Consider the following 66,287-nt stretch of genomic DNA (forward strand, 5'->3'; position numbering starts at 1 on the left):
AGTAGAATTGGTACTTTTATTAGGCACCGAATGGATTAATATAAATAAGTAATTTTATTTTCTATATAAAGTTAATCAATTTTAATGTTATTATATATGAATTGATTCATTTTAAAAAAATCCTGAAATTTTTATTCAACAAATAAATATAAGTTTTTGTTCTAGGATTTGATATTTTAAAATATTTTAAAGAGATATTGTATATAATTTTTTTTACATGCATTATAATTTATTTAAGGGCAAATTACAAAAAAAAATCCAAATTTTGTAAAAAGTCTCAGTTTTGTCATAAATTTTGTTTTATAACAAAAAAAACCATAAGTTTTTTAAAATGTCTCAAAAATGACCTCCGTTATAACTTCCGTCAATTTTTGCCTACGTGTGACCTACGTGGACTGTTAAAGGGACCCACCAGCCTACGTGTGACCTACGTGGACTATTAAAGGGACCCACCATCAACGGCAAAAATTGACGGAAGTTATAACGGAGGTCATTTTTGAGACATTTTAGAAAACTTATGGTTTTTTCTGTTACAAAACAAAATTTAGGACAAAATTGAGACATTTTACAAAATTTGGATTTTTTTTTGTAATTTACCCTTTATTTAATATTATCTTTATTTTAATTATAGAATATTTAAAACGGTAATATTTTTTATATATATGGAAGATTATTTGAATGTTGACTTATAATGGATGATATTAGTGTCCTATTATGGGACATTTATTTGCTTCCCGCTCTAGAATTTTCCTATTGAGAAATTATATATTAATGCTTTTTAAGTTAATAGAGTTGTGCTCTTTTCTGTAAATAAAGTATTTAACAGAGTTAACTCAATACGATGAATTTGACATATTTTATTTATTGTTAACTTGAAAATTATCAACGAGTTAATTCTATTATCATAAAATAATTAATATTTTTAGGGATTCAATTAAATAACAAAATATAACAATTCTTGTCAGTTATGATGTTTAACAATCCCATGCAACACCCGAATAAATTGGCTAGTGTGTTTATATATTACAATTATTTAAGTATTTACTATTTTAATGCTAAATATATATTTACAATTTTACCTCTATTTACCACGTTATACACAAATATACATACATACATACATATATATATATATATATATATATAGATGATAACAATAATGATAATGATTGAAATCCTTAATTTAACACGTTAATTTTATCTTTCAATATGCTCGTAAAATTTATATAATTAATGTCTTGGGATAATTTACATATATGCTTAATAAATTATTTTCGAGTATAATTTATTATGTTACCTATATTTATATTTGTTTATTAGATCATTTTTTTGTTAAAAAATTTATATATGTAATTAGTGTGCTGTAATAATTAAAATTATACGCTCAACTTATTATTTTCTAGTATGATTTATTCCATTATCAATTTTCATAAATGTTTACTAGATTATTTAATTGTTTAAGAAATAATTAAGTATAATTGCTTCACTTCCTAATAAGGGTGTAAATGAGACGAGACTCTTAGCGAACTGTTCGAGCTCGGCTCGATGAAAGCTTGAGTTCGGCTTACTCTTATTAAGCATGAGCTTGCCAGTTAAATGAGCCAAGCCAAGCTTAATAATATTCGGCTCGTGAAACTCGCGAGCCTAAACGAGCTTTTATTATTATTATTATTATTATTATTATTATTGATTTAATATATGATTTTAATCCTTTTATTATTGAAACTCTAATAGTTTTTTCATATTGTCAAACATAATATTGTAATTAAACTCCATGTGATTATCAAGTTTTAATTGGGATTTTTGAATTATATTTTGCATGACATTGTTGTTTTATAATTTAGTTTATAGTTTTTTTTCCTCGAGCCTAAATGAGTCCAAACTCAAGCCTAAGCCGGAGCTCGAGCCAGAATTTTCTACTGAACTTGATCCACTGGCCGAGCTTAAACGAGCTGAGCCCAAGCCTTTGATTTGTTTAACGAGCCAAGCTCAAGCTCAGGCTTTCGGGTTTGATCAAGCTCAAGCCCAAGCTTGAGCATAGGAAAAGTTTGACAAGAGTAAGCTTGAACCTTATATATGCAGGCTCGGCTCGACTCGTTTACGCCCCTACTTCCTAATAGTACTTATTACAAGGTCAATTTTACGATATATGATAATGATGATGTCGTTGTAAGAACGAGAATTGCAGTCTATGCGTGTGAGTTACTAGCGAAGGGACGATGTCATTGTTCTCCATCTTCTTTTCTTCATCATTAAGAAACGTGCAGGAGGGAATCCAAAAAGGAAAAGCACAATCAATTAGTCCAGAAATACAAAATTAGTTCCATGCTTTGAACAAATTAAAGAAATGGGGAAGAGAGAGTCAATAAAAGGAAATGGTATTATCTATAAAAAGAAAATGGTATTATTAATTAATTTATAGGCAATCATCAACATTGAGAGAGGATCACATGTGAAAGCTTTGTTGATGACTGTGGGAGCTTCATATGATAAACAAAGTTCACCACTTGTAAAACAATAAGAAAACTACATACAATAATATATATATATATATATATGTATCATATATATTATGCAAGCTAGGGAGCATGGATGTATCATGTCCCTATATTACCTGCAGATTATTATGGGTCATGCCATGATCTTTTAGACATGTTTGTGGGGCCTGCAGGGGGGACAAGGACCATCTAAATACCTATAATATTGTAGAAATATATAGTTTCTTTGACAGGTTTAGTGCAAGCAAACTTTGTTCATTCGACCAACCGAATTTGAAGTTGATTAGAGAAAATTGGTACAACATAGGAGCGCACGCTATTATGCAGAATAAAAAATTTCAAAATTCGATTCTTGTTGATGTAATATTTTTTATCTCTCCATTCCCCCACTAGTTCTTTTTAATTTTTTTCGTGGACCGATTCATTTATTAGGATTATAAACTCCTTGTAACAAAATAAAAATAAAAATTCCACATAATCAAAGCCCTAAAGTATGCTTCATTGGGATTCTATTTGGAAGGTAACCTATGTGCACATTGGTTGGTAAATGATGCGCTAAAATTTCTTATAGAAATTGGATTGATCATATACTGTTTGGGTATATTATTGAAGCCACCGCACTCTATCTGTGTACTGCTTGTTTTAGCGATTTGGGCTTCTCCCGGTAGGTAAAAAAGACAAAAAAAAGTAGAGATACTATTAATAAATTCTCTTGGAATTAGGTAGTTTGGTGATGAGAGCTTATCGCAGTAAAATAATTTGGATGCACGGTGGGCCCACTTTTTTTCCACAGTAGAAGTGACGCAACGTACACGCACAGAACCTGTAATAGAACCGTTGATTTCGCATAATACCGGAATTACGACCTTCAATCCCTATTGATTCTTCGAATTCCTAGTAAAAATTGACATTCAACTTAAATCAAATTCGAGAATTGGGCAAAAAGCATGAAAACTCCAATTTTTATTAATTGATCAAAATAGCTGTATTTAACTCTAGGGTTTTACAAAGTTTAAATAGGAATTAAAACGCCTAAATTGCACGAAAGACATAAATCATTCCTAAAATTACAAAAACACCCAAATAACATTAAAATGCCCATTTCAAGCCATAAACGATGAAATTCGCCTTAAATCTCGTCATATCACGGCCGAGTGCAGTGAGTTGTGCTCCTGAGTCCGTTTCCCTCGAAATAGAGTCGTCAGAACCTGTTTTTCTCCAGATATTGATTTACCACGTTTTCTGCCGCATCAAGAAGTTATAGGAAAAATTATTTATACATAATCAATAGTACACAGTACTTCATCTTGGCAATAATCTATATCTATAATCTATAATTATTATTGTAGTTCCAGTCTATAGCTAATAAAATAAAGAAAAAAATAAATTAGGAAGAAATTCAAATGTACTGGTAAAGGACAAATTTGGAATGATCCAATCAGACATTAAAAAGATGTCTTGGCATTTTCTTGAGGTTTTGCCCAAATTAGATCTTTTTGCAAAATATTTATCATAATACACTTCTTTACAAACTAATTCTCATAATAGACTTACATTATTATTTCTTATTTATTTACATTCCCAAAACATTTTGATTTGTTTAATTTAAGTCATTAGCACGATAAGAAATATGTAACATGATTATTCTTTTTACGTATATTTCCAAAACATTTTAATTTTTTTATTTAAATCCTTAACCCAATAGAGGATGGGTGAAAAGCAAAAACGATATTATCATTTATCCTTAATTAAATCCTTAAACGTTTGCCCATCCGCAAATCTCCGAGGGTGGGTATGTTCAGTTAAAAAAAAATCGAGGATGTAGGTTGATGATCAATTCAACTTCAATTCAGTGTGTAACCAACAACCCATTTGATTAATGACTTACTATAATCCTTTTACCCACATTTATTGATTTTCAATCATAAATAGTTTTAAAAATATAAAATACTAAAATGACTAAATAAAATTCAGTAAAATAACTAAAATTATTTAAATAGTAAAAATAATTGAAAATTAAATTAACAAAAAACTAAAAAATCCACAAAAATCGACTTTAATTTACGTTTGACTCTTAAAAATTGCGTCCAATAGAGCCGAACCCGATTACTTTTTATGTAGATTTTGGTTAAACGAATGGAAAAAACAAGTATAGTAAATAAAACATAGGAGTATCTTTAGGGGTACGAAAATTGGCTTCAATTCACATTCGAATCCTAAGAATTTTGTTTAAAATAGCCTAACCGGTTAATTTCTATATAGAATTTAGTATTTTTTAAAAACTCGATTAACCGGTTAACCAAACTGGCAAAACGGTTAATTTTTTTTAACGGTTATCCGGTTATACTTTTTTAGGGTGTTTTTAAAAATTACATAATAGGGCTTGAATTGAAATGATTTCATACAAAGAGGTCTAGATTGGGAATTATTTTCAAATTAAATATAGTTTGGAAATAAGTTTTAAAAAGAAGTCTAATTTGGAAAAAAAAAAACTCCATTTTCTTTGTGAGGGCAAAGCACATATTTGGACGCTCCTTTTTCTCGAACAACCGAAGTCCCTCTCAACAATGAATGCCCAAATTGATAGATTTATCAAAAATCTCCTAAAATCAAATCTCTTGAGTGATATATACGTGTGTGTCTACATGAGTAAATAGGCATTTTTTATGCTTCCTTCCAACTCCTTGCACCCACGTCCTTCAATTATTCATCAATTGATCCTTAAACAAAAATTCAAACTGAGAAAATAGTGAGTTTAAACATCTATATATCAGTTTTTTATTATTATTTTTCAATGAATAACAAACGGTATTTTCTTTCTATATTTTCAATTGTGGGACGACACCTCTTAACAATCTTAACAATACATTATAGAGCAATTTGTCTTCCTAAATTAAGAAATGACTTTGCCCTTTATACACGTCCATCCAACGCATTTGGTATATTTTCAATAACTATATTGAATCAGAAATGGGACATGCACGTGGTATCATATTGAAAAACTAATAGGGTTGTTTGGTTTCAAAGTAAGATTTTAAAATCCTACTTTTAACTTAATTCTACCAACAACAAAACAAAATAACTTATACAAAGTCAAAGAGTGAGTTCTATTTATACTATTCTTTTTCCACAACAAAACAAAAAAACTCATACAAAGTCAAAGAGTGGGCCCCATTTATACTACTCTTTTTCAAAATCAAAATCTGATTTTAAAATCCCACTTTAAAACCAAACGCAACATAAATCTCTTGTTCGTAGAAGACATGTGTCATTCTCATGATTTTTTCCTTTTTATTTTTTATCATTATTTTCCATAAATATAAAAAGGATGGAGATAGGTTTTTTTTTCTCCAAAAATAAATTATAACCTTTTCTTTCCCTTTTCTTTTTTTTTTTAAATTTTAGAGTGCGTTTGAATTTAGAGTTGAGTTGAGTTGAGTTTTGGTTTTAATTAGTTTGTAATGATTGTATTGTTGAATTATGAGAAAAAGTGTGAAAAAAGTAATGAATAGTTGAGAGAAAATAATGATTAAGTAATGATTGTGTTGTTAAATTGTGAAAAAGTAATGAATAGTTGAGAGAATTTAATATTAAAAATTGAATTGAATGATTAAAAAATTTAAAAAATTTTAAAAGTAATGATTGTGTTGTTGAATTGAAGATTAAAATTTTATTAAATTTAAGTATATAAATATCTTTTTTCGCATGTACTACTTAATACTTGGAAGTATACTAGATTAGACTAATTTAGGTTCGATCGAGCTCGACCCACTAAGGGATAAACCTCTCCCAATTTTGAATATTTTTCAATGACAAGATTCTCACCTAGTGCGCTGCCTAAGGATAACAAGCTCCAACTCTCCTAAAACCAACTGACATTGATAAAAACTTATTTCAATTTGTCACCAATTTAAATAGTCTCTTTTAATTTGTGATTATTTTCTTTTTTATATGTACCACTTGATATTTGAAAGTAATCTAGATCCGATTAATCTAGGTTCGAGCGAAGTCGACCTACTAAAAGAAAAATGATAATTCACGATCATGATTTGATCGCTATAGTGTGACCAGTGATTTCGAAAAAAAATAGCTTCTTTCTCAAACAATTACTTAAATTTACCTATTGTGTACAAATTTTTTTTTTCATTTTTTTACGACTACCATTTGTATACAAATAATGTCACGATGAAAGTATTGTCTCTATCGTGTATAGACTATTCTCATTTTCCCCCCTAATACTGTAGGATTTGACACCGTGCGTTTTACTAAATCCTCTCTATCTATATTCTTTTTCTAAAAGATACACATATATCCTATACTTTATATTTGCTAATAAATGTCATTATATTTTGCTTTCTGTCCGTATATTTTTTCTCAAAGGCTTTCCTCTTATATATGGTATCTTTTATGATTTATACTTAATACGCTTACTTTTTTTGGTGTTATAAGTAATACTTTTTCTCTCTTTACACATATAAGAAGACCATGAAAAATGATTTCATTGTTAATTTATCTTTCACTAAGTTATAAAATGTGAACATCTTCATTGTTTAAAAATACATCGTGTTTTTCTTTACTTAATCTTATTTGCAAACTTAATTTCAAATCACTTGATGCAGTTCTTAGACCCCGCAACGAAGTGCGGGCAAAATTTCATAGTACTATGTTATAGCGCGACCTGACTTCCAACGTTGAGAAATGGAGCTCCATCCTCCATCATGTACATGCACAAAATAGTCTGTCCATTGCTGTTGGCTTTCTCAATGCCAGAGGAGAGTTTGTTGCGGTGCTCCGATCGGTGACCACCGGACTCGTGACGTGAGAGATCACGCATGATGATAACATGAGATTTTACGAGCGCTCTCTTTAACGGTAGGAGAATAATCTATCTATAGTACGGGGTTGAATGTGGTACGAAAAATAATTATTTTCCTTTTTGAAATGTGGGAAATTTTATTATCAGATCTTCTTGAATATTGGAGAGGTCAGCTTCGTAAGTTGAGAAGGAATTTTCTTCATTCGTCAGGCCATTTGATTGGTATAGGTTTGACGTAGTTCGCCCACCTCCCTTGAACCTTGCAAAAACCTGCTTTCACATCCACCCATTAATCTTAATCATATCGAAAAAATCTAAATCCGAGTGCAGCAACACACGCTCTCTCCTAAAATCAAGAGAATATGGATTCAGTTCTAGCCGTTGAAACTTCTCGTGCCCCTATATTTCGCTTTTCATTTCCTCGAAGAAAAGAAGAGGAGAAAATGGTGGGAAGGAAGAGAGGTAAGAACATGGGGAATAAGTTTTGCTTGTTAGGTGAGACTGAGCTCCAACCAAGCAGAAGCCATTAATGGTGGCCTGATAAATGAGGTTTCTTCTTCAGTGAAATGCTCTTCTACTCCAAACAACTGCGTTAGAAAATGAAATGGAATGGAACTCAACTCCTCACTGGGTCCCTCCCTCTCTCTCTTACTCTGTCCTCTCTCTGGTTCATCTGTAGCAGAAGACTTGGATGCCTTGTCAAGAACCCAGCAGGAACCAAACAAACAAAAACAATGGCTGTCTGCATAATTAAACATAAATGAGGAAATGTGATGATGCTTCCACATGGGGGTTTTCCATCAGTCAGATAAATCTTTATATCCAATCAATGAAAACAAAAAGACATGAATTCTTCTTCAACTACTCCTCCTCCCTTCTTCTTCTTCTTCTTCTTCTTCTTCTTCTTCTTCTTCTGCTCCTCCTCCTCCTCTTCCTCTTTGATTGGGGCCCACATCATGTTTTCTTCTTTAACATGTGTAATGGGCATTGATTCTTTCAGGGGTTTTGACATGGTCTTTTAGAACTCTTGCCTGGTCTCAGCTCCATATTCAGCAGTAGACGGTCAGGGTATATTGTTGTTCCAACTTCCTCTGCTTCTTCTTCGTGCTTGCATACTCTTGATGGTTCCAATGAATATGATCAGTGTTTAACTCTTGACAGGCACATTATAATTAGAGGATCAAGATGAAGGAGAGCAGCAAATCTGTTGCAAACCTCACCGAGACAATCCACTCCCTGCTTGGGATGAAGGCCACCCTGACTCCCAACTGGGTCGATTCAGTCTGTGATATTGTCAAGTCCATCCATTCAAGAGGGTCCAACGCTCGGTTTCAACCTACAAAGCTCGACTCGGACTGGAGAAGCTTGTCCACTGCGGATGAGATTGACAAGGACCAGGTCATAATTTCAAAGTTAAACGGTATGTGATAAATGTCCTTCGAGGAGTTTATCCTGTTCCTGGCTATTTGCATTTACATGAGTTTGAACGCTCCCGAATGTCCAGGTAATAATTGGATACTCCTCTTTCCCCTGTTTGCAGATGAGATTGCGTCATTAAATAGCCGCATAAATGAGTTGAGTCTACGAAGAAGGCAGGCCCTCAACGAGTACCTGGACCTGAAAGGTGGAAACCGTGGAGCGTAATGTAACAGTTATTCTGTGATTGGATGAAAATTGATCTAAATGACATTGCTAACTTGCAGGAAACATTCGGGTATTTTGCCGAATGAGGCCTATAACCATGGGCGAGAATCTTGGCCGCTCGAGACCTGTTGCTGCTCCTGACTCAAGCAAGGTTTTTCTTGAAGTCGCCGGTTCAAACAGCCGAAGTTACAGCTTCGACAGGGTTTTTCCTCCAGGCTCATCCCAAGGTGCTGAAAGCGGCACGGCACCCTCACATTTATTTAAATTCTTCAAACCCAAGAAAAAGGTTCCCTTCATCATCTGATCTTCACAAAAAAGTCTCGTGACTGAAAATTTGCAGATGAAGTCTTCATGGAAGTTGAGCCTGTCATTAAATCGGCACTAGATGGATACAACGCCTGCCTTTTTGCGTATGGTCAGACAGGCACAGGGAAAACTTTCACTATGGTAAGAAGTGAGAACTATACTACGTAGTTCAGAAGTATCAATCTTAAAGTATCATATGACACTTAAAAGCAGTCTATCAATATCCTTCGTCTATCTACAATTTCGGTCTTCTGATTGAAAATTCACTCTCCCTGTGTTGAACTATAGGAAGGCAATTCAGATAATCCAGGACTGGTGCCTCGAACAATTCAAGCACTGCTCAAACGAGCATCGAACAGTAACTATAAGTACCTGTTCAGATTCAGTATGCTCGAGATTTACTTGAGAAATCTCAAGGATTTGCTTGTCCCTCAGCCTGTAAAGCCAACAGATCCTATGCCCCCAAAGTGAGTTTTCTTCCATACATAACTCAAGTGATGCACACCAGGGTCATTCCTGACTTACTTTGCTATTTCCGTGAACAGCCTCACTATCCAAATGGATCCTAGTGGAGGGATTGATATCGAGAACCTTGTGGCAATACCAGTGAGCGACCACAACCAGGCTCTACAGCTGTACAGATTAGGCTGCCGGTTCAGATCGACCGCTTCGACCAACTCTAACCTTAACTCAAGCAGATCGCACTGGTAACTTCTCATTCTGTTCACAAAATCGCAAAACTCAATTAACAAATGAGTAGGAAACACCGATTGGCCCGTTGTTTCATGAAACACCTTTGAGCTTGACCATGGCACTGTTGATTCTGGTCTCCATAGTCCTCTGAGTGTAGGCATTTCATGGATATGTCTGCACAATAAGTACACCAAAGACCCAGAATAATGGTGAATTTGGTGAGTTGTACTAAACTTTGTGTATTGATCTCCACAGCTTGATTCGCATATCTATCACTTGCCTCAATGCTCCCGAGAGGAGACGGGAGAAAAACAAAGTCTGGTTAATTGACCTCGGAGGCAGTGAGCGTGTAGTGAAAACAAAGGCAAGTGGAAGGAGATTGGAAGAGGGAAAAGCAATCAACTTATCGCTCTCTGCCCTGGGAGATGTGATCTATGCCCTTCAGAGGAAAAAGGGTCACATCCCTTTCAGGTGAGGAAAGAAGACTCTACGGAACCGACACATACCCTACATTCCTAGACTTATGTGCAGTTCCACATTATTCGAAGTACCCGGCTATGGAAATGTTCAGCATCAAATAGCAATACTAACCCCGAGCCTTGTACATTGCAGGAACAGCAAGCTGACGCAAGTTCTGAAGGATTCACTAGGTACTTATACTCCTCATCCTCAAAACTCTCTATCTACTTGGACCAGCAACATTATTCAGTTCTAATATCACGTGCAGTCTTCTTCGGGAATGTCTTTCACAGTGTCGGTATAGGGCCTTTTATTAACTTTTCTTTATCTGCATCTTCGAAAATCTAGGAGAGGACTCAAAAACGTTGATGTTAGTCCATGTAAGCCCGAAAGAGGAAGATCTTTGTGAGACCATATGTACGCTCAACTTTGCTGCTAGGGTGAGAAGCACTTGCCTGGGAAATGAAGATCCAACTGTAAGAATACGACTTTTTACCTTTCAGGTAAATCCCAAGGTAACCTCAGGCTATTTCTGATAATTACTGTTGTTAAGCAGGAAAAGGCACAGAAGGAAGCTGCCAAGGAAAATCTGCAGGCAGTAATTGCAGGCATTGAATGTGAGCGCCAGAAATTGAGAGAAGACATGGACAAGTTAAACATAAAATTGAAAAGCCTTACTAGGACAGACCCCTCCTGCTGTGAGAATGAATACTTAGCTTTGGAAGTCCCTCAGGTTAATCCTGACATCACGAAGAACAAAATTAAGGATGCCAGAGCAGCTTCGTCCTCAAAACTACCAGGATTTATGAGGCCGACATTTTGCAGCCAAAAGAAATCAGGAACGAATCAACCTATGTTTGATGAGAAGCAGTTGTTCAAGACACGGAAGAGACGGACATCATCTCATCGGGCCAGATCAGTGGCATTCCCGATGAAGAGTGGTTCGGAATATACTTCTGATTGCAGTATTTCTGGAGCAAGTTGTTTGGTTGATCTAATGAAAAGCACTGCAGATGTTGAAACAGAGCACAGCATAGACACATCTGAGTGTGATATCAAGATGGTCGTCTTCTCGGAGGAGAAAAAGCTGGTGACCAGTGATAAAATGGAAAATAAGAATTACTCCATGCAACATCTAAAAGTTGATAAATGGTTACAGTCACGTGAGAGCAGATTGGCTGCTCGCATTTCGAACAATAGACGGGTCCCTGCTGTACCTCTCCCACTGAAGCAAAAGGGCAAGGAACAGAACAGGGCAGAGAGCTTGCACTGTAAAGTGGATGCCAAGGATTTTAAGACTACAGAGATCGATAAACATTACAGCAAAAATGAAGTTGTTGCAGATGAGGGGGCTTCAAGCAGCTTGACAGTTGAAGTTGAAATGGATACAGCCCAAAGCAAACAGAGCAATTCACTCATGAATGAGGATCAAATGCTAGATATGGAGTCTTGGTTTGATGCCTCGTTGATACTGGAGGATGAGAATTACCCTTTTAAGGTCAGGGATGACATTCTCAGTGGTGAATTGGAGGATTTCAGGCAAAACGAGATGCCGGCTTTGCAGAAATCAAAGGAATTCATCCATGAACACAATGACCCAGAAGAAAAATTCTATGTGTCTGACTCAAGTTCAAAATCGGAGCTGTACCTTCGAGAGGTGTTGTATGACATGAATATGGAAGATACAGAAGGGAGTGCCTCCCCTAATATGTTCAAGATACAGGGAAGAACAAACCATTTGGATTTGAAGAACATAAGAGCTTTATTTACGGATGATACAATTCAGAAGAATACAAGCATCAATACACAGAATGTTCATCAATTAGAAGGGAACGCAGGCAAAGCAGGTATAAGATCAGTTCTTATTCAAACTTATCTGCTCTTAGTAAACTATGAAATTCAATGCAGTTAAACACAATATGATTTTAAATGTGACAGATTCATGTCTTACACTTTATGATGATTTTCGTTAGGTATCTATCATCCACTGAATGAGAAAGTTCAGATCATATGTGCCAGTGCTCTCCTAGGACTGCGATTGCAGAGCCTTGGCTTCGGGGATGACTTCTTCAATGGCTTGACACGTTAAGACCTGCATCACAGTCCACAATCGAGGAGTAACCACCACTTCTGCTCTAATATGGTCAGGAGTTTGAAATGACTCGAGCATGGCTGCAGTAAGCAGAAGATATAGAGAAAGAACAATAATCATATCTCATCGTGAATGAGTAAAGAAAAAAGCAAAGACAGTGTTTGCATAGAAACAGCATCATGATGCTGCTCCAATCTTCAGCAAATCAGGCAGAAAACTTTATTATTTATTCCTTCGTTTGCATGATGAGAGCTTTCGCTTACAGAGAAAGCATTTTTGACCATGTACATATGTGCATGTATATCGACACATAATGGCCAGTTTGCACATTAAAGAGCCTAGGTGGTTTCCTCCATGCAGTATTATGAGTTCCCTTCAAAGCATATGGAAAGTCTGAGTTGCAAATGGAATTACAAAATTTAATGGTGACAATAAACAATCCACTTCATTACCGAAGATAATTAGGAATACATAAACTCAGCTACTTGCGGAGAGACGTTATGACAAAGAAGAAGGGGATTTCCTGATATCCATTGAGTCGGGGAAATTATTAGAGAAGTTCAAAGCTGCATATTCTATCTGCTAGCAATGCATGATATTGCTGCTTCTGCAAATTGAGGCACTTTCAAAGTGAAGAACATGTATATATATAGATTCGAAGGTAATATGAGGATTTTAACTTCAAGTGAAGCAGGTACTGTTCTTACGTAGCTTACCGTATAATTGGCAGGTCCATTCCCAGGGTTATCTGTGAAAATCACCTAATAACGTCTTCTACTGAAAAAGATGAGAAAAATCGACCAGGATGATCTTGGAAAACTCACAAAAAATGGTGCTATGCTAAGTCAGTCCATCGAAGAATACCGATAAATCAGCAGTTTCTCATTGCTGATTAGGAGCTTCATTCACCGTTCAAAGAAGGTCCAACACACCCCTTTGCCCCATAACTCTCTTACGTACCTTGCCTGCATTCAAGAAGATTACCGAGAAGCATGATTGCCGGGCATGATCTGCAGCAAAAACATCACTTCACAAGAGGGGCTTCTCTCTGGGCCTTTTTCATCAGACACATCCTGAACGGCGGGATGAGAAGCTAAACAACTTCAAGCAAGGGCAGACAGACACGGGGGGCTTCTGGATTCTAAAGTCCTGCACGGTCGCTGTCCGGTGTAGGCTTTCAATTCTTGAAAGTGTCAGTGGTTAGTACGTAACAGTTGGCCGTTAATATTTGCAGTTGCAGCGCAAAGGGATTCATACTCTTCACATGTACACACACCCCAATGAACATTGAATCTCTCGTTTGCGTGTGTATATATATAAAATAATAAAATGAAAAAAATGAAATTTCTTTAATATATTTCAATCGACCGCCCCATTAAGTTTTCTAGTAAATTTCGTTATTTTTCGGCACCTTTTCATCGGCTCCAGCTATGGAACTCATAGCGGTCCAAACAGCAATAACATTTTAAATCATCAAATTTGGACAATAGTATTTCCCAAAAAAAGAAAAAAGAAAAATCAATTTACGGCAAAGCTAAAGGAGAGAGACAATATCCAAATGGATGAGTCAAGTCTTTGAGGACAATACTAAAATTAATAATCAATGGATAAGATTGATGATGTAAGTCAAATATTTTAAGTGCCTTCCCAACTTTTATTACCCAATGATGATTGTTCCCAACTCCAGTTATCAATTTTTTAAACTCCCATCTATTTATTCAACGGTGTGCGGGTATTAAAACTACCAGGAGGACATAATTTCCCTACTTTTTACTAAAGCGAATCGGCCGATATGTCGGAGCTCCGATTTCATTCTCGATTAAGTCGGGTCTGCTCCCTTGGTCCATCAAACTTCACAAAAAATTGTCACTTTCGAATGGCCCCGAATACGATCCTGAAAACTTATCCATCAAGGTGCGAGCAAGCGAGTCTTGGGCGCCGCACCGTGGATGGAGATAGCGAAAAAAAAGGAAAATGGATGGTGAAGAGAAGGGGTCATAATGCTGCCAAGAGAAAATAAAAATGACAAGACCAAAAGACATTTCCTGGGATGTACTAAAAAGTAATACTGCTTCCCATGGTTGTTTGGACCCAAACAGCTTTTCCCATTTGGAGATCTCAGGAGATGGCACAGACTTCAGTGATGATTCTCTCCTTTTCACCATTTTCTCTCTCACTTTTTACTGTCAGAGCAGAGCAGAGAGCAGAGGAGAGAAGAAGAAAGCGTTGGAGTCAGCAAAGCCAGTCAACTCCCCACACTTTGTTTCCGAAATTGGACATTTCTTCCCTTTGGAGATTAAAAAATTGCAGAAAATACAGAAGGAAAGTCTCTGTTCTGTTCTGCTGCTGTGATTGTGTTTGATCAATGGAGGCAAGACAATAAAAAAGACAGTTACTGATGTGAGGTGAGTTACTGCAACAACGACAACAACAACGTTGGAGAAAAGGGGCACGTAAAGGAACAAACTTTACCCTGCTGGTCGCACTTTGGAAGTAGATAGAGAGCGTAAAAATTGCAACTTTTTGTTTCAAGAAAGCCGATAAATTAAGAGAGAGAAGGTGAGGGGGAGAGAGAGAGAGAGAGAGAGAGAGAGAGAGAGCATTCTTGCTCACGGGGGCTATGGGACTTGGTCGTATCCTCCAATTGAACCCATCTTCGTCATCTTCATCTGCTTCTTCTTCGTCTTCTTCATACTCCTCAGTCGTTTCTGCTCAAAACCCTAACCTCCAATCAGGGCCACTGCTGCTGTCTCTGGTCTTCCATTAACCCCACTTGCCCACCTTAGCCTGTTCCCTCAGATCTGCCTCGGACGCAACAAAATTCCAGCTTTTGATCGACACCCACCTGCCTGTTTTGACCAGACAGACGAGGGAAGGTGCTGTTGCTCTGTTCTGCTGGGTGTGGAGCTCTCTCTGCTGTCTGTCGTGTTGCTTGTTAGGTGAGGTGAGCTATGGAGGGGAATTCGGGAGGTGGGAATGATGTTGAGTTGATGTGCAAGACCCTCCAGGTAGAGCACAAGCTGTTCTACTTCGATTTGAAGGAGAACCCGAGGGGCCGGTACCTCAAGATCTCCGAGAAGACCTCTGCTACTCGTTCCACTATCATTGTGCCCTTCTCGGGCATCTCGTGGTTCTTGGATCTCTTCAACTACTACGTCAATTCCGACGATCAGGACGCCTACAGCAAGGAGCTTCAGCTCGATACCAAGGCATTACTTCTTGTCTTTCCTCCATCTAGTTGAATACTTATTCCACCTACTCGTCATGTCTAAAAAATCCCCTTCATCTTTAATTTTTATTCTATTGATTTTTCCATGTTTTGCTGCTGTCAGATTTTTTATTTCGATGTCGGGGAGAACAGAAGGGGTCGATTCTTGAAGGCAAGTCTTCTGATTCTTTGCTCATCTTATCGCATTTTCCAGATGATGACATGAGAAGTCAAAAGTACTAATGGTGATTGATTCTAAGCTCTTACATGTTTCCTTTTGTTTTGGGACTGCAATGTCCGAGGTTTCCTTTCCCAGAATTTTCCCTGAGTTTCTCAATCCTGAAGCAATAATTTTTACAGAATCTCAGTTCAGTTAATGGTGGATTTGGGTATATACAGGAGTTTCTATATAAGGCAAAAAGACAATGCAGAGAAAGTGTGTGTTCAGCAGTATTTACCGAATTGAAGCTATGGAGCAGATTTATGAGTCACAAGACTCATTGTTTATTAGTGCAATGAATCTTCTTTCCCATTATCGGGCTTTTTATCAGCATTCATAGAAACAATGAAACTTGGAAGATGCTTATGATTGAGAATGTAATAGATTAGCTGCTTAACGTCACAGTCTAAAGTATTCTTTGTTCCGGTTTGCTGTCAATATATTAAACTTTTATCAGGTTTTCAAATCATTTCTTTGTTCATGAAAAAGGTCGTCTGCTCCTAAAGAGGTGGCAGGAAGAAAAACCAATACACATACATATATTTGCTTGGGATATACCTACTTCTGTCTATCTCTATTCCAGTTCCAATTCAGATATGTAACTTTCAGCTTCCAAATTACTTGGGCCTTTTATTCTGTTTCCGTTCTTACTTTGCAAAGATTTCCCTTCACAGGTCTCTGAAGCTTCAGTCAACAGGAATCGAAGCACTATCATTGTCCCAGCAGGCAGTGCAAGGGATGAAGGGTGGGCAGCATTCAGGAACATCTTAGCTGAGATTAACGAAGCAAATAGGCTCTTTATCATGCCCAATCAAGTTTAGCTCCTCCTAAACCTTCGACCATTATTTTACTGATAAATTTATATTGCCTCGCTGAAAGCTGGATATTTTGTTCTGAAAACAGCAAAACTCGGAACCTTCGGAACGTATTGTTGGGCTCTCAGATGATGTTGGGGCAGGCTTCATATCAGGACACAACAGCCAGCCTTCACCAGCTTCTGATCTGAACGTTGACCGAGGAGTGGAGCTGCCTGCACAAGATGAAATCGGCAATGTGGGCGTCTCGAAAGTGATCAGAGTTGATCAGAAGAAATTCTTCTTCGATCTTGGGAGCAACAACCGAGGTCATTTCCTGAGGATATCTGAGGTATGCTTGTGAAACGTCTGGGGACACCAAGACCATTTTTCTTTTTCCTGGTAAAGGAGAAAACAAAATCTACGGTAATAAGTGAGCGGGCTTCACTTTAGAAGATGTGTTTCCGAACGGAAGCATAGAAACCTGTCCTTGCTTGCTAAAAATGAAAATTAGTTTTATATATATATAAGTTATGGAAGGAAAATGGAGTTCTTCCCTAAAGCTGACCAATCCATTCTGTTAAGAAGTTGAAACTAGTAAGGTGATTGCATCTGCAAAGCACACAGAGCTTGGGTCATTGCTCTCCTTTGCCATGCAAGCTAACTTGCAACAACAGCAGAAACAGACCAGTAAACTGGGGCAATTAATTACCAAGAATCAAAAGCAGAACTTGTTTTTGGACTTTAGGCTTAGGAGGAATGCACCATGTCAAATTAGCCGATTATAACCACAAGTTCAATGAACTTTAATGGCATTAGCATAAATGATGCAGGTTGCTGGTTCTGATCGTTCATCCATCATCCTCCCTCTCTCGGGACTGAAGCAGTTCCACGAAATCGTGGGCCATTTCGTAGAGATAACCAAGGACCGGATTGAAGGAATGACTGGTGCAAACGTCCGAACTGTGGACCCCCCGCAAAGATGAATGGTGGCAATGAACCGATACAGGAGTTTGCTGAGAAACGCCTGATTAATAATCTCATCTCCGCTAAGGTTTCTTTAGAGTGCCAAGTAGGGTGTCTAATTAGGGGTGGTGCAGTGATGCTTTTATCTGTTACCTTTTTTCTTTTTCCTCTTCTTCATTTTGTCATTCAGGTTTCTGAAATAACCGATTTATCTGTTCAGTCGACAGATAAAGACAATAGGGAATAACACGAATAAAAGTACCGGAATCGTGTGATTGTTTATGTCTGTACGATAGTGTGGTCTCACTGCATTTTAACTTTGTTTCCAATAAGCGCTAGTAGCAGCAGTTGTGTTTGTCTCTGTTACAACAATAATCGAAACAATTGTGAAGATTTCATTAATTAAGTTCTCCGTACTCACAGCTTAATCTCAAATATCGATTGTTTGTCTAAGCTTCCTTGTCTTTCCCAGCTTTTCATTTCTCGTTCATGTTGCTCCTTCCATTGATGTGACCTCACGAGTATTTGAGGAACCCCATGGAAAAGTCTGCAGTATTGCCAAATTCATTTCTAAGCAACTTTGATTCCTATCATCAAATGCCCTGTTTGATTCTCAAGATGCATCTTGTCGGCGTTGAAGCACAGATAAAAGCAGTTCATGCTTTGAGCAAAACATCTGGTATGCGATCAGAAGTACAGGAGCAGAGAAGGAGATAAGAAATATCACAGTTGAGAGCAAACATTCATGTCATTCTCCATAAGCGTACTCTCTCTCTCTCTCTCTGTGTAACAGTGGTAGATGTAACCGGATCTCTTAGTCGGGAAAAGTCGAGGATTCATTTTCACGCTTATCTTCTGTCCTTATATTTTTTTTTTCCGTGTTTCTTATTCTAACTGCTTTTGTTTTCTGGTGTGTCTGCATATGTTCCTTTCTCCATTAGTATGAACTTCAGTTTGCAGAAAGACTGCAGTAAAAGACCCGGTGAACACTTTTGTTTCCGGTAAAACTCTGAAAACTCTATTAACCCGACTTATTTGATTTGAGAGATTCATGTTTGTCCATGTTGGAACAGAGACGAGCTGTAATAGCATTAGCACGTCGGCTGATATATCTTGTATGTTATTAACAAAGTAGAAGAGAAGCATAGAGACGAGATAATAATAGACGATTAAAATTTTATGTCATTCTCGGAAAGGGCTGATACATCAATGAATGTTCTCTGTCACTCACTCACAAAACCGAGGGAGTTGCCCGATCTGCGAGACAATTACAAAGAAGGAAAAACATTCTTAGATGGTGTAGGGTGGTGGCTTGGGCAAGCCGGTGACGACGCCGCAAAGTTGGGTGCTGTCAGGAACGTTGTACTCATCCCTGAGGGACCTCTCAGGGGACACAACGCTGATGTAGAGCTCCTGTCCGAGGTAGCGGTTCTCCAGGAGCTCAGACCTCAGGTTCCACATACCAGCGTTGTCGAAGGTAAGCATGATGGCTGCCCATGACTTGGGGAACACCTGGATGGTGTGCCTGCTCACGGCATCGAGGAGGTTGTAGTTCGATCTCTTCTCCGGAGTCCACCTCCCTGGCTCAATCCTGTTTTGAAGAGCAAATCAAAGGTCATTGTCAAGCAGGAAGAGCTAATCAAGCAATCGGAAGTATGATAGCACGGGATAAAAGGGTGTGTTTGTGTATGTATACTTACGCGACGGCAAAGAAGGAGTATCCATCGAGGTTGTATGACTGGATGCTCTTCTCGTGGTTCTCGAGGATGATCTCCACGTAGTTACGGAAGGTGACATTCAGCACATTGGGTGCCTGCTTCACCTGCTCAATCTTGGCTGGCGGCTCATCAGAGATGATGTTGTACTGGAAGACCTTCTCGGGGACCTGGTAGTACTCAGCGAGCTTCAATGGGGTGGCAGGGTTGACGTGTGAGACACCGTTGAGGGAATACCGGAGCTTGCCGCTGTCCCTGTGGGCAGAGTTGACGAGCTTGATGGTGCGGGTGATGTTGATCTGGCCGTAGTGGTACGAGCCCTGGGGGTTGGGCCTGGCGGCGCTGGCTGTGAGGTTCCACCTGAAGGACCGGTACTGGTTGAGGGACCAGGCCCAGCCTTCTGGGGCGGGTGGGAGCTCGGGTGAGGCCGGGCCTTTGCTGTTGGTGTAACTGATGATGGCGGTGGTGGTGAGCACCTGCTTGGTGAACCGGGTGGAGGCCACCATGTAGTAGTCCTTGGGCTCCTGGTCAGCAGTCACGAGCACGCTGTAGCACTGGCCGACATGCACGTCAAGGGAGTCGTACACGTTCTGGACGGTATGGGATCCCTCCATCTCGACAAGCTTCATCGGGTGGCCCTGGATCCTGAAGTTGAGGGAGTTCTTGATCCCGACGTTGCAGATCCTGTACTTGTAAGTCTTCCCGGGCTTCATGGTGAACAGGGGCTTGTCGCTGTCCTTGGCCTTGTTGGATTTCCCATTGATGAGGACGCCATCGGGCCTGGCAAGGGAGCGTCCACTGTCTAGGAAGTTCTTCAACTGGGTGTGGGACTTGGCGTACCAGTCGCCAATGAGCACGGTGTACTCATCCTCAGGATCTGCATACGGGACGGGGATGAGCAGACGGCTGTTCACACGGAGCCCACCGAAGCCACCAGCTGCCCGGTGAGTGGATGTGGTGGGGTAGTAGAAGTAGGTCCCGATCTGATCCTTGACCTGGAAGTGGTAGGTGTAGTTCGTTCCAGGGGCGATTGGGCACATGGTCCCTAGGGTCCCATCTTGCCACGAGTTCTTCCTTTGCTGGATGCCGCTCCTGCAGGAACCCAGAAAAACAAACACATCCATTAGGAAAAGCCCACACCATTATTCTTATTGTTCCAGGAAACATCAGATGAACAAACAATATAGCAGGAGACGCTGCAGTTCGTTACCATGTGAGCAGGAAAGGCTCGTCGAGGTTGTTGTAGACATTAAGGACGATGTTGTTGTTGGTGGTGGAGTTGATATTGGGGCCGGGGAACTGCCCGTTGATGAGGATACCCTTCTGGGGGACACCCAACGGGGAGATCGTGCCATAGGTGACGTTCCAGGTGAAGAACAGGTAAGGGTCCTCAGCCCGTGCAACCATGGCCCCAGCCGAGAGGCATAACAACACAACCATTGCCAGAACACCTCCCATGAATCCCTTTTCGAAAACCCGAACCTCCCTCTCTTTTTCTTTTTCTTTTTCTTTTTTCTTTTTAAGATTTTATTCCTAAGAGAGGTTTTTATTATTTTATTTTACTTTATTTGGTGAGGAAGAAGATTGTAATAATCTTCTTCTCCTCCTCAAGCTTATGTGCTTATGGAAGTGGAGATGGCTCTTCTTATAAGGATGGAACTGTTCCATGTTAAGCTGTTCCATTGTCCAGTCAATCCCCCGTTAAGTTCTCTTTGCCCACAAAGTCTTCCCCTCTTACCCCTGGCTTTGCGCTTTTCCCTTCATTTTTTTTTTCTCTCCTTGATTTTTGTATTATTTTCACAAAATTACCCAAAAAATTAGGGGAAAAGAAAAAGAGACAGAAGAAGAATTGTAACAGAACAAGAAGAAGAACTCATATTCTTCTCTTCTGTCTCTATCTCTGACTCTGACATGTGGAGTTCATAGGAACATAATCGATGTCCTCCTAGTTTAAGTCATGCTTGTTTGCTCCAACTTTAGGAAAGATCATAAGGCGGGTAATTTTCGAACTGAACGGCATGGCGGGAGAAGATCATCCGAGTTCGATACCTAAGCAAACCCCAACAAAAAAACAGGGTCTAATGGAACAGAACAAATGATGTCGAGCCAAGAGCACACTTTCATTTCTGTAGAATAGAAAATGGTGGTTGTAAGAATCCATAATGGATCATGTCTGTCAAGTCGCACATTGCCTTTTACCACACGGTTGGAAACTCCCTCAGCCTCCTGTTTTCATCACATCTCATGCCGGGAGCTTGATCAGTCCGATGGCTTGTCTATGAAAGGGTTCGATGGTTATGGAAATATAAGGTTTCATATATGACATATTCATGCCCATTGGTAACATAATCTCTCTTGACAGACTGATAAAGTGATCCATTCAAGATATAATTGGCAACATGATCATGAGAGATTTCACCACCTGAGAACTTCTTGAATTAATGTTTTGTGGTATCGGAAGAGATTAGTAGTTCAGAAAAGTCCCTTTCTGCAATGTGTGTTACTTTTGCGTGTTAATCGATCTTACCATTCCAAATTCACCCTTATGGAATACACTTTCTGGTTCATGGAAGTACATTCCATAAAACTTTGGAGAACTTTGCTGAAACTATAAGATTTGTCCGTTGTCCATAAAACTCTGAAGAACTTGTTGTAAGTTCGGGCCGGTTGTCGCAGGGTGTAGTATCGGTTCATATCAATTTACATTACGCCATAAGAGCTGTGAGAAAATGCAGGCTAAGTATAGATCCTATTAACTTTGGCAAAGATCTCATTGTGGTTAATACAGAAAAGGTCAAAAGTCCAGCCTCTCATTGCCTTATTTGGGATGAAATTTGACACCAAGTTTAGCAAATTTTGACGATTAATTTCCATGCATAGACAGAAAAGAATCAATTAACGAAAGATTGGAGGAGAGAATTTGGCGGGAAATCAGAGTTAATTAATGGCTGACAATTTCTTGAGTGCTCAAAGCTCATTATATAAAAGGGCAGCTGAGTTTGTTTCGGAGGGAGAAGAAAACCATCTTCTTCCTTTTTACTTTTCTTCTTAGATAGATAGAAAAGATAAAAACCCGAAGCCGGCAACTCATAGGAGGGCGCATCGGGAATAAGATTCATCGATAAAATATATAAAAAAAGAATAAAAGTTCCATCGAGAGAGATGGGCTGGGCAATGATGTTGATGTTGCTCCTGTGCCTGTCGGCGGGGGCTATGGTGGTTCAGGGTGAGGACCCCTACCTTTTCTTCACATGGAACGTCACCTACGGCACCATCTCTCCCTTGGGAGTCCCCCAGCAGGGCATCCTCATCAACGGCCAGTTCCCCGGGCCAAACATCAACTCCACCACCAACAACAACGTCGTTGTCAACGTCTTCAATTACCTTGACGAGCCGTTCCTCCTGACATGGTAATGGTTACTGTCCCATTAGTTTGTTGATGTACATTTCCAAGTGCTTTCCGGAATAGTATTAACTGTCCTAGTGTTCCGGGTGACTTCCAGGAACGGCATCCAGCACAGGAAGAACTCGTGGCAGGACGGAACCCTTGGGACCAACTGCCCGATCCCTCCAGGACAGAACTTCACTTTCCACTTCCAAGTTAAGGATCAGATTGGAAGTTACTTCTACTATCCCACTACGGCCATGCACAGAGCTGCAGGTGGTTTTGGTGGCCTTCGAGTGAACAGCCGCCTGCTCATTCCTGTTCCTTACCCAGACCCAGAGGATGACTACACTGTCCTCATCGGCGATTGGTACTCCAAGAGCCACAGCGTTCTGCAGACCTTTGTTGACAGTGGCCGTGCGCTGGGCAGGCCCGATGGTGTCCTCATCAATGGCCAGACCGGGAAGGGCATGGGCAGTGACAAGCCCCTGTTCACCATGAAGCCAGGAAAGACCTACAAGTACAGGATCTGCAATGTTGGGCTCAAGAATTCACTCAACTTCAGGATTCAGGACCACTCAATGAAGCTCGTGGAGATGGAGGGCTCGCACACTGTTCAGAACATGTACGACACCCTTGACGTGCATGTCGGCCAGTGCTACAGCGTGCTGGTCACCGCCGATAAGGAGCCAAAGGATTACACCATGATTGCTTCCACCAGGTTCACTAAGGAGGTCATTTCTGCCACCGGCATCATCAGCTACGTCGGCAGCACAGGCAAGGCATCATCACCATTGCCTCTGGCTCCGGAGGGCTGGGCCTGGTCCCTCAATCAGTTCCGAACCTTCAGGTGGAACCTTACCGCAAGCGCTGCCAGACCCAACCCCCAGGGTTCCTATCACTATGGGCAGATAAACATCACCCGCACCATCAAGCTCGTAAACTCTGCCCACAGGGATGGCGGCAAGCTCCGATATGCCATCAACGGTGTCTCCCACGTGGAGCCAGAAACCCCGCTCAAGCTTGCTGAGTACTATCAAGTTCCACAGAAGGTCTTCAAATACAATGTTATCTCCGACGACCCACCAGCCACGGTCGAGAACAAGGCATCTCTGGAGCCCAACGTGGTGAACATCACCTTCCGTACCTTCGTGGAGATCATTCTGGAAAACCATGAGAAAAGCCCCCAATCTTGGCATCTTGATGGCTACTCGTTCTTTGCAGTCGCGTAAGTATCCGCCTCCTTCGTATTTTACCGAGTGTCTCGGGTATCATCTAACTTATGTTCTCTCTCTCTCTTTTCTCGTGACCATCCGACATATTAATATAGGATTGAGCCTGGAAGGTGGACTCCGGAGAAGAGGTCAAACTACAACCTTCTAGACGCTGTGAGCAGGCACACAATCCAGGTCTTCCCTAAGTCGTGGGCAGCTATCATGCTCACCTTCGACAACGCTGGAATGTGGAACCTGAGGTCAGAGCTTACTGAGAGGCGCTATCTAGGCCAACAGCTCTATATCAGCGTCCAGTCTCCGGAACACTCTCTCAGGGACGAGTACAACATACCCGATAATGCCCTCCTCTGTGGAATCGTCAAGGACATGCCCAAGCCTCCACCTTACAGCATCTAAGCAATAAAGGCAAGACCTTTTCGATTACAAACCAAGATACATAGAGAGCGGAGGGAGAGGTGACTGAAGTTTTGAAAGGAAGAGTTGCCGATGAAGAGAAACCCAAGCAGGAGGAAGCTCGTTATGAAGCTGCTTCTTTCGCGACATTATTTGTAGTTAGCCGAGTACCTACTAGAAACACGCAAAGCCGCAAACTATTTTTTCTAATGCTGAAGCTACATGTATGATTTATTGGAATAAAGAGAGATTATCTATCCTTTTTTCCACTAGTATCAATATTGCAGAGTTCTTTCTGCTTAAGATGTGAACGAATCGAACTTTCATTACAAGTTTATGAAAAAGCATATTCACTTCAACCTCACCTCAGGCTAACGGGACATGGTTCTGTTACGTAATGTGACATTAAGTCGGTTAGATGCTGGTAAAGAAACAAATTCATACAGAAGGAACTACCTTTAACTGACAAGAACACCAAGCACGTAAAGTGACATAATAGGAAAGGACCCGTAAACTTGATTTTGACTCAAATACGAATGATGCAAGAGTTCGATTGGGGAGCTATATCCTCAAAACCACTCCATACCTATGATGCAACTCCGAAAGTAAACAGAATGAAACATGAAGAGAGCAGCAAAGAAGCTGAAAAGATCTGAACTATTTCTTCATAAATTAACTTGCATCCGAAATTCTGGACCTAGCTTATATCAACTGAAACACAGCTAAAATTATGATTTCTCTTTTTTTCTCTACATAAAGGGACCGATGTTCACTGCAAGAGACGATGAGTACCTCTCCTAAGCCACAATTGGTAAGCAGTCATGTGCAATGAATCATAACCCGTCGGTTTTTGATGCCAAATGAAATGTCTCCTAACAGGGGACAGATTTCCATACATACTTAAGTACGTCTTTCTTGGTATAGACTGCAAAATTTTCTTCAAAGATTTGATCTCACCATGGTTGATTATCACTGAGAACTTGCTCCAGTCTAGAATGTTAGGAAAGGGAAGGTCATAGTAGTTCGAGATTATAACAGGGACGCATCCATAATTAATCGCATCGCTGACCCTTGCTGTATTCACCTCATAACCTTTAACGTGGAGGCAATATCTGCTTCTCTTGAAGCCCTCCTCATACGGGTAAGGTGGTCTTCCTGAGAATATGTCCATGGAAGTGTCGTTTCCCCATAGAGTGATCAGTTCTTGACGAACCTGTGAGTTTTGGATCCTTCCTGAGAAGAAAACGAGTTTATCCCTGCAAGTTGACAGGAGTATGCAAATCAGCATTCAACACTAATGTTTGACATTTTCACATGTTAAACTTGGGAAGCAAGTCTGAAAAGGAACGAAAACGAGCATGGAGATGAAAGACATAAGGTTGCACATCTGGATCCAAATTATGACCAATCCTAACTATATTTCGAAATTTCAAGAAGCAGTCTCACGTAATCATATCATGTCCTAAAATATGTTAAAACCTCAGAAACATGCGTGACAAATACAAAAACATTAACATTCACATATATGCAAGAACAACCTATCGGTGATAGCAATGCTTTCGAACCTTTTACTTGGAGGGGTCAAAACGTCCACGGATGGGCGTGCCCAGACTTGTGGGAGGCCAACGTCCTTGTGAGCCACATAAAGCCTCTGGAAGTAGCTCGATGAGCAAGTTACCTAAGACACGTGAGAAATGAAGAAATCATATTCCATGACAAGATCGGATGTTTATTGCAGGCATCAAAATGTCTCAGGATAATGAAATAGTTGGTATCTACTACCCGAACATCCGAGACACAAAGAAGAACATCAGCGATATTAAAAGATCTTTTTCCGGCTTGTGTTATAATAATAACCTGAATAGCATTGTTAAGCAAAGTACGGTGCTGGGAAGCTGCCATTCTACCAACAGAGTGGCAGTGGACATAGAAGTGATCAGCCCCAAGGGAGGCATTCCAGAACTCAAACTCTCTGCTGATTCTCTCCGTGTAGTCTGCAACAAACCTCGAGATCGACTCCCCGGAGCGAACCCGGGGATCGTTCCTGAGGTTGTTGATGGAGAAGGGCATGAAGAAGAAGTGGGCTTCTTCCGGGTTGGGAGTGATCAGGGAGCTCCGCAAAAGGGAGACCTTGAACATGTGCTCGCTGAAGTAGTTCCCAAGCTTCGGGTTGGTCGGTTTTGGGTGGGGGAGGAAAATGTCGGCAAATGGAGAAGCAGACGAGGAATTCAGGGCATGAGGGTACACATAAATCTTGAAGCTGCGCATCATTTCTTGGAAATCAGCGGCAAATTGTTCCCAATTGTGGTACGGACCTGGTTCTTCCTCTGCCATGGCAGGACTCTTCGCGGGGTTTCCGGGAAGACGAAGAAGACGGGATTCCGTTCTCGAAGACCCATTTCCATTTCCATGATTTGGGATCACTTGCGGCTGAGGAATGATGAACAGGGGAGCGGTGTTCTTGTTGAGGTTGGAGCTGCTGCGGAGGGAAGAGGTGAAGAGGAAGTAAACTGAGAGGGTTGAGGAGACGAGGAAGAAGAGGAGAACAAGGGGGTGGCAGATGGCGGAGGGGCCGGAGAGGAGAGGCTGGTTCGGCCTCTTCTTGGCCGTGGACATGGCGGGGCCGCCGCCTGCTGTGATCCCAAAGTTCTGGACTATGGAGTGAGTTCTTATGGGGAGTTTGGTTGATTGATTAATGTTCGATTTTGGCGCAATTAATGTCTTTTACGACATGTTTGAAGCAAAAATAAATACAAATATTCTAAAAATAAATAAATGGATCGCAGATAGATTAATAAGTCATTTTCCTATTTTTATTTTTTTTGTCCCTTTTATCGGATGATGATTGTTGTTTTTACGGATCGAGATTTCGTATTATTTCTATTTATTAATTTTCCGGTTAAATGGATACATTTTTTGATGAATAATTAAATGAATACATTGGAGATTGGTTTATATTTCTCCATTATAAATATATTCTTTTGGCATTTGAGGGTTCCAAATATAGGCGTCCTGGCGGGTTTGTCATGAAATTTAAATGATTAGAAAAGCAATATTTGCGTTAAGAAGAGGGGAAGGGAAATGAATCCGGCAAGATTCACTATTCTAACTCCTTCCCTCGTATACATAAAATCGACATTACAATCTATCATCAATGTGACTAGGTAAAGAGTTACAAAGGTGAAACTCGGCCCGAGTTGGAGCAATGGAGCTCAAAATTGGACTTGGACTCAACCTGGTGTTTCCTTTCGAGTCGAAGTTCAACCTAATTCGAATTTCCTCATCTAGCTCGCATTTGGCTAAGCTCGAACTTGAGCAATAGCTCAAGATGTGGTTTAGCTCTCCAGGTTTTCTTTTTTTGGATGAATTTCGCTCTTCAGATTTAAAACAAGTTTAATACGAACATTGCAATTATCCCATGAAATAATACAATGGATTAGGGCTTATCGGTTTCGGGTACCATGTATTTTTCACGATACCCGAACCCTATCATGTAATTGACAGGTTCCAAAATTTTGAAACCGAACCCTACCCTGTTGAATCCTGAAACCGGAACTTGTACTATACCATAGGTTTCGGTACCCTGTTGGAACCTGTAATTTTTTTTATTTCGCTAAATAAAATCGAAAATGTCACATATATAATCAGTAATCACGCCAAATAGAATATCAACATTGATTTAGATTAATCCACGACAAAAAAATATATATGTCTCGTCAATTCATCAACAAAATTAAATATCCATAATACGACCACACACAACAAAGTGTCTCTGTTCTGATTCATTAGAGGAGACAGTAAATTTCCTCTTTCATCTTTTTTATTTTAATAAATAATCGGTTCCGAGTACCTTGTAGGCAGGAACCAGAATCGAAATCGATTTTCACCGGTTCCTAATTTTAATATCCGGAACCTATCCTTTTTTCAATACGAGCTACCTGAACCTTACCCTAACGGGTAGGTTCCGATCGGTTTTGGAATTTCGGATACTTTTATTATTATTATTAACTGTCGAAATTTATATGTTAGTGTAATAAATAAATAAATAAAGATCAATATTTCGCAGATCGTAAGTTTCGCTTTCGCTGGTGAAAGCCGAACACGAGGAAGATGACGCCAATGGCGTCGGGTTGAATTTGAACTCTCTCTCTCTCTGCATCTCCGCTAATTCAAAGTATATTGAGCTGAGCCCGCAAAGCTTCAATCTTCATCTCTATCAGTCAACGAAGCAAACTTCAGCTCATCAGGACAAGAGGAGGAGAAGAGTTGTCCGAGAGCACGGCAGGTAGCGTGTGCGAGCAGATGGCGAGTTGGGTTCAGCTCCATCCCCACCCTCGGGTTGGCTTCGGTGCCGGTAACGACTCAAAGTTGAGCCAAGTTCTGATTCGCAGCACCCCGTATTCCTCCGAGTCCCCTCATCGCCTCCAGTTCTTTGTCGGGAAGCCCCGCCGGCGCAGCACAATCTCTTGCAGCTACGATGATGAAAGCCGGAGGCAGCAACCGCCGCCGTCTCAATCGACTGGAATTCGACTCTACAGTGAAATTGAGAGGTACCACTTTGAAATTCTGCAGCATCCTTCCATGAAATTGTGAACAAGAAATGTTGAATTTCCCATTGTCAAGTTAGATTTTTCGCTTGTTAACGATGGAAGGAACAGTGTTTCCCCCTTAAATAAGCGGGTATTGCTCTTCCTTGTCATGACTGTGTTTCGTGCGTAATCAGTGGTCTTCTACATATGTAGGGTACTTACAGAGACAGTACGTCAATCCCAGAATGCTTGGGGCGGTTCAGGTGACTGGACCGAAATCGAGGTATTCCGATGTCCTTCGTGGTCTTTTATGTATATTCATGTTCTGAAATCGCACTTAGGGATCCCCAAATGATCATCGAGTTGAGGTGCACGGCGGTGATTCGGCTTGACTCTTCTTGTTGAATAGCCAAAATGTATTTGATTGGAGTGTGCTCTTCATGGAGCTGCTTGTTGATAGCTTGGTTACATTTCTCACACTCCTAATGGTTTTCTAGTGCCAGTACATAGTTGGTTGGAAATTCTCTACCCGTAAAATTTTTTCGGGAAATTTGCTACTTGGTAAAGGAAAAGAAGCACCGGTTTTAAACAGCTTTTCTTTTTCAATGCCACAGGGTGCATGGGTCCTTAAACCGAGAGACTCACCACCAACTTCAGTTGTACATTTCATTGGTGGAATATTCGTGGGAGCAGCACCGCAGCTTACTTATCGATTATTTCTTGAGCGGCTTGCAGAAAAGTGAGTTTCCTTCTCTAAGAGAGTTGAATTTTACCAGCTGTGCTGCTTTTGCTACATGAGATTATCATCTTGTTATGGTCAGTAGACCTGAACATGCTTGTGTCAGGATAACAGTAAAATGATCTGAAATTTTGAGTTAGTTTAGCTTCAATTTCTGTTCCAAAAATAAATCTAATTCGTGACTTGCATGTTTATTAGCTGGTGGATTATGACAGAGTGGTATTTATTTAAAAGAGAAGCATAATTGAAGCTTTTGTTGTGATATAGGGGTGTTTTAGTGATTGCGACACCGTATCCCAGTGGGTTTGATCACTTCTTCATTGCAGATGAAGTACAGTTCAAATTTGATCGGTGTTACCGGTTTCTACAAGAGACGGTGAGTCCTCCCGTGGAATGTTTTGAAAATTAGTTATGTACTTTATTTCACTTCAGATAGAAATATTACTAGAGGAACTTTACTCGACTTTCTGCTCAGGTACATGACCTTCCAACTTTTGGCATGGGCCATTCTTTGGGATCTGTAATACACCTGTTGATCGGTAAATAATATTTTCATAGTACCGTTTACTGTGATTTCTTGACTGATTGGACTACTTATTATTTATTTTCTTATTGGCATAAGGATCAAGATATGCTGTGCAAAGAAATGGGAATGTGTTGATGGCATTCAATAACAAGGTATTCCTGCTTTTTCTTGTTCTAAGCATGATGAACAGGGGTTTGTTAATTTCTCCGCCCAGTCCTGACAGTAAGCGCTGCGGAGGTGTTTTGTTCCGAACTTGTTTTTGATGAGTTAGTTAGTTTTGTTTCACAGGAGGCGAGCTTAGCTATTCCTTTGTTCTCACCTGTACTTGTTCCAATGGCACAAAGTCTCGGACCATTTTTGTCGCAAATTGTATCATCACCAACAGTCCGACTAGGGGTAAGAATATAGATTCAGTTCTGCTGGTTTTCATCTGGTAATGGGCACTGGCCGCTTTGCCATTATCTTTCTCCTTTTGACTTCTTATAGAGATTTGCCTTTTTTCTGTATAAACTTACAGGCAGAAATGACAATGAAGCAATTAGAGAGCCTTAGCCCTCCCATTATGAAGCAAGTTCTTCCTTTAGTCGAACAACTTCCTCCTTTGTACATGGACTTGGTTAAGGGAAGAGAAGATTTCTCTCCCAAGCCTGAAGAAACTCGACGCCTTGTACGTAAATCCATGCGTTAGTCTTATTCATGTTAAGGACCTTTATTTTGACGATTTACTTTCGCTCTTTAAACCATCAAAACTGTGCAATTGCTGTGGAACTTGTGACGTCATCAGTGATTTTAAGCGTTTAATGCACAACTACATTTTGGCCTGAGATTTTGGCAAGGTAGATTAGATGCTTGAATTTTCATATGATAGATGTAACGCTTCTCTGTGATTTCAGAGTTTCAGCTCCCGTTGATTGCATCTCTTCTTAATTGTGATGGTCTCGGTTCTTTTCCAGGTGAAGTCATATTATGGGATTTCAAGGAACCTTCTGATAAAGTTCAAAGACGATACGATCGACGAAACCTCCACGCTAGCACAGGTCCTCAGTTCTGAAGCGGCTATTAGTTCTATGCTGGACATGTCAATACGGACATTGCCCGGGGACCACGGCCTCCCTTTGCTGCAGGTGATTTGTTATCTCTCCAACTACTAAATATAAGGTCGTTTCTACTCTAGATGCAAAAGATAATCATGATTCCTAGTTGCAGGCTCTACCCGACGTGCCACCGGCAATGGCAGATGCTGTGAATCGTGGGAGCGAGTTCATAGCAAGTCTGACTGTCGGGACCCCTTGGGAATCAGTTGCCAAAGAGATGGGCAGCTCCTTTGGCGTCGATTCGAGGTCAAGGGTCATTCAGGCAAACAGCTCCAAGGACATCAACCTTTTGGTGGATGTTATCACGTCATGGATGTCTTCGAACATGGGTCCCAAACTCTTAAGGTCATAAGGAGCTGAGGGTCGAGCATAGAGCCACATCCAAGAAATCTATCAGACAATGGTATATATACTTCATCGATCATCAAATGGAGCACAAGAATTATACAGATCTTCTCTTTAAAGTCTCTTCCCTGTCAATTATTTGTGCAATTCCGTTGGCAGCAAAAGGATTACGATTTCATATATACAGACATGTCAGTTATAAAATGATGATACAAAAGGCACCTCTTACGTAGGAAAAAGCCGCTTCTTTCGTAGATTTGCGCAAAATTTCATTCATTCTGCTGTGGCTGGCCTCAACTACACTGTTCGACTCAGTCTTGAAAGAGTCAGCTGAAATACGATCTCTGGCTATGCTGCTGGTTCAACATTGAAAATGGACTGAAACTCGAAAAGAACACATGGCATTATATCATAGTAATGTGCAACGCTTTGCACAGGCCAACCTCAAGCTACACGATGGAAATATTCGCGTCTCCATAATTTATAAGCTCCTCCTATTTCCAATGAAGCAATTATTGACTACTGCTACATATTAGACAAAACCCTACAAAAGATTCACCAGCCACGTCTGATCTATATTATCCTATATTTACATGGTAACGACAACATGTAATCTACATCCCGAGTTCCTGATATAGAGCAAACAATTATGAAGCCCTTCATGTGTACAGGTTCTATTCTTCGTGGTAGAGGTATAAACCAAGGCCAAACCGTGCACATGCTCCGCAGAAAGCTATTTCCTCAGCTGCAGCAACAGGATCCATGAAGCCGTCATTGGTACATGATACTGTCCCAGTTGATTCTCGGTGTGCCTGTAAGAGGATGCGAAGCCCACATCAGTGCTAAACTTTTTGATGAATAAAAGACAAAAATGAGGCCTGCGAATGTAAATGACATGACTTTTGGGACGCAATGAATCTGAAAAACAATGTGGCCTCATGGTGGACAAAGAAGCCTAATATTGGTTCTCGCTTTGATAATGATCCCTATATCCTCAATTCCACCCTTCTAAATTCTTAAAACGATTTTTTTTTTGTCACAATTACTTATTTCAATCCACCCACAGCTCTGCATAAAATGACACGAGCAAATCAGAGAAAATCTGTTCTATTTCCTCCATGAGTATATGTTTTAAGATAACTAACTCGTTGCAAAATACAAGGATTCTTAATGCGGGCATAGAAGAGCACGCAGCATCTAATATATTTTATCCTGAAGCTCTCTCGTGCCAACATATTTTAATCAATTCAATCCTTCCAAATCCAACTTCCAATGCCTAATTTAGCCTCTCGTGCTGGCAGACCAGAAAACTGCACAAGTCACTCACCGTTTTATCTTAGACAGATATTTTCATCCTTCTATTTGAATGCGTCTAAAGGAGAATGAAGAACTCCACTAACCTTCCTTTCCTCATCAGAATTAAGAAAGGAAAGCAAACCCTTATAGCTGCTTTTACCTTTTTCTGTCCCAGTATAACCTATCAACTCTAACCCGGACCACCCTGAGCTTCACCAGAAGCTAGGACTCAAAAAGAAAGAAAGAAAGAGAGAAAGAAAGTAAAAGGAAAGAAAGAAAGCATGAATCCATCTATACATACTTAGGAAGGATAACCGGACTCGAGCTATAGAAGCATTCAAGTGGAATTCAATCCTTATCCGACCTTCAAGTGAAGTCACAATCAGACAGTAATATAACAAACTATATAGACTATATAAAGATCTGCCATAATGCATATCTAAGTCGCCCTAGAGATTCCTGAGTACATCTAATAATATTCTATTTACCTAAGAATGTAGCGCCAAATATTTCCATGAGATAATAAAGTCACTGGTAAGAGAACCAAGCAATGCATGATATTGAAGTTGGAGAGCATGGTTCTTCAGAGAAAGCAATGCCATAATATGGTCCTAGTGTTTGTTTCTCCTTTTGGGGGGAAGGACTCACTAATTGCAGACTATGTTCAGTGACATCAAGAAGAAACCAATAGAGCTCAACATGCAAAAGAACGAATGCATAAACCAGTATGCTGCACAAGATGCATATCCCAACAAAGGAGATCTTCAAGCAATCAAATTCAACATAGGAAGGAAAGGAAGAGTCTCACCTCTCCATCAGACCCCCGTACCGTGACTCGATATACCACAGTGACACTTCCGTTGTCAGAATATATGACATCTCGTACTTCTCCGCACCAACCTGCACATCAATTGCTGACATCTGATCTAACAAGAATCGCAATACATAAGCAATGATCTGTATCTATTTGGACTTATAAGAATGAACAAAAGCTCAGAAGTTTGGACAGATAGCCAGAGGTTTAGATAAAACTTCCAACAGTAGGACTTCACAGTAAATCATGCGACTCTGATCCATAATACTGCCTTAGTTGGGTTTGCATACCTATCCATAGCATCACCTACATATTACATCACTATATGTGCCCAGAACCTTAAAGAACGGTGCATTTCTGTATGGAGAGGTAGCAAGGAACAACAGTTACTAGAAGAAAGGAATAGCCATGAATACGGCACAACGGACAATTGTGGGCAGATTATCGGGTTTGACCGGTTAACATATTTATGTCCTCCTGTCCTTCAAATGGAACAGTGCAATGAGGGATGACATCGATATGGAAGGATCATGTAGACAACCTTATGCAATTGACTTTTCCTGCTAAAGATATAGTATAACACCAGCTACAGTATTGGAGGATCGCGAATGCGAGGAAATCGGAGAATAAGCTTGTCAGATCAAAGAGACTAGCATGGCGAAGTTATCTATGAAAAAAGTTGAAAAACAACTACAAGTCGGAAGAGAATTGACAAACCAGGAGCATAGAAGCTCAGCATCCGATTTGCGTGGTACCTGAAAAGAACCACGGTGATCATGTTACAGTCTGCTCAGGGAGCATTCTGAAGTCAAAACTCTTCGAATCCAACAGTATACTGACGCAGCCAGCAGCTGTTGCTGCTGAAAGCTCTGAAAAAGAAAAGGTGAACCTACCAGGGAATGGAGTGGGAGGGCTGATCGTCGGAGACCCGAGGTTTGAGTATGTTATCGGGGATCCTCTTGTTAAGGTCCCGGAGGATCTCGACGAGCGGCCGGGTGATGACCGAGGACTGCAAGGACGAAGGGGAGCCATCCAGAGGCACCACGTAGTTCGAGTTCTGCACCGGCCCTCTGCTGCTCCCCGGAGCGCCGCCGCCGCCGCCGCCGACGACAGCGCGCACCAGGCCAGGCCGAGACGGCGCGGGGGCTCCGAAGCTGGCCCGGCCGGAGCGGGGCGAAGGTGGCGAAAACGAGCTCCGGAGGAGGAGGAAGGGGGAGGAGGAGCTGCTCCGCAGCGCCATTTTGCCGCGGCGTGGACTCTGCCTGAAAGGACGAGACCTGGTCTGAAAGTTGAAACGGAACAGACAAGAAGACGAAGGAGACGGGTAGTAGTGGCAGATCACTTTTCTTTTTTTTTCAGAAAAAAAATCAAAAAAAAAAAAGAGAGATTGCATTGATAATTTTTTTTCCTCGAAGGATCTTTTTTTTTTTCCGGTAAATATTGAAGGACTGATCTGATGTTTGAGCGAAACAACTTTCACGATAACACCGTGTCGTCCTCAAGTCGTCCTTATGTCATAAAATTTCTCGATATCGTACAATCATCAACATTGTTTCTATGGTAAATGAACAACTACTATCCATTTACCGATTCCAAAACACGTCAACTGGAACTCTTTGATGATCGTATTAGCATTTTCGAGTCTAGAGTTTCGGAAAAATGTCAGCGTGAGTAGTTGTTCGAATGAGCAAACACAAGCAGCCGGGAGCAGAGGTCATGTGACAGGGAGCAAATTATCAAGGTCCTCAATGAACAGCAGTCGTAACAATATCGGTCTGAAAAGCAGTGACATTCATGTGTATTATCTATTCGGAAAATTGTACAGCATCGATGAATTCGCGCGTCGACGAAATTGCCTCGTACAATGCTGCTGCATCTCATACTTCACAACAGTAAAGGCAACCAGTCTTCCAATGGTACCTCTCTATATATCTTATTCGTCCATCTCAACAAAGGTTAGATCAATCAATCTCCTAAAATCCTGACAAAGGCTAATTTGCGACCTTAGTTTTAACATCCCGGAGCATCTGACTCGCCTTGACCCGAGCAAATTGGCGCATAAATCATTGGCAATTGCACGCCCCCAAAGACATGTTACATGGTATGAAAACCATAGTTGGCTGAAAACCGATATTCAGTGAGATCATGTTGGAACATGTGTTACCTGCAATTTGCAGCAAGTTATCGGGTTACCTTGTGTCTGCAAATTGAACAGGCAAAACACATGTATAATGACTAGCAATGAAAGAGAATGTTTTTAAGCCACCTTCCCAAGCTTCCGGTGAAAAATTAGCTCGACTTCGCTCCTGAGGCTCTCAACATCCACTGCGTAATCTCTCTGAAACTCTTCCGCCATTAGACCCTGTAGTTGCTGCCTCATTCTATCTAATGCCACGTCCAAACCACAGAACTCCTTGAACACTCGAGCTTCGGTCGTCTTAAGAAGGAGAAGACTCTTAACGGCAAGAAGCGCCTATCAAAATATCATAAAATAAGCAACACTTTAATCGAATTAACCAAAGTGTGCATCAGACAGTAATCAGCAGGGAAAATTGTCGATGCAGTAATACGTCCATTTTTCGATCTAAGTTCCAAAGCAAAGCTATCAAAACAGAAGCAGGTGAAAGTCAGAAGAAGTACAAAATCGATTACAACAATTAATAGAGAAATAAGCACCTTTTCCTGAAGATCAAGGTCGGGTGAAGCCATGAGATCAACCAGAGACTTCAAGAACAAGCTGTTGCTGAAGAAAGGCAGCTCAGTTTCATCTTTTGCTTCTAATTGGCATTCTGCTAGGTCCCCGACAAGAAATACGGCTTTCCTCCGAAGCCTTATGTCAATACTCGAGTTGGTCAAAATATCCTGAAAATCCATTAGGTATCAGTCGGAAGCCACCATAAAATTGTTGACAGCAAAAATTTTCCATAATATGAACTACTTTACCTGAATCATCAGATCTCCTGCTTCAGCATAAAACATCTGCTGACCACGAAAATTGTTCCGAATCAAAGCTGAAACAGCATATAATGCTTTTATGGCTTCTTCCACGAAGCTAGATCTCACCATCACCATTAATTTCGACAGTGCTCCGAACTCCAGCACCTGAGAGAGACAAGGCATTTGTAATTTGATGATCCTACAGTCCATCGGAATATGCCGGGCAAACAAAAAGAGATATGGAGAGAAGGGAGCTATACCTGCTTCTGGACAAGTGGATTGTTCTGACTAGCTTTACCAATGACCCAGGCAGAAAGCTTCCTTATTTCTGGTTCAGGATGATTGAGCTCCCTTATAACAACAGCAAGACCCCCAATTTTGTTCAAGTCTGAAAAGCAAGAGCAGAACAGTCCAAATTTAACCGGAGGAAAGAAAGGATAACAAGGAATACAGCATTGTCAACAAAGGAACTACACACCAGAAGCAAAACATATTGCTCCAGCAAATTGATTTTAACAATCTAATTAGATCAATTTGTGTTCTAGCGCAGCAGGAGATACATGTGCATCAGGAAATATTCGCCTATCCACAAAGAATAAAAAAGCTTGCGCAGCAAAATGACTTACCATTAGCATTGTCAATAGGCTCTACAAGAATCAATAGCTCTTGCAGTGCACGTTGGCGATCCTCCACAGACACAGATGAATTATTCAAGTCATCTATCGCAATTTGCATCAGTTGCGCATCTGATGGCATCTTTAGTTTCTCCATGAGTTCCTGTCATAAAATGAGCATAGGTACAAAAATACATGTCAACCAAGTGCAAATGTTGGAATTTACCAGTTAAAGATGCAACCCACAGAAATTGAACCTGTAAATAAGACGAGCCACATAAAGGACATATTGGCATACGGAGTGTTCCTACAATTTCAGTAGTCTGGATTCCAAACTTATCACTTTGATAGAAGGTATTCATCCCAGTTTCATGTGCTATGTAGAGTACCATTAAGAAAACTGCTAAAGTACTGTTGCTCTGTGATCAAACTAATCTCTTAAAATTGATGGCTCAGACTCTCCCAGAGAATAATTTGTGAACAAAGAAACTCCAACAAAAGAAAGATGCAGAGCGTGGCAGCTCCTGATGGTAATTTTCTAGTCTTTGAGATATCAATCTTGAAACAGATAATATATCAATGTATACACGTAGAACATCAACAGTTTGTTATAAAAAAAGGTATTTTTTGACTGGTTAATTATTCATTCCCAAGAGATACTAATAATACTGCAACATAAATGCTCATGTCCGGAAATGCAAGACAAGCCATCGACTATAAAAGCTGCAAATATTTCCATGCTAATACTAAAACATGTAGCAGTCAAATTCACAATGATCAGAAATAGAGACATAAGCCTAACCTTAATCTCCATTTGACGCTTCTTGAGTTCACTGGGAGACATTCGCTGGACATCCTGTGCACTTTCCTTGAGCTTTTCTGGATCAGAATGACCTGATTCATATGCCAAAGATCTTCCATTTAGAGCTCCATAATCGAAAGCAAGGATGGAATTCACCAAACCACATCACTTTCACCACCCCACGAGAAAGTTAGAATCATTAACAATACAATGCTTCTTTCTGTTCGCATATCTATAGGGCGAAATGGGTTAACACGGCATCACGATGCGGAATACACGGCCTTCTTTCTAATCAAAAACCACTTTTACGGAAAAAGTTCTACAATTATCTTCTCGTCACTGGCTGATCAGCAAACTTGAGTCCCCTCAATCCATAAAATGTTGCAAATTCAAGCTCACAAGGAACCAATCTAAGCTGAAACAAGTACCAGTGGACCGAGCACGAACACGAGAACAGTACCTATGGCCCACTGCAACATTCCGTCGAGCGAAGAGAATCCTCCATCGATGCCGTCGCGGTCGTCGACAACCGGAGCCGTGGGATCGTCCTCGGCGTCCGGCTTCCTGACGAGATCGGCCTCCTCTTTCGCGGTGGACCAGAACAGACCCCCGGCGGCGGTTTTATTCACGCGCTCCGCAGTCGCCGCCGCCGTAAACAGCAGCAGCAGCAGCCAAAGTATATGAGAAACACGCGCCATTAACAACAGACGACGATGCAGAGACTCGATTCAGCAAAGAAAGGGAGCGACCTTTTTCGTTCCCTCTGCCTCTGTATGAAGTTCTCCCTTGATCAGAAACCTTTCCACTGATTGGTAAGCTCTTTATTGGCTAATTCAATGGAAGCTTCAGGTCTCTCTCTCTTTCTCTGGGAGATGGCTTCTGGCTGGTTAATATATGGAGGGAGAGGACGACGGAGGATGGGAGACGGTGATGACGACTGCGGGCCGATGGTGGCTCGGGGAATCGCAATGAACGCGGGGTTACACGTCATCGAGTAGCATCAGGACCGTTGATCTCGGATCGAGCGGTTCTCGGGGCTCGGCATGGATTGGGTGGAGAAATGTCGCGTCTTTTCTTTTCGAGTCATTTTCCATTTTTCATATGAAGAATTGGTATATTTGCTCCGTGGAAGAAAAATAATACATCCGTTAAGTAACCGCCGTCTATTAGTATTTTCCCTCCAAATTTTTTCGGTATGTAAATTACGTGAAGGCCTGTGGTTGGAAGTAGTGTTATTAAAACCGACCGGATACTGAACCGGTCGATGTATGGGTTCGCGGATTTATGGGTTCAACCGGAAATTCGATGGGTCGGACCGTACATATAATTAAATAATAAATAATGCATATAAAATTAAAAAAGATTATAATATATTAAATATATACACAATAATTCAAATAATTGAAATAATGAATAAAAGAAACTTTTTTATTGAAGTTGTTTCTTCCTTTATTATGCTTCAAGAGATAAAGAATGATCAAAAGTAAACAAATATGGCTATTGCCTAAATGCCTAAGAGGCTAAGCATGTGGCTCTCAGGGAGGTTGAGGTCTTTGGTTCAAGTCTCAATGCATGCAATATTAATTTTTCAATAAAAGCAAACCCATAGAACTGGCCGGTTCGTACGGGTTTAGTCAAAAAATGGCCCGATTTAATGGGATCACCTGTCTAAATGTGCAATTTCAGTTTTTCATAGAACCGGATCGGACAAGGTGTCAGTTCCCGATCGAATCGATCCGATCGGCCGGTCTGGTCCGATTCTAATAACAGTGGTTGGAAGTAAGTAATGTCTGATGAAAAAAAAAAGAAGGTAATGGAACAAAATTACTGAAATAAAAATGTTCGTGGTTTTTTTAAACAATAATTGAATGGTAAATAATTAAAAATATATTCTATTATAGGTAATTTAATTTTGACTTAGGCTTGTTCGATGAGAGGCCACCACTCGTTTAATGAGAGCTTGTCACGTAAGATTTTAGACTATTTCCTTGATTCATGATTGAGTGTCTATTCACTCATCTTTTTTATAATAATAACTTATATATAAACATGAGTGTTTCTATTCAATGAAGTATGAGAATAACAAAAACACTGATAATATAAATATGTCGAATGTAATTTGCACAAAAACAAGTTCCATTTAAAAAATATTTAAAATGAAATTTGAAGTATTCAAATACTATGCCTTTTATAATTTTTTAGTGCGAGTAAATTTTTGTTTCATTAATTCCTCATTTCCTAGGCATACATAGAGTACAACTTTTATTCTACTTTATAATTATGTGACAAATTTATTATTGATATTGAAATTTCAATATATTATATTTATATCGTATATTTTATTACATTTTCTTACTGATACCACATGGTTGAATAGGTTATAAAATATATTTCGCAACTAATTCATCAAATTGTTGAAATAATTAATTTTTTTATATTTCACGTGTCAACTTCTTTTACGTGAAAAGAAATTGATTAGCTTCCGGCGAATGAGAGCCCTCCATCACAAAAGCTTTTTAGATAGGATTTTTGGATATTTCTATCAACTAACTCTTCGAGTCTCTGTTATTTAATATGGACATAAATTTTCACAATTTTTTTATTAATTTTAACTTTACATTTTCCTACGAAAATCCTCTTCTCTCATACAGAATTGGAATTGTGTTCCAGTGGATTGTAAAAAATATGAACAACCAATAGTGCCCTCGCAATGTGCGGGCTTCAAGACTAGTTTTCTATATTTTTAGCATGAATTATTTTTTTATATGTAAATAAACAAACATTAGATTTGTTATCACATTTAACACAACGAATTTTTTCATTAATCTTAACAAATTTGCCAACGTGGCATTTAATGGTGCCATGTGGGTCATCGAAATTGACCATTGAGGCCTATAGAACTATTTTAATAAAAATTTGTTCTAACAAAAATAAAAGTGTTATTGAAAAAATAATGAAAACATAAAGTGAAAGAGGACATGAGGGGTTTGGAATTGAGACCTCGTCGGCTGTCATCATCCCTGCATTGGGGTGTTGCTGACCCTATAAGGGTGGCGGTGGCCTCCAATGTCACCCCAACCTCTTGATTTAAAAAAAAAAAAAAAGGATTTGCGAAAGGGAAAGAAAGAGGGAAGCCGAGAGTGAGGGGATTTCCTGCAACAACAAATATTGACAACGATCTTGATTGGGGGACTGGTGGCTGGCGTAGCCAACCCTCACCTTCCTTTTCAAATTTAAAATCTTTTTTTTTTCTTTTCACATTTGGGTGGTGAAAGCCTCGCTGAAGATCGCTATCGTCCCTGTAGGGTCATTAGCGACTACTAAAGTCACCTGATATCTCAATTGGAGGGTAGTGGCCACCGATGAGGCCCCTACCATCGACTCTCCCTCTTACTATTTTTTTTTATTTATTTAAATCACGGGAGCCTCATTGAAGGTCGCAAATGGTCATACAACGCCACTGTATGGTCATTCGTGACTTGACCTTGATTACGCTGGTGGTGGCCTTAGTTGACGCCCCTAATGGCTTCCCCTCCCATCCTCTTCCGTATTATGGTTTTGATTTTTTTATTGTTTTTCTAGTTTTTAGAATAAAATTTAATAAAAATAACTTTAGGCCCACTTGGTCAGTTTGGTTATACCAAGTGGTACGTTGTGGGAAGATCGTATTTTTTCTTTTTTTTTTTATTTGCCCTAATTTAAATCTATTGAAAATTTGAAACTACATATATGATATGATATGTTGATTAATATTCGGATTTAAATTTTACAAGGAATGAAGTATAATACAACAATACATATCGCTGTAGATTTTCCATGCCATTTGCTTGTTCTTCTTATTTCTTCTTGCTGAATTCATAGATCTCTTATAACAAAAAAAATTGTGAGTTTATAATTTCGAATCTTTAGAGAAATTTACATTCATAACCATAAAAAAATTCATCAAATCAATGGTTAAATTGATTGATAAGATCTCCGGTGGCATATCGACCTAAGTCTGTCTGTCAATGGTGACATACGAGCATATCTGAGATAACTCTTGAAACATGCCACTGCCTGTTCGATCGAAAAATAGAGAGTCGAGTGAGACGGGTAGTTTGAGAATCATTCCAACGCAAAAATCAGCCTTTGCTTTATTTTGGGTGAGAAAATGAGGTGTGCTCAGATTATCGACTTGATTATCGAAGTACTTCTAGTGAATTCGAAGCTTCATGCTTTACACCGTGTTTAACTGTTCAAGCAGAGATTGAATTGATATCATGTTCAGCGAGAATAATTATATTGAATTGCAAAATTGGCATCAACCAAAGAAGTATCTCAAAGGCCTGAGAGTTGCTACCAGAAAACCAAAGAAACATAAACAAGTTGATCAAGCAGAAGCTTGCAAATCTCCGCTCAAGAATGCCCGTCCGGGCTGCCGGTACGCCAGGGGTCCGTGGCAGCCCAACAGCTTTGCGTTCACACCGTCGGGCATGATCCTGTTCTCCTGCTTCCACTTCACGTAGTCGGCCCGGCTGAACTTGGTGAATCCCCACTTCCTGCTCACAATGATCTTCTGCCTGCCCGGGAACTTGAACTTGGCCCTCCTCAGGGCCTCCTGGGCGTGGTTCCCGTTCGAGTCCTTGCACCGGACCGAGAGAAGGACCTGCCCAATGCTGACCCTCGCGCACGTGCCCTGCGGCTTCCCGAACGCGCCCCTCATGCCAGTCTGCAGCCTGTCGGCCCCGGCGCACGATAACATCTTATTGATCCGGAGGACGTGGAAGGGATGGACCCGGACTCGGAGGTGGAAGGCGTCCTTGCCGGCGAACTTGGCCATGTACTTGTTGCAGGCAATGCGGGCCGCCTCGAGGGCCTCGCTTGAAACGTTCTCCTTCTCCCACGACACGAGGTGGACGCAGAACGGGAACTCGTCGACGCCCTTCTTCTTCATGCCGACATCGTAGATGCGGATCTTCGGGTCGGGGACTCCCCGGCAGTACCTCGACTTCGGGTACGGCTTGTTCTTGATCTGCCTGTAACACCTCGCCGGCCTCCGACCCATCTCGAATCCTCCTCCTCCTACACAGAAACCGCCAAACAATTCGCAATCACCATTAAAACAGGGCATTGTTTCATCTTCGCAAGAAAAATGCAAAACTTTTTGGAGGACATGAATGGAAAGATGGCTTAAGTGATAGAAAGATTGAAATAAGAACTCCCTCAGAAGACAACGACGTCAACAGCATTGTTCAGACAAGGCTGAAACTTAAAAAAATGTTGGAAATTCATCACGGGGAGCAAGTCCGGCAGAAGAGAACAACCAACGAAATCAAATCAGCAGGAACATTCATCAAAAAACAGGAATGCGTTCTCTTGTTCACCTCTTCTAGGATGATACGAGGTTGCGGGTCGGTTGAACTCGATAGAGGGGGAAGTGAGACGAGGAAGACGACGGCCTTTTTATAGGTAATCGCGAACGGCGGCTGCTGAACCGAAAGCAGAAACCCTAGATCGTGTTCTCGAATCTCGCGTACTACTTTTTTCACACACTCACATTTTTGCCCCAAGAGTTTTTCTTCCTTTTGTTTTCGTCCTTGATTTCTATGTATTTTTCAAATTAAGGGCACGGTGGTGCTTGAAAAGTTGAAAAACGCTTAACTTGATCCTTCCACTATGTGAATGTCGATATGTATTGTGTTGTGACCATATACTTGACTAAGTTTAGAACATGTCCCGGGCTCGAAGTCCCAATCTAATAAATCGTGCTGTGTCTAAACATATTGACTCCTTGACTTGAACATGGCATGATCTTTAATCGGGTACGACTTTTCAAACATGAATATGAACCCATCGAAATCAATATCCTATTTCTTGTCTTAGATAGTTAAACAAATTTCCATCCCTATAAGCGTGCCAAAAACCAAACATGTAGTGAGACATAATGACCCATCAATTGGATTGAGAATGGGCCTAATGGGCTGCCTATAGAAGTGGGCCGAACCATGGGCTTGCGACGTTTCTAATGACGGCCTCCGTTCTCCTGAGGCGAGAAGGAACGCAGAACTCAGAAGCGAAGAGAACCGATCGATCTTCGTTCCATTGAAGGCGAAAAGCTCAGAGCGAGCGAGAGAGAGAGAGAGAGAGAGAGAATGGCGTGGAGGTCGCAGCTGTCGAAGAACATCAGGGAGCTCCGGCTCCTCTTCTGCCAGTCCTCGCCCGCCAGCTCCTCCGCCAGGTATTCCCATTTCAATCTTCCTCGAGCTCGAGCTCATCCCACTGATCACTCAATTGCAAGGATTAGTTCTCTCGGCAAACCTGACTCTGACTGCTTCAATCTCTTGCTTGTTCGTCCGGTTTTTTAACCAAATTCGATTCTTTGTCAGGTCGTTCGTGGAGAAGAATTACAAGGATCTGAAGACGCTCAACCCGAAGCTGCCCATATTGATCCGGGAATGCCGTGGAGTTGAGCCTCAGTTGTGGGTCAGATACGGTAATTCTTCGAATTCCATTCTTACCTCCCATTTTTCATTCAATTCCGCTCTTTAGCTTGTAGTCACGATATCATTGCTTGAGAAATTCGGCTAATGATCTGTCAGAAGTGCGGAGCAATTCTTTTCCAGTTATTTGATCACTTTGAACTCAGATATAGCCTAAGTTTCGCACTTAAAACTAGTACCTTGTTGTATGTTGCTGTGGAGGCTGATCACATTCTGCTTGTTTCCAATGTGTCGTGCTGGTTTGTGGGCTAATCTTAGGAATTGTAAGATGTCGACGCCCTTTTCAGTCTATTTGGTCTAAATTTCTTTGCCGAAATGAGATATGTAGTTTTTCATGTCAAAAACTTTGCTTTGCTCTTGCTCTTATTTTCACTTGCGCAGTGTCTGCAAATCAAATCATGAAAAGATGCAACACCTGGAAAATGAAGATTTTCTCATTCTTAGTCTTTTAATTTTTCTACTAAAAACTGTCCGGTTTTCTACACGCTAAGGATGAACACAGAAATTTCCAGTGCATTGCACGTTTAAGATGTCAATGGAGCAGAACAACACTTAAAATTTATTGCTAATAGAGAAACAAGAATAACATGCGGTTAGTGAGTCTTATGTTAGTTAGCGATGATACCAGTTCTCCCCCCCTCCCCCTCATTTTTCTGTCAATGATTGTTGTTTTAAATTTCATTTTCTTAGTTTTTCCCCTCAAGAAATTCGACTGTAGCTTCTGGTTCTACTATAAATTCTGTTAGGTGAGGTGATAGAATTAGTGACTCTACAGGGTTTCGCTTAGCCTAGATGTTGATTGTGTCATCCCTAGTATTGCCATGGGCTATAGCACCTTTTCCATCTCATTAGCTGAAGGTGAGACATATCATTTTTAAGGGTGCACATATTACCTTAACATGATGTAGGCAATTTGATAACGTTATTGTTGTTGTTTGTTATTGCTTGGGAGTTCATCTCTGGTTGCTTCATATGGAGGTGTTGCATTGCTTGCACTAATTGGAAAAATTTCAATATACTTCTTCTGTCATGACACAAAATATTGATCACATCACGCTTGTATGTATATATTTTCCTTTCAACTGCTTCAGTTATCCACCACCTTTAACCGATTGAATCTCCCGATGGACCATTACATTTGCAAGTTCTACGTGAGTAACTGGAGCCAAACAAGGTGGAATCCTGAGATTGTGTATAGTGTTCCATCTTTCCCTGCTATCCCAGATTGTAATCACTCTTTAGCAATTCTTTACCGACCTCCCTTTACTCCGTTATATCTGTTCTGACACGTAGTCTTTTCACTTTTGACAGATTATGGTGTAGAGAAAGGCATTCGTTTGGACGGTTTGAGTGAGGAGCAAATCCTCAAGTCACTGAAAGAATTTGCAAAAGTGTAGCACTCCTCAAATTTCTTACTGTCTTATCGGGACACGCTGAAAGAAATAAACCTAGTTCTGGGTGAGAAAACCATGTGGAGACAATTTGGTCTTGTTTGGCAATTGTTTGTCAAATCCTTTGTAAGACGAATGCATCAATACTGCAGATTTATCTTGCTATGAACATCGGATTTTCTGGACACTTGGTTGTTCATATCATTTCATCTTTTAGATCTCAAAAATAGCAAAATCCCAATCTTTGTTTTTGAGTTTGAAACCTTGAAGACCTCTTTTGACCGTAACCTAGGATAATGTAACATCTCTTTTTGCTGAAGGACGATGTAAGATCTCAAGTACACCTTTCCTCGAACCTTGACATGGAAGGATGTAATACATGATGAGCAGATTTGATTATCTGGAGAATCAATAATATTGCACGACATTTGATTGATGATGGGTGGCATCTTCACGGGATGTATTTCCAAATATGGTGAACAATACCCCTATCATACATAAATTAGAACCTAGGAAAATGAGAAGCATAAAGGAATAAAGTTCAAACACTGTCGGTTAGACGTTTTATGTACAGACCTCAAGAAAGGGTTCAAGATCAAGGGGAGATGAAAAGAGGATAGCCCTTAATGTCAGGCGAGGACGACGAAGAGCAGCAGGCAATTGGGAATCCACAAGTAGAATTCGAATATGAACATACTTGTTACTGGTTATTCATCAAACTTGCCTGCACTGAGTCCGCGACGCGTTCCAAATGATCCCTCAAGACTGATAAACTATTACCTCGGGCGCATCACGTGTTTTTGTTCTCAAGTTATTCATAGGCTCTATTTGACTAATGCGATGAGAGTTTACATAGACCGAAAAGAATAATCAGAAAAGAAATCAGTCAGCAAAACTTCAGAAGCTATAGCAGTCTAGTTGCTTGGCAAACCCTACGCGCCATTTACGCACAAAGGTCGACACCTATTAAACACAAACCGCCATTTGCAAGTTTAATCGTCATCGTCTACAAGTTCCAAAACTATGAGAAGAGGGGCCAGAATAATCTTCTATGTCATCTGTCAATTTTTACCATCCTCGTGATCGTTCAGCAGAGACTGAGAAGAGGCTTTCGATGTAAACAAGTGTATTCAACTGTCTGAAGACTCTAAGTTTCAATTGAGATAAATGAAGCTGTCTCAAGATCATAGACTAACAATTATCAGCAAAAGGCAAGCACAAATCCGCATCCCATCTGAATCAGAAAAGACAGTTGGAACAAAACTCTAAACAAAAACTGAAACCCCAGAAACGAACAGAGGGGTTGTTAAGCTCAGTATCCGCCTTTGAGGTCATTGACCACATCGTACGGAATGGGTGTGACAGTCTCCATGGTGGCACCTTCAACCATGAAACCAGGCTTGGGCCCTTCCGGCTGTCTCTTTGTGCTGATCTTCTCCCCACGGGCCTTGGCCTCTGCCTTCAGCTGGTCGTTCCGGACTTTCCTCAGCTTGAACTCCTCCTCGCACCTAGAGGGCAGGACGTGCTCTATACGGACATGGATCCTCTTCCTAATGATCCTGTTCCCAACCTAAGCAACAGCAATGAAGTATTGTCAGACGGGATACGATCAACTGCCTTGCGTGGAGTCCAACATATCCATTACACTTCAAGAAGGAGCCTCAAAAAGTCTTCCTAACATGTTAAATAGTCATATCAAATATATCAAGCCATCGCCACTCGAGGATATGAAATCCTCTCGTATCTACAAAGCTAAAGCCTTGGCCTATGCTTCGCATGGGAAATGGAAAAGAAATGTAATGAACCGTATACGAAAAATGTGCCGAATCCATTCCATTCCCCGTACCAAACCTGCACTTATATTACTACATGCTTGTCCGAGGGAATGGAAAAGTAATGGAATGGAATCCCGCATAGCGATTCCTTTCCATTCCAATTCCATTCTCTCGTACCAAACATCGCCGAACACATTCTCCGAGCTCATACTCACATCTCGTGGAGATGCATGGATATTGACTTCAAAGCCAATCATCGATTCATCACCTACTCATCAGCTGCTAACTAATCAAAGCACCTACAGCATTTCTATGAAGTAACTAATCAACAAGCTTTCGACTTTTCGCCTTGCAACGCACAACCGACCACAGCTCGAGTTTCAAAGCAATCCATTTCACGATCATTCACCGAAGACGGTCTCGGCATTTCCAAGTGACAGTAAACAACGACAGAGGAGGACAGGGAGTGGAGAGAGGACCTGTTTGTTGACTTCGACGCCGATGGCGCGCTTGGTGACATTCCAGACGCGGCCGGTGCGGCCATGGTAGAACTTGTGGGGCATGCCCTTGTGGACGGCGCCGTTCACCTTGACGTCGACATACTCACCGATCTTGTAGGTCCTGAGGTAGGTGGTGAGGGGGATGTAACCCTTCTTCCTGAACGGCCGGGAGAACAGATCCCTCGTCCTCGACCTGAGACCGTGACCCGCCGGCATCTTCTCCTTCACCTCCTCTCTGGCTTGATCCCGTGCTCTGGTTCACCGAGCGAGTGCGAGAAACCCTAGCTGCGATTTACGAGATCCTTTTATGAGTGGGGAAGTCTTCCAAGGCTGACTAGGGTTTGGCTGATGGCGGGCCTCGCGCACTTCTGCTGGGCCTAAAATGGTCTCGGCCCAGTTATACATATAGGGTAAGCTTCTTTCATCTGGGCCCGGCCCGTTTATAGTTCAAAAGGGCCCACCAGAGTGGCCCACTTCTTTGCTTAAATTCTAGTGGGCCTAAACACTGGGCTTTGATGGGCTTTGGTGTACCAAGGCACTGTCTTACGATTGATTTGGTTCAGGAGAACTGGAAATTTGAGGAAAGCCAGAATCTCGAAGGTGTTATATTTTAAAACCCGATATTTGCCTTACGATAGATTGCAAAAATGTGTTTGATCCCACGCATTATATTTTAAAACCCACTTTTTTTTTTCTTTTTTCTTTTTTTTTAGGCTACATATGAGATTCATGATTCTAATATGAGAAAATAAAAAACTAAATGAGGGGTACCACGGAGAGAATCAAACTCGGTACATTTTGGTTATTGGGTGAAAATATGTGTCATTGCACTGCACCTGTTTCTCTAAAAAACCAGCTTCATTCGTTGTACTACGGGAGATTATTTGGCCTATCACGAGAGATTTGGCCTGGGATTAGTGGAGTGTATCGTGTTGTATCATATTGTGTATTGACTAGCCTAATATAGTCTCTATAAATTAGGGAACTTTGTGTTTTCCTTTCTTTTTACTTGATGTATTAGGGCTATATGTACATAACTGCTTTAGCTTGATCGAATGAATGAAAGCCTTTGAGGTTTTCGCTTAATTTTAACATGGTATCAGAGCGGAGAGTGACTGAGACTTGATTGGATTCGTGAAGGAAATTGGGTTGCAAATATGTCAAAGAACGAAGATGTCCATTCAAGCAAAGGGACCGAGGAGGTAGTTATTCCATTTGTGTATGTCCTTCGGCAATGGGATGGCACGTGGCTTAAGCTGACACATGGCATGGGCAAAGGCGACGGAGATTGCTCTAAGGGCGAAGAATAAACTGGGCTTTGTCGATGGGACGTTGAAGAGGCCGGCTGATGGTGACCCGATGAAAGAACGATGGGATTCTTACAATTGGACCATGATTTCATGGATCATCAATACAATCGAGCAAGAGCTGCAATCAAGCGTCGTGTACGCTGACAACGTGAAGGCTTTATGGGATGATCTCCGTGAGAGGTACTCTTAGGGAAATGAGACGCGAGTATACCAATTGAAGGCAGAGATCTACTCGTTGAGGCAAGAAGGTCTACTCGTGTCCGAGTACTGGTCTAAGCTCAGAACGCTATTGAATGAGCTCGACAACTATTTACATATTCCAAAGTGTACCTGTGATGCAACTTTACAGCATGTGGAGCAACGAGAAAGAGAAATGGCTCACCAGTTCCTACTCGGGCTCAACCCGGAATATAGCACCATGAGGTCAAACATCCTCAGGACTGAGCCACCTCATTCCCTGAATAAGATTTTCCAGATGATTCTTCACGAGGAGAGTTAGAGGCAGGTTGCTCGGAACCATGAATGTTGACTCAAGGTGGCTTTTCTCGGCAAAATGGCGATGGGCAAAGGAAGGAAGGGCATAATTTTCCCAGTGGAGAAGCAGCAGCAAAACGTGCTATCTTTGCGGGAAAGTTGGACACATAAAGAGTCAATGTCGGGCTCTCCATGGCTATTCAACGGAGCAAGGGCAAGAGAGGGACAAATGGAAGAAACCAGTAGCAGAGATGAGCCGGAGGAAAGAGGTGATGAATAGCTCTGGGTCGAGAATGGGACAAGGGTTGAAGCAACAGTCTGGTGGGTTGAAGGCCCATGCGGCCCACTCTGTTCAGCCCGGCAGCAGTAAAATTGATAGGCTCTCGAAGAATCTGTTCCAGAAATTACTCAACATAGTTAGGCTCGATGAAGATAATGACTAATTTGTGTTTGATTCAGGAACGTGTCACGAGGAAGACGATTGAAGTGAGTGAGCTCTAAGGGGGTGTGTATTATCTGCAGCGTGTGGCCATCCCGGAGCAAGCTAATGGGGTCGCGGATGCTAGAGGTAAAGATCTATGGCATATGTAATTGGGACATCCATCACGTCAAATTTGAATTAGTTATTGGGTGTGTTTTTTATTTAACTATGAATAAGGAATGTGGTGTATGTATGCGAGCTAAATAGACTCGGTCGCATTTCGATCTTAGTATGAATAAAGCTGATCATTTATTTCAATTAGTACATTGCGATATTTGGGGGCCTTACTGAATAAAGTCTATTAATGGAGTGTCCTATTTTTTAACTATGGTTGACGATTTCAGTCGTGCAGTGTGGTTATATTTGTTGCGTTAGAAATCTGAAGTCCAACATCGAATAATTAATTTTTGCAATTTAGTGAAGAATCAATTCGAGCGCAGTGTCGAAATTATAAGAAGTGATAATGTGATGGAGTTTATGGCTCGTGAGCTGCAGGGATATTTCTCAGATAATGAAATTATCCACCAAATGTCTTATGCAGAAACACTGCAGCAAAATGGGAGGGTCGAAAGAAAACATAGGCACTTCCTGAATGTTGCACGAGCTCTACTCTTTCAAGCATCACTTCCAAAGTATTTTTGGGGAGAGTGTGTCATAGGTGCAACGCCCTTAATTAATATGACCCTCACATCAATTATAGGAGGTACGAGCCCGTATGAGATGTTGTTTGATAAAGTGTCGAATTATACCAACTTGCAAGTGTTTAGATGCTTGTGTTAAGCTGATGATTAACCGAGGGATAAGAATAAATTTAAGCCGAGATCACAAAAGTGTGTGTTTATGGGCTACTAGTATGGCAAGAAGGGTTGGCGCCTATTTGATCTTGAAAAGTGGGAGATCTTCGTGTCACGAGATGTTCGGTTTTATGAATGGGAATTTCCTTTCTTGGAGGAAGGTGCAAGTTCGAGAAATAATGAAGCTGAAATGTTAATGGGCGTGGATGATAGTGGATGGGCTAGAGAAAAAAATGGGCTTAGTGACATCGGGCCTCAGGGGAGAGGCGAACCGGTCTGGTTGAAGATGAACAGGATGATAAGTCAGGCCGTGAGGAGAAGGACTCCGGTAACGAGTCGAGTCACGTACAGAACAGTAGGTCGGAGCAGGCGACTAGGTTGAATGGTAGTCCGGAGTCCATTGACTGCGCGATAGGGATTAATGGACCACTTGCTGAGCAAAAGGATGGAAGTCATGCCCAGTCTGATCAACATGTTGGGAGCAACTCTGATGATGTGACTAAACCAAGATCGGGAGCTCTAAGGCTTTATGATCAGTCAAAATCCGCACCAACATATTTGAAGGATTTCGAAGTTCGTATACACACTGGATATACCCCCTTAGCTCATCGACTTCATCGAAATCCACAGTTACGACATATTCTATCAAAGATCATCTTTTGTATTCAGGTGCATCTAATCGATTTTTGTTGTTTGTTGCTGTTATTGATTTGGATGTGGAGTCGATGTCGTATAACGAGGCGGAGAGTAGCCTCAGTAGCGAGAGGCAATGGCTGAGGAGATTTGAGCACTAGAGTCTAATGAGACTTGGATTCTTGAGAGATTGCCCCTCCCCACCACCCCCCCCTGGGAAAATACCCAATCGATTATAAGTAGATGTACAAGATTAAGAGTCTAGCAGATGGGAGCATATAACGTTATAAGGCACGGCTTGTTGCGAAGGATTTTACTCAAATCGAGGGAGTGGAGTTTCATGAGACATTCGCTCCGGTGGCAAAGTTAATAATGGTGTGGTGTCTTTTGATGGTAGCATTAGCGAAGGATGGTTCATTAGTCAGGTGGATGTGAATAATATTTTTCTCCATAGAGATCTTGAAGAGGAGGTGTATATGCGACTGCTACCTGGGTATCCATCTCAGTAGTTAGGACTTGTGTGCAAGTTACGAAAGTCATTATATGGATTGCAACATGCTTCACAAAATGGGTATGCCAAGTTGTTGAAGCCTTATATCGATATGACTTTGTGTAATCAGGAGCAGATCGCTTTCTCTTCACATTCATACGAGGAGATGTCTTTATTGTACCTTTGGTATATGTGGATGACAGATTGGTGGTTGGTAATAACGAGAAGCGATATCTTAGGTTGCGTTTGGTTTCATAGTAGGATTTTAAAATCAGATTTTGATTTTGATTTTGAGTGGAATAAATGGGGCTCACCCTTTGACTTTGTATGAGTTATGTTGTATTGTTGTGAAAAAAAGTGGTATAAATGGGGTCCACTCTTTGACTTTGTATGAATTATTTTGTTTTGTAGTGGGTAGAGTTAAGTTAGAATTGTGATTCTAAAATTATATTCACAATCCAAACAAGCCTATCGCTACTTTAAGATCAAGAATTTAAGGCCTTTTCGTTACTTTCTAGGGATCGATGTTGCAAGGATGGGCTCGAGACTTTTCCTCAACTAGAGAAAGTATGTTTTGGATATCTTGACAGAGTGTGGGATGTTTGGAGCTAAGCCATCTTTATTTTCGATGGAGCAATATCATTGATTGACTACGGATTCGGGCAAGCCTCTTATGGATCTGAGACAATATAGGCGACTTGTAGGTTGTCTCATCTACCTCACGATTACACGGTCGAAGCTTTGTTATTCGGTGCATGTGCTGTCACAGTTCATGCATGATCCATGTCAGGGCCACTGGGATGACGCGATGCGGGTGCTTGGGTACCTAAAGCAGTCTCTAGGACATGGTATCTTATTAGGACCAGATTCATTATCGCTAGAAGCCTATTATGATTATGATTGGCTAAGCTATCCCACGACGCAACGATTTATATCTGGATACTTTATTACCCTGGGAGGTTGTCCCATTTTCTGGAAGATAAAGAAACAGACTATAGTGTCCCGTGTTGTGATATGCCTTAAAGCCTGTTTATATATTCAGATAATTTCATTTATGGGAATGAAATTTATTCTATTATTCATAATTGTCTGTATTTATTAGAATAAAGTTATTAAGATATTTTATGAGTAATTTATTTTTAAAGAGTTAAGAATATGTGTGACGGAGTATTTTGTTAAGAATATCTTTAAACTGTTCACGATCATAGGAAACTTAATTAGACATTATCTCTCCTAATTGATCATCACCTTTGTTTATATCCATGATTAGTATATATATACTAATGAATATAGAGTAGTGAGTCTTCCGTTATCTGATAACCGTTGTCAAGACAGGCATGTAAATACTTATGTGATATGTGGTCGAACGTGACGCTTATATAATATTCATATCGTAATTTACCAATGTCAATGAGTATTATTTAGACCGTATTAGTGCATATGGTCCTTAGACTTGAGATTGAACGCTATCTTTTGTATGGGTAATTAGGATTTGCTACTGTAATGTATTTGTGCTTAGCATTCGACAGATGGTGGTCATAGTTAGTTATACTTGAAAGTAGGTGTACGATCAAGACGAGATTCACTAACCTGAGTAAACAGGGAAAATGTCTTATGGATATGAATTTTATTTTCGATTGAGAAATTCTTGGCCGAGGTAGATAGACTTGAATAGAAAAGAGTTTCTATTGAAGTGCTACAGATCCAAGAATGAAATTAGAGGATCCATATGATCGGTTATAAGGTTTGACATTCACAGTGGCCTTGGCTAGATCGAGATCTTGTAGTGAAAGGATTCAGTGCATGGCATATAAGGTCATAGGTTCATTATAATGTTTTAATTATATATTCGTCGCTATTTGGATTGTCATGGTATGCTGTTAGACGTCACTCATAAACTTTGGAAACTGAGGGCATTTTGGAAATTATGTTTTTGGTTACGGAAAAAGTTTCCGATAATGTCAAATGTGTTGATATTATAATCTCATTGCCACTTGGCAGTAAACCTAGTTAGTCACACACATTAAATATGTTTAAGTCGAGAAAAAAATTAATTCTAATTAAGGAAATTAATTAGGAATTATTTATCGAATGAGGCATGCAATGTGGTTGCCAGGGTGCAAGCACATCCCAAAGCCGAATCCAATATCAAGGTAAATCAAATTGGGAAATACGATAGTTTTCTTATTTGGAAAGTTTCTATAAATAGATTGCCTATAAGTGGAAACTTGGTTAAGGACAAACGTGATCTTTCTTTCTTACTTAGAGGTCAAGTCATTAGATGACTTAAAGTGCAAGGACTAATTTGTGATTAATTAATAATTGTAATTACATCCTTATGGTAAATCTAAGAATCTATATGTAGATTTAGTGTCTTACGATTGACCCTAAGTGTTTGCCGTATATTCTCAAGGCCCGAAAAGTGAGAGGGAGAGGAAGAGAGCCTTGGCCAAGAACCCCAGCTCAGCCATGCCCTTAACCTCACCGATCGAAGGCCATCCCAGCCTTGATTTGGTAAACCGGTGTTGTCCGAGACTACCTTGATGTGGTCTTCTCCTTCCGTGGCGATTCCGTTCAAGTTAGTGACCTAGATCGGAATGGAGCGATCGAGAGGAAGCAAACCTTAGCGGTGACACGTTCATGTGGACGAGTTAGAGACCAGATAATTGGACGATTCCATTAATTGATCCAAACAAACCGAATCCGACAAAAGTAAGTACAAAGGTAATAACTTTACTTATGGATTCATTGTGTCTCGTTATCTATTTATTAGAAGGTGATATTCCATGTCGGGATATGATCTCGAGGTTTTGATTAAAATCGAACATGTGATAAAAATTTGATTTTTGCCGATTTTAAAATTTCCGCTGCGCTCGTACTCCATTTTCTAACATCTTATTCTCGTGCGGAGGTAGAATATCGGGCTATGGTAGTTGTAGTTAGCGAGATCCTCTAGCTTCAAAGTCTGCTTCGTTCACTTGGGGTCATCTATTCTCAGCCGACTATGCGATAATCAGGCTGCATTACATATTGTAACTAATCCAGTATTTCACAAACGTACGAAGCATATAGAGATTGATTGCCATTTTTTTCGTGAACACATATGGTCTCAAGAGATTATCACATCTCACGCTCCCACGCGACTACAGTTGGCATATATATTCACGACGACCTTGGGATTCCATCGACAACATTTTCTCTTGGGCAATTTAGGCATTTGAAACCCTGATGCTCCAACTCCAAGAGGTGTATTACGGGAGATTTGGCACGGGATTAGTGGAGTGTATCATGTTGTATCATATTGTGCATTGACTAGCCAATTATAGTCTATAAATTTGGGAACTTTGTATTTTCCTTTCTTTTTTACTCGATGTATTATGGTTATATGTACACAACAGCTTAAGCTTGATCGAATGAATGAAAGCCTTTGAGGTTTTTTTTTTTTTTTTTGCTTAGTTTTAACACGTTGCGTGGAAAATGTCCCGAGATGCATCAACACAAAGGATATCTTACGTGTGGGTCCCACAAATTGAAGAATTTAAGCCGTCCCTGCGATCAAATGTCCAGAGAAGAAGTCACGGAGGTATTAGGTCCGGGATGCGCACATTTTATTCTAGCAAATCCCTTACGACTAACACAGATGGATTGTCTTTGACTCGGCCGGGAAGATGGATTAGTTGATCCAGACACCAGCGTCTTCGGTAGGTGCGATTATAGAATCTCGTTGGTAATGCCGTCGCGTGGATATACCCGTGAGTAGTTTTGAACTAACTAATCGACGAGTACCAGAATTTGTCATTTGTGGATACAAATTCGAAGGTTTTTTTTTTTCTTTCAAAGATTCAACGACAGGAGTTCGCAATTCCAAACACGTGCAGTTGGAAGTCAAAAGAAAAGGGCAGCAGACAAATCTTCCTCTTTCATTTATTTTTTCTTTCATTTATTTAATTATTGAGTACAAAAAGGACCAGCTTCGGAAGACGGAAATGATCAATCAATTGATGCCGACAACACCCACTCGTTTTTTTGTGGACAACTTTTATGCATTCGTGCGCATTGCCTATGACCACGCCAAACTTTATACATTTCCATGTTTATCAACAAATTAAATTAAAAGAAGAAGAAGAAGGAATTGATTGATTTAGAAATTGCCAAGACAATCCCGCCCGCCCAAAAGAAAGGGGAAAAAACACAATAAAAAAAGACCAAGACCGTACCTCAATTTAGTGGGCGTATGATCAATTTGATAGGGTTTTTGCTTAATTCGGGGACGATACGGTTGGACCATGTGGAATGAGCTAATTATTCTAAGTAGATATTCATGATGAGGCAATGTACTAAGATAGGTTTTATTTTCGATATATCCCCGACATATATTTATGAGTCTTAGTCTATAACTGAGATTGGATTAATTAGGGAACAAATGGTCGCTCTGATTTAACATATTAAGGATGAAGAACATTGACCATGGAATAATGAATACCGTATGAGTACTCGAGGCGAACTACGGAAAAAGGTAGCCCTGTTTTCCAACAGCCGAAGGTAAGACTAATCCGACGCATAATATGCGATAAATCGTCGGAAAATGTTCGCTTTGAAACTCATAAAAGATATACATATGTGAGAGGGCCGATGATTTAATCAATAAAATTGTTTTTTTTTAATCTCTGCCGGGGATTAGGCTGCAGCATATCAATTGCAGCTTAAACTGCAAGCAAGCAACTGATCTTAACAATGTCTTGGGACCAGCTTTGTTGAGCAATTTTTTTTTTCTTTTATTAGTTTCCGATTCTTTTATCTTCAAATTCCCAAAATTGCCGATTTCTAAAGCAATGTGTCACACACACACACACACACACATATATATATTTGCATGGGATTATGACTTAGTAAAAAAAAGAAGAAGAGCAGTTTGACTAACACGCATGCATTATTGTTATACGTGCACATATAGATGGACTGGGGGAAGACACAACTCCTCATCAATACGCAACCTAATGAATTCTAGAAGAGTGGCTGTTAAGTGAAGGATCATAATCACCTCCAGTAATATGTCTGGTGAAGGCAAGATGACCGTCAAATGTTCGGGAAGGTACACTTATGGGTGATCAGTTTTGGGTACCCTATATTTTTCATAATACTCGGATCCTATCCTGTAAGGGACAGGTTCCAAGATTTTGGAACCGGACCCTACCTTGTTGAATCGTGGAACTGGAACCTACCCGGAACCTGTATTATACCACAGGTTCCGAGTACACTGTTGGAACCTGTAAATTTTTTTCTCCTGCTAAATAAAATCGAAAATATCACATACATAATCAGTAAATCACGTTGAATATAATATCAACCAAATTTAGATTAATCAACAACAATGAAATAATAATATGTCTCATCAATCCATCGACAAAATTGAACATCCATAATACGATCTCACACAACAAAGTGTCTCTGTTCTGATTCATTAGAGGAGATAGTAACTTTACTCTTTCCTCTACTTTTTTTAAATAAATAACCAGTTCCGGGTATCCTGTAGGCAGGAACCGGAATCGAAACCGATTTTCACAGGCTCCTAATTTTAATACCCGGAACCTACCATATTTTCAATACGAGCTACCCGGACCCTATCCGTTATGGTAGGTTCCAACCGATTCCGGATATACCCGGTACCCGTGCACACCCCTAGGTACACTGGTTTGAATGCACACGCTTCCAATCAAATCTCTCCTAACTCAGGTTCAAGCACACACGTACGTACTTCGGATCCGTAAAAGATCTGATTGGATTTTCTTGCCAAATTAAAAGAATACCAAACCGAACTCACGACGGTATATCACTGGATAAACTACAAAGAATAATAAGAGAAAACATAAGAGAAGAACGAATACGATGGCTAACGATAAAAGAAAATCACCAAGATCTCATAAAGGTGTCACAATCTATGGACGTCTTCAATTACTTGTCAAAATTTATTGCCATGTGTAATTTCTTCTTGAGATTTTCCACATTTTATTTTTGCGTGCGAAGATGTGAAGACCGACTGAGCATCAGCATACAATAAAATATGTCCTCATGAAGCCGTATGTATATACACCCTGCATCAGGGGTAACGGTTTAAACTTTATCATATGCCACTATACAACGGAATGACCGAGCGATAAACTTAGAGATACGTGTCTATGAATAGTCGATTTTTCTTATATTCATTCTCTCGCCATCCAAAATACGCTAATTAAATTAAATACCCGAAAAGAAACGGAAAGAAAAAAAATGAAAAGGGATATCATCCGATTATTATTCATTTGAATGTTTTTGTGTTTATCATTTTTTACAACGAGATTGGGCAGTCACACGCGAAGGAATTGCCAGGCTGGGAATGGGAAAGGCGGGCGGGCTCACATTCAAAATTCTGCTGGCCTTAATTGGCGTCGGTCGGTGAAAGCGTAAGAAGAAGCCCCCAAAAGGACAGAAAAATTTCTTCTTTTTTTTTTTAATATTTTTTGTTCAGTCAAAGGATGGGTCAAACTTTTAAAACTACAAAAAATAGGCAAATTAATTAATTAAGAAAATATGATAAATAAACAAAAAAAATGAATGAATGAGATGCAAAGTACGGTTGTGTGCCCGTCAAAAGCTTTTCGGGTTCCTTCCGGGTCTTCCGCCTGCTTCGCCAGTCAAATCTCCTCTATCCAATGTATCCATCTCTAGACTACTCCCTCTCTTTTTTCATGATTAATTATTTTTTGCCGAGTTCCCTCAAAATTAATTAATTGTTATTGTTATAATAATCAACCAAATTAATTATATTCTTATTATAGAAATTGGTCATCAAAATTTCACCCTTTTATTTGTATATTATCCGTACAAAAAGATAGCAAAATATATTCACCCTTCAATTCCTAAGGGCATGTTTGGTTGACTAGAAATGCCAATCCCTTCTAGATCTATTCCGTGAGTAATAATTTTTTTTGCGTTTGTTTGCATTCGGAATGGGAATAATAATTCCGGATGGGACCTCTCATCATCCATAGAGAGAGAATAGTCATGCCTTACCCTTCTATAGCAATTTCCATTAGGAATAAATAGCACAATAACCATCTTGCCCTTCTCAGCCCCTCCATCAACGCCACTCCGCCCTCTATCGCCACCGTCGCTACTGCCTCCCTAGCTCCACCTCCAACGACGGCTTCCATCATTCACAGCTGGTCTAAAGGTCATGAAATTTGACTTAACCTAGAAGCCAAATTCGACTTAGGAGAGCGAGATCGGGATGGGATGGTTCAGTCATGGGCTACCGATCTCCTCCAGATTCGATCTAAAAAAATTGGTATATTTTTTTTATCTTCAGTGTGCTCATAATTAATCATTAATGGAGAGGCAAGACAATAACTTCTTATTGATTAATTATGGTCTTAAGGTCATGAACAAATCTCGACCCAGGCTCGACAACCTAGCCCGGGGATTCACGAGCCCTCGGCTTAATGAACCCATGGCTCGCAACCCCCGGGCTAGGTTCACGAGCCCAGTGCAAACCCCGCCGTGATGCTCGTGAGACTTGGGTGAAAGTGGCTTAGGAGCTCATGCTCGGGAGGCTAGAGCCATGTACTGTTCATCTTCTTCACGTTGAAGAGGATGAACAACACAATTTTCTTTTTTTAATCTATCTAATATATTATTTAAATATTGTCAAAATGGGTATTTATGTCTTTTTATTATGTATTCCCGATTTTCTTCATTTTTCTATTCCGTCCATTCAAACAAAATGAATTTTATTCCCTCTAAATTCTAATCCATATCTATTATATTCTGCATCGATTCCATTCCAGCGAACGGAGCATACCGTAAGGGCAATATTGGAAAACTCCTAAAACAAAAGCTCCTCTCTTTTTTTTGGTCAAAATCCTCATTCGCAAATATAAAAAAAAAGTGGTAAAGTTAAAGCGATTTTAGACAAAGGAGATTTATGTAAATGTCCTTCCCTTGAAAATAAATCGTCTTTGGTTTGATCATTATGTCAGATGTCTCATGCCTCTCGTATTTTTGCTTTCTTATCCTTTTATTACACTTACGGATCTCTCCAAAAATTGCAAAAGATGATTTTATTTGAGATGCTAGATATAAGATTATAAAATTATTGAAGAAAAGGAAAATAATTTCCTAGAAATTTCGTTGAAAAATTATTTGGGAACTCTGAAAGTTTGTCAATCATGAAATTACATCTTATTTTTCCTTGTATTTATTAGCCCCTTACCTTGTCTATTTAAATCCATCTAAACTGATTCAAAACTAATAGTGTGTTTGGTTTTAGAGTTAAGTAGAGTTGAGTTTTGATTTTAATTGAGTTGTAATGATTGCGTTGTTGAATTATGAGAAAAAATGTGTAAAAGTAATGAATAATTGAAAGAATTTAGTATTAAAAATTGAATTGAATAATTTAAAAAATTGAAAAAAATGAGAAAATTAATAATTGTATTGTTGATTTTTGTTGTGCAGTGAATAGAGTTAAAGTTAGAATTAAAATTTTAAAAATTTGATTGTAAAATCAAACGGGATGTAATATATTCACATTTTTTCATCTATTTAAAAAGATATTATTATTATTATTATTATTATTATTATTAACTTTAATATTGTTGATTTTTATTGTGCAGTGAATATAGTTAAAAGTTAGAATTAAAATTTTAAAATTTGATTGTAAAATCAAACGGGAGTAATATATTCAAATTTTTTCATCTATTTAAAAAGATATTATTATTATTATTATTATTATTATTATTATTATGAACTTTAATATATAAAATTAAAGAAAAATATTTATTTTTCTCCCGGAGATTCCCCCAATATATATAAACCATTTTTAATCCCCACACTCACTTCATCATCTGCCTCTTCCTCTTCTCCTCCACAGAAGAAAAGGCAGGCAACTGGCAAGTCCCCACATCCTCTTCCCCTATCAATCAATCTGTCAATCATTCAAATCAGTCTCTCTGGTTTCTTGATTTTCATCCAAAAGGGCTTATGAGATTGTAATCAATCGGCGGATTTGGCGAGAAATTAGACATGGGCATGAAGTTCTTGAACCGGCTGCAGATCCTGCCATGGTGCTTCCACCTAATCCGCACCCACCACGCGGCGGCGGCGGAGGCGGAGGCGCTGCCGCCGTCGGACCCCATCAAGCTCATCAAGTCGGACGGCCAGGTGAGCGTGTACCACCGGCCGGTCCACGTGTCGGAGCTGATGTCGGAGTTCCCGAAGCACCTCATCTGCCACTCCGACTCCTTCTACATCGGACAGAAGATCCCGGCCCTGTCGGAGAACGACCAGCTCCAGCTCGGCCAGAAGTACTTCGTCCTCCCCAGCCACTTCTTCCAGTCCGTCCTCTCCTTCGTCACCATCGCCTCCTTCGTCTCCTCCCAGCCCTCCGCCGCCCCACTCTCCGGCGCGGCCAAGAAGGCCGCCGCCCAGCACCAGCTCTTCGACGTCCAGAGGACGCCGTCGGGGGGACTGAGGATCCGGGTCTCCGACGAGTTCATCTCGCAGCTCATGAAGGAAGGGAGGAACGCTGCCGCCGCGGCGGAGCGACGGCGGGAGGCCGAAGATGAGTATGAGGGCGCAGTGGCGACGCGTGATGGCGCTTGCGGGGGCAGGAGGAGGGTATGCACGACGGCGCAGCTGGAGAGGGACTACGAGCAGCTGGTGGCGGGGTCCCGGTCGCGGCGGTGGAAGCCGGAGCTCGAGGCAATCAAGGAGAGGTCGGAGAAGAGGCGGGGATTGATATCGAAATCCTTCGGGATCAGGCGGAGGAAGAATTCCCAGCCCAATCATCATCTCCGGTCGGAGACTTCTTCGAAGAAATCGTTGCCGCCGTCGAAGTCAAGATTAAGGATGAGATCAAGAAAATGACAATCAGTGACTGTGTCTTTCTTTTTTTTTTAGAGTTATTTTTTTGGGAAAGATTGAAATTGGGCCTTCCCAAATTTGCCCCTGTTAAACAAGCTTGACAATATACATAGTTAAAGGAAAATCAAGATTACTATATATTTACGATTTCAAGGGAAAAAAAAAGAATCTAATTATTGACAATTATTAATCCGATGGTAAGAGAGAAGTCGATTGGAAGAAAGGGTTTTTGTACATTAGCTCATACTCAGTTCTCATATCTTAAGAAAGGAGATTTTATACAATAGCTCATACTCAATTTTCATATCTCATTAAGAAATTTTAGATTCGATATCCGAAATAATTCATATACGATAGCTTCCTTTTTTTTAATCAAATGAGCGTATGCTTTGCAACTGAAATATATATATATATATTGAAGCTTTTTCTTTTTGATAAATTTGGCATATCATAAAATAAGCAATATAGTCAGGAGTACATCATCCGGAGCGAGTGTTGGGCGCAAAACCAACCGTCTTCATACAATAAAAACCCATAATATCTGCTTAAAGAAGAAAATACATATCTGACGGGGTTTTCCCGCAAACCCACTCCTTTCCTTGAAGCTTTTTTCTCTTCATTAGAATATGGCTAAATTTAGATAATGTGGTCTCGAGATTTATTTCAAAGTTTAAACTCAGCTGTTGAATGTTGTTGCGGGTTGAATTATGACGGGATGGCACATTATCTAGTAAGCGGCAAAGGAAATGTCGTGGAACTCGAGCAGCGGTCATCTGAGACCATTTCGATCCTGGGTGCCGAAACTCGTGAATCTTTAGCAATCATAAAGCAAGACCTAGCAGAGGATGAGGAATATTTTAGGATGCCCAAGAACGTTTCGTTCTGCTCCTAGGTGCCGCAACTCATGAATCTTCAGCTGAAATAAATCGAGAGATCGGGCAGAGGAAGAGGACGTCCCGGAAGATCCGAATCATTCTATCACTTATTCCTTAATGATAAGATTAACGAACTTCAGTCCGGTGACCATGCTGATTTATCTTTTCATTTACGGCATGAAAGATGCATCTGTATTAAACCAAAAAGATACATACATCCAAATAATTAAAGGGAAAAAAATAAAAAAAACAAAGCGAGGATTGCCTAAGAGAAGACAAACATCATCCGGCGACAATTAATATTCTGCACGGGCATTATACGGTTTCCATGCAAATAAAACGTTGTTATTATCAAAGCGAAGCGAGTTGAGTGCAGTTGGACGTAGGCTGTGATCGTTCGTGCACAGCGAACAGATACAGGTGACAGCAATAATTTTAATGATATTAATTGTATGACGTGGCAATGAACGATTGGTGGAAACTGGTCAAAGTCGAGGGAGCTTAAAGGTTGGCAGATTTGGACTGAGAGATCTGGTGGGCCCCTCCCCTCCCCTGCCCCTTCCTTTTTTCTTTTTTTTCTTGTTCCGGATAAAAATGACAAAGTAAGGGTCAAAGGGAGTCATCTGTCTACATCGCATCGGCTCGGCTCGGCTCTGCTCTGCTGCGCCCTTTAGGAAAATCCATTAATTTTTTTTTTAAAAAAATTATTTCGAAATAAAATTAGTACAATGCAGTAGTATATATAATGACAATAACCTAAGTTACATCCAAACTGGAGAAAGAGACACAATGCAGTAGTACACCGGTACTCCTTAATTCGAAACTAATGCCCCGCTTAGTACAATCGGAACGGAATTAAATTGAATAAAATGATATCTCATTTCATTTTATTTTTACGTACCAATGAGCCCTAAGAGATCTCGAATTGAATTTTCATTAGAATATTATACTGAAATTCAATGTAGGTCCACTATTCTCATATGAAAATATTCGACCATACTGAAGCTATGTTATATCTGCCCTTAAATTTCGACTCTCTTTGATCGTCCCCCTAAAATTTATCCTAAGTCCGTGATCTGCTCGACTTAACTTTATGTGTCAATTGACGTAATTCAAAATTTTATAAGCACATCGTGACTCGAGATATAATAATACGACAAATGTTGCGATCAACCATTCCCTCTTTTACTACTATTTCTTTTTATAAACTGTGCAAGACAAATTACCACGACGTATATGCAGAAGAGAGGTATGGCAGCAATTGTTATGCTCGATAGTCTATATCCTCGCGTCTCAAACAATGTGACTTCTCATATGGATTCCGCGAGAAGGTCGAGAGTGATTTGATTTCATCGGCTCGTATATGGTGCCAATGCGTCAGGGATAATTTCGAAGGAGCCCAAGTCCCTGTGGAAATCACACTGACATGGCATTTTTCATTTTGTTTTTCTTTTCACATATTAAAAGGGAAAAAGAAAAGAAAAGAGGGGGAAATAGAAAAAGAAAAGGGGAAATAAAAAGTAAAAATGGAAAAAGAAAAGGAATATGTCACGAGCATTCGATCGTGCGGTTGGTTTCTCTGTAAAGAAATAGATAGAACTTTGTGGGGGATTTAACAAACAAATTTTCTCACTGTCTACCCTCTAATATCCTGAAGTCCAAATTGACCTTGAAATTAAGTTTGATCGGATCAATTCATTAAATGATAAAACTCTTCTAATCATGATTTTTTTTTATTTACAAGACTCAACGTTAGATCTTATTATAGAAAATTTAGGTTTTTTTTATATAGATTATAGTGGAGGTATATGGGGTTAATAAAATGAAATAAAAATTATAATATCTAATAAAATGGTACCGCTGATCCTATTGAGTATCGAATTTGAAATCTCTTAATTACTAAACGAAAACGTACGCCTTTGTGTTATACTTTTTGATAAAAAAAAATTAGGTACTTGGTTAAACAAATTAAATGCAAATGGAACGTAGAATTGAAGATGGATGGGCCCACTAAGACCAATTAGTAGGCCAAGAGGAGGCATTGATGACCCGATGACATTTATGGCTCGTGAAGTGTGTGTAAAATTCACCCAGCCATCAAAAGCACAGTGGTGAAGATGACAAGCTTCTCCATCGTCCCATCAAAATATTCAACAATTTTGCGATTGAGAAATCTTATATTTGATGTCTGCACCGTAGTATACAAATCTCCCCTGCAAGCTCGTAACAACATATATATGATATATATTTCGTTAACGATGTCCTTTTGCATAAAAATTTTATTGAATAAGTAAATCAATCATTCGATTTTGAAGGGTCTTGGACCAACTATAAAAATCATCATGTTTTAAAAGTGAAAAGTATTAAACCATCAATATCTTTTTATTATATATTATAATTTTTATTTTATTGTATTAGATCTACGAGTCTCGTTCTAACCCAAAAAAAGTGAAAAGCATTAGCTGTTTGCAAATAAGTAAATCAATCATTATGTTTCTTGTTTGAAACTCTACCTCATACGATTAGGTAAATTTTTCTTTTTTTTATCCGGTGGATGATTTAGATATATATATATATATATATTTTTCTGGGAAAGCATGCAAATTGAGTAGGGGGATGCTTACTAGGAAGGCTTACAAGTCTTACGCTCGGATTCGATTTGCGTAGTATGTACAAGGGTACGTGCCATTCTTTAATACTAGAAGTATCTAGTTGAATGAGGATGTACACTTCACAATGCAATGCAAAATGGCTTTAAATCGACTGAACGTGATGACCCGGAATCCTAATCGGAATTACTTATTGATGTCCATCAACCATAATTAGTAACCCTAATCCTAGCATTTCAGGAGACAATAGAAGATGATCACCCGTAATCCTTCTATAAGATAACCTGATACGAAAAGGATCGGTCAAATGTCAAAATAGGCCTCCTCTATTCGATGAAATTGTATTAGTTTTGCCCCGAATAAACGACGTGTAGAAATAACCTTCAAAATAAAATAACCTAAAAAATGGCTTGAAGGTGCAAGTGTTTGAAATACTGGAAAGCACATCGTGCTCATGAC

General features: G+C 40.2%; 12 protein-coding genes across 14 annotated transcripts; 6 read left to right on the plus strand and 6 right to left on the minus strand.

Moving 5' to 3' along the window:
* The first annotated feature begins 7,926 nt into the window (after positions 1-7,926).
* On the plus strand, positions 7,927-12,842 carry LOC116201499 (kinesin-like protein KIN-14T). 2 transcript variants are annotated; one of them, XM_031532760.1, is made up of 13 exons: positions 7,927-7,945; positions 8,315-8,382; positions 8,476-8,734; positions 8,855-8,938; positions 9,018-9,185; positions 9,299-9,405; positions 9,553-9,731; positions 9,810-9,971; positions 10,213-10,428; positions 10,570-10,607; positions 10,765-10,892; positions 10,973-12,263; positions 12,390-12,842. In XM_031532760.1, the coding sequence occupies exons 3-13, from the start codon at positions 8,500-8,502 to the stop codon at positions 12,503-12,505; spliced, it is 2,724 nt and encodes a 907-aa protein (XP_031388620.1). In that variant the 5' UTR covers positions 7,927-7,945; positions 8,315-8,382; positions 8,476-8,499; the 3' UTR covers positions 12,506-12,842. The 2 variants fall into 2 exon arrangements, with proteins under 2 accessions (XP_031388620.1, XP_031388619.1); XM_031532759.1 differs by lacking the exon at positions 7,927-7,945 and having other exon boundaries at positions 7,953-8,382.
* Positions 12,843-15,042: 2,200 nt separating this feature from the next.
* Positions 15,043-18,131, plus strand: LOC116200655 (transcription factor Pur-alpha 1). Its single transcript, XM_031531481.1, has 5 exons — positions 15,043-15,717; positions 15,841-15,888; positions 16,611-16,751; positions 16,840-17,082; positions 17,564-18,131. The coding sequence occupies exons 1-5, from the start codon at positions 15,460-15,462 to the stop codon at positions 17,714-17,716; spliced, it is 843 nt and encodes a 280-aa protein (XP_031387341.1). The 5' UTR covers positions 15,043-15,459; the 3' UTR covers positions 17,717-18,131.
* A 714-nt stretch (positions 18,132-18,845) lies between these two features.
* On the minus strand, positions 18,846-21,033 carry LOC116200654 (L-ascorbate oxidase homolog). Its single transcript, XM_031531480.1, has 3 exons — positions 20,622-21,033; positions 19,397-20,503; positions 18,846-19,287 (listed from the first exon to the last, which is right to left on the minus strand). The coding sequence occupies exons 1-3, from the start codon at positions 20,867-20,869 to the stop codon at positions 18,987-18,989; spliced, it is 1,656 nt and encodes a 551-aa protein (XP_031387340.1). The 5' UTR covers positions 20,870-21,033; the 3' UTR covers positions 18,846-18,986.
* A 1,374-nt stretch (positions 21,034-22,407) lies between these two features.
* On the plus strand, positions 22,408-24,683 carry LOC116201948 (L-ascorbate oxidase homolog). Its single transcript, XM_031533433.1, has 3 exons — positions 22,408-22,821; positions 22,915-24,024; positions 24,127-24,683. The coding sequence occupies exons 1-3, from the start codon at positions 22,574-22,576 to the stop codon at positions 24,425-24,427; spliced, it is 1,659 nt and encodes a 552-aa protein (XP_031389293.1). The 5' UTR covers positions 22,408-22,573; the 3' UTR covers positions 24,428-24,683.
* A 224-nt stretch (positions 24,684-24,907) lies between these two features.
* Positions 24,908-27,129, minus strand: LOC116201949 (probable glycosyltransferase At3g07620). Its single transcript, XM_031533434.1, has 3 exons — positions 26,282-27,129; positions 25,990-26,102; positions 24,908-25,680 (listed from the first exon to the last, which is right to left on the minus strand). The coding sequence occupies exons 1-3, from the start codon at positions 27,038-27,040 to the stop codon at positions 25,194-25,196; spliced, it is 1,359 nt and encodes a 452-aa protein (XP_031389294.1). The 5' UTR covers positions 27,041-27,129; the 3' UTR covers positions 24,908-25,193.
* Positions 27,130-28,489: 1,360 nt separating this feature from the next.
* Positions 28,490-31,911, plus strand: LOC116199272. Of its 2 annotated transcripts, none has more exons than XM_031529569.1 (10): positions 28,490-28,974; positions 29,167-29,236; positions 29,568-29,692; positions 30,019-30,068; positions 30,168-30,231; positions 30,315-30,370; positions 30,507-30,614; positions 30,736-30,885; positions 31,172-31,342; positions 31,425-31,911. In XM_031529569.1, exons 1-10 carry the CDS (start codon positions 28,902-28,904, stop codon positions 31,662-31,664), a joined length of 1,107 nt encoding a protein of 368 aa, XP_031385429.1. In that variant the 5' UTR covers positions 28,490-28,901; the 3' UTR covers positions 31,665-31,911. The 2 variants fall into 2 exon arrangements, with proteins under 2 accessions (XP_031385429.1, XP_031385428.1); XM_031529568.1 differs by having other exon boundaries at positions 28,491-28,974; positions 29,960-30,068.
* A 122-nt stretch (positions 31,912-32,033) lies between these two features.
* LOC116199275 (DNA repair RAD52-like protein 2, chloroplastic) lies at positions 32,034-35,111 on the minus strand. Its single transcript, XM_031529571.1, has 4 exons — positions 34,661-35,111; positions 34,485-34,522; positions 33,762-33,853; positions 32,034-32,469 (listed from the first exon to the last, which is right to left on the minus strand). The coding sequence occupies exons 1-4, from the start codon at positions 35,005-35,007 to the stop codon at positions 32,332-32,334; spliced, it is 615 nt and encodes a 204-aa protein (XP_031385431.1). The 5' UTR covers positions 35,008-35,111; the 3' UTR covers positions 32,034-32,331.
* A 418-nt stretch (positions 35,112-35,529) lies between these two features.
* Positions 35,530-39,105, minus strand: LOC116199274 (nucleotide exchange factor SIL1). Its single transcript, XM_031529570.1, has 8 exons — positions 38,581-39,105; positions 38,121-38,212; positions 37,331-37,481; positions 36,965-37,092; positions 36,711-36,869; positions 36,444-36,629; positions 36,034-36,240; positions 35,530-35,931 (listed from the first exon to the last, which is right to left on the minus strand). The coding sequence occupies exons 1-8, from the start codon at positions 38,816-38,818 to the stop codon at positions 35,911-35,913; spliced, it is 1,182 nt and encodes a 393-aa protein (XP_031385430.1). The 5' UTR covers positions 38,819-39,105; the 3' UTR covers positions 35,530-35,910.
* Positions 39,106-42,362: 3,257 nt separating this feature from the next.
* Positions 42,363-43,638, minus strand: LOC116202081 (60S ribosomal protein L10-like). Its single transcript, XM_031533600.1, has 2 exons — positions 43,484-43,638; positions 42,363-43,181 (listed from the first exon to the last, which is right to left on the minus strand). The coding sequence occupies exon 2, from the start codon at positions 43,162-43,164 to the stop codon at positions 42,490-42,492; it is 675 nt and encodes a 224-aa protein (XP_031389460.1). The 5' UTR covers positions 43,165-43,181; positions 43,484-43,638; the 3' UTR covers positions 42,363-42,489.
* A 511-nt stretch (positions 43,639-44,149) lies between these two features.
* Positions 44,150-46,309, plus strand: LOC116200814 (NADH dehydrogenase [ubiquinone] 1 alpha subcomplex subunit 2). Its single transcript, XM_031531731.1, has 3 exons — positions 44,150-44,337; positions 44,486-44,592; positions 45,911-46,309. Exons 1-3 carry the CDS (start codon positions 44,252-44,254, stop codon positions 45,994-45,996), a joined length of 279 nt encoding a protein of 92 aa, XP_031387591.1. The 5' UTR covers positions 44,150-44,251; the 3' UTR covers positions 45,997-46,309.
* Positions 46,310-47,099: 790 nt separating this feature from the next.
* On the minus strand, positions 47,100-48,580 carry LOC116200813 (60S ribosomal protein L21-2-like). The gene is made up of 2 exons (XM_031531730.1): positions 48,245-48,580; positions 47,100-47,560 (listed from the first exon to the last, which is right to left on the minus strand). Exons 1-2 carry the CDS (start codon positions 48,479-48,481, stop codon positions 47,303-47,305), a joined length of 495 nt encoding a protein of 164 aa, XP_031387590.1. The 5' UTR covers positions 48,482-48,580; the 3' UTR covers positions 47,100-47,302.
* A 12,751-nt stretch (positions 48,581-61,331) lies between these two features.
* Positions 61,332-62,567, plus strand: LOC116198654. The gene has a single exon (XM_031528852.1). It carries the CDS (start codon positions 61,505-61,507, stop codon positions 62,345-62,347), a length of 843 nt encoding a protein of 280 aa, XP_031384712.1. The 5' UTR covers positions 61,332-61,504; the 3' UTR covers positions 62,348-62,567.
* Positions 62,568-66,287: the final 3,720 nt, after the last annotated feature.

Source organism: Punica granatum, chromosome 3, assembly GCF_007655135.1.
Source record: "Punica granatum isolate Tunisia-2019 chromosome 3, ASM765513v2, whole genome shotgun sequence".
In the NCBI taxonomy this organism is placed as follows: Eukaryota; Viridiplantae; Streptophyta; class Magnoliopsida; order Myrtales; family Lythraceae; genus Punica; species Punica granatum.

Coding starts and splice junctions, on each gene's coding strand:
- LOC116200814 (XM_031531731.1), top strand. CDS start 44,252: ATGGCGTGGAGGTCGCAGCTGTCGAAGAACATCAGGGAGCTCCGGCTC. Junction 44,338..44,485: donor CCCGCCAGCTCCTCCGCCAG/GTATTCCCATTT, acceptor ATTCTTTGTCAG/GTCGTTCGTGGAGAAGAATT. Junction 44,593..45,910: donor TCAGTTGTGGGTCAGATACG/GTAATTCTTCGA, acceptor CACTTTTGACAG/ATTATGGTGTAGAGAAAGGC.
- LOC116200813 (XM_031531730.1), bottom strand. CDS start 48,481: ATGCCGGCGGGTCACGGTCTCAGGTCGAGGACGAGGGATCTGTTCTCC. Junction 47,561..48,244: donor GCGTCGAAGTCAACAAACAG/GTCCTCTCTCCA, acceptor GCTGTTGCTTAG/GTTGGGAACAGGATCATTAG.
- LOC116198654 (XM_031528852.1), top strand. CDS start 61,505: ATGGGCATGAAGTTCTTGAACCGGCTGCAGATCCTGCCATGGTGCTTC.
- LOC116199272 (XM_031529568.1), top strand. CDS start 28,727: ATGGCGAGTTGGGTTCAGCTCCATCCCCACCCTCGGGTTGGCTTCGGT. Junction 30,371..30,506: donor TGATGGCATTCAATAACAAG/GTATTCCTGCTT, acceptor TTTGTTTCACAG/GAGGCGAGCTTAGCTATTCC. Junction 30,615..30,735: donor CACCAACAGTCCGACTAGGG/GTAAGAATATAG, acceptor ATAAACTTACAG/GCAGAAATGACAATGAAGCA.
- LOC116199275 (XM_031529571.1), bottom strand. CDS start 35,007: ATGGCGCTGCGGAGCAGCTCCTCCTCCCCCTTCCTCCTCCTCCGGAGC. Junction 33,854..34,484: donor GCTGAGCTTCTATGCTCCTG/GTTTGTCAATTC, acceptor ATTGATGTGCAG/GTTGGTGCGGAGAAGTACGA. Junction 32,470..33,761: donor TACGGGGGTCTGATGGAGAG/GTGAGACTCTTC, acceptor ATCCTCTTACAG/GCACACCGAGAATCAACTGG.
- LOC116201499 (XM_031532760.1), top strand. CDS start 8,500: ATGAAGGAGAGCAGCAAATCTGTTGCAAACCTCACCGAGACAATCCAC. Junction 9,732..9,809: donor ACAGATCCTATGCCCCCAAA/GTGAGTTTTCTT, acceptor TTCCGTGAACAG/CCTCACTATCCAAATGGATC. Junction 12,264..12,389: donor AGGGAACGCAGGCAAAGCAG/GTATAAGATCAG, acceptor GATTTTCGTTAG/GTATCTATCATCCACTGAAT.
- LOC116201949 (XM_031533434.1), bottom strand. CDS start 27,040: ATGTCCACGGCCAAGAAGAGGCCGAACCAGCCTCTCCTCTCCGGCCCC. Junction 26,103..26,281: donor TGCTTAACAATGCTATTCAG/GTTATTATTATA, acceptor CACGTGTCTTAG/GTAACTTGCTCATCGAGCTA. Junction 25,681..25,989: donor TTGACCCCTCCAAGTAAAAG/GTTCGAAAGCAT, acceptor GTCAACTTGCAG/GGATAAACTCGTTTTCTTCT.
- LOC116201948 (XM_031533433.1), top strand. CDS start 22,574: ATGGGCTGGGCAATGATGTTGATGTTGCTCCTGTGCCTGTCGGCGGGG. Junction 22,822..22,914: donor GAGCCGTTCCTCCTGACATG/GTAATGGTTACT, acceptor GGTGACTTCCAG/GAACGGCATCCAGCACAGGA. Junction 24,025..24,126: donor TACTCGTTCTTTGCAGTCGC/GTAAGTATCCGC, acceptor ATATTAATATAG/GATTGAGCCTGGAAGGTGGA.
- LOC116199274 (XM_031529570.1), bottom strand. CDS start 38,818: ATGGCGCGTGTTTCTCATATACTTTGGCTGCTGCTGCTGCTGTTTACG. Junction 37,482..38,120: donor AGCGTCAAATGGAGATTAAG/GTTAGGCTTATG, acceptor ATTTTATGACAG/GAACTCATGGAGAAACTAAA. Junction 37,093..37,330: donor GCCTATTGACAATGCTAATG/GTAAGTCATTTT, acceptor CTTGCTTTTCAG/ACTTGAACAAAATTGGGGGT.
- LOC116202081 (XM_031533600.1), bottom strand. CDS start 43,164: ATGGGTCGGAGGCCGGCGAGGTGTTACAGGCAGATCAAGAACAAGCCG.
- LOC116200655 (XM_031531481.1), top strand. CDS start 15,460: ATGGAGGGGAATTCGGGAGGTGGGAATGATGTTGAGTTGATGTGCAAG. Junction 15,718..15,840: donor AGCTTCAGCTCGATACCAAG/GCATTACTTCTT, acceptor TGCTGCTGTCAG/ATTTTTTATTTCGATGTCGG. Junction 16,752..16,839: donor TCTTTATCATGCCCAATCAA/GTTTAGCTCCTC, acceptor TTCTGAAAACAG/CAAAACTCGGAACCTTCGGA.
- LOC116200654 (XM_031531480.1), bottom strand. CDS start 20,869: ATGGGAGGTGTTCTGGCAATGGTTGTGTTGTTATGCCTCTCGGCTGGG. Junction 20,504..20,621: donor GAGCCTTTCCTGCTCACATG/GTAACGAACTGC, acceptor GGGTTCCTGCAG/GAGCGGCATCCAGCAAAGGA. Junction 19,288..19,396: donor TACTCCTTCTTTGCCGTCGC/GTAAGTATACAT, acceptor TCTTCAAAACAG/GATTGAGCCAGGGAGGTGGA.